Here is a 72,089-nt window from a genome sequence, read left to right as displayed (position 1 = left end):
CGTGGGAAATGGTTCCAAAGTCGATGTGATCGCCGTCGGCACGCTACCTCTAAATCTACCGTCGGGATTAGTTTTAGACCTGAATAATTGTTATTTGATGCCAGCATTGAGCATGAACATTATATCTGGATCTTGTTTGATGCGAGATGGTTATTCATTTAAATCAGAGAATAATGGTTGTTCTATTTATATGAGTAATATCTTTTATGGTCATGCACCCTTGATGAGTGGTCTATTTCTGTTGAATCTTGGTTGTAGTGATACACATATTCATAATATTGAAGCCAAAAGATGCAAAGTTAATAATGATAGTGCAACTTATTTATGGCACTGGCGTTTAGGTCATATTGGTGTAAAGCGCATGAAGAAACTCCATGCCAATGGGCTTTTGGAATCACTTGATTATGAATCACTTGATGCTTGCGAACCATGCCTCGTGGGCAAGATGACTAAGACTCCATTCTCCAGAACAATGGAGCGAGCAACCGACTTGTTGGAAATAATACATATTGATGTATGCGGTCCGATTAGTGTTGAGGCTCGCGGCAGGTATCGTTATTTTCTGACCTTCACAGATGATTTGAGCAGATATGGGTATATCTACTTGATGAAACATAAGTCTGAAACATTTGAAAAGTTCAAAGAATTTCAGAGTGAAGTGGAAAATCATCGTAACAAGAAAATAATGTTTCTATGATCTGATCGTGGAGGTGAATATTTGAGTTATGAGTTTGGTCTTCATTTTAAACAATGTGGAATAGTTTCGCAACTCACACCACCCGGAACACCACAGCATAATGGTGAGTCCGAACATCATAACCGCACTTTATTAGATATGGTGCAATCTATGATGTCTCTTAGTGATTTACCGCTATCATTTTGGGGTTATGCTTTACAGACGGCTGCATTCACGTTAAATAGGGCACCATCTAAATCCGTTGAGAAGACACCATATGAACTGTGGTTTGGCAAGAAACCTAAGCTGTCGTTTCTTAAAGTTTGGGGCTGCGATGCTTATGTGAAAAAGCTTCAACCTGATAAGCTCGAACCCAAAGCGGAGAAATGTGTCTTCATAGGATACCCAAAAGAGACTGTTGGGTACACCTTCTATCACAGATCCGAAGGCAAGATATTCGTTGCTAAGAATGGATCCTTTCTAGGGAAGGAGTTTCTCTCGAAAGAAGTGAGTGGGAGGAAAGTAGAACTTGATGAGGTAACTATACCTTCTCCCGAATTGGAAAGTAGCTCATCACAGAAATCAGTTCTAGTGATGCCTACACCAATTAGTGAGGAAGTTAATGATGATGATCGTGAAACTTCGGATCAAGTTACTACCGAACCTTGTAGGTCAACCAGAGTACGTTCCACACGAGAGTGGTATGGTAATCCTGTTCTGGAAGTCATGTTGCTAGACCATGACGAACCTACGAACTATGAGGAAGCAATGATGAGCCCAGATTCCGCGATATGGCTTGAGGCAATGAAATCTGAGATGGGATCCATGTATGAGAACAAAGTGTGGACTTTGGTTGACTTGCCCGATGATCGGCAAGCCATAGAGAATAAATGGATCTTGAAGAACAAGACTGATGCAAGCCTCTCGGAGTTGGAATATACGCTTTGATAGTGTGATCGAAGCATATGGTTTTATGCAAACTTTTGCAGAAGCCTGTATTTACAAAAAGGTGAGTGGGAGCTCTTTAGCATTTCCAATATTATATGTGGATGACATATTGTTGATTGGAAATAATACATAATTTCTGGATAGCATAAAAGGATAGTTGAATAAGAATTTTTCAATGAAAGACCTCGGTGAAGCTGATTATATATTGGGCATCAAGATCTATAGAGATATATCAAGACGCTTAATCAGACTTTCACAAAGCACATACCTTGATAAAGTTTTGAAGAAGTTCAAAATGGATCAGTCAAAGAAAGGGTTCTTGCCTGTGTTACAAGGTGTGAAGTTGAGTCAGACTCAATGCCCAACCACTACAGAAGATACAGAGAAAATGAAAGTCATTCCCTATGCCTCAGCCATAGGTTCTATCATGTATGCAATGCTGTGTACCAGACCTGATGTGTGCCTTGCTATAAGTATAGCAGGGAGGTACCAAAGTAATCCAGGAGTGGATCACTGGACAGCGGTCAAGAACATCCTGAAATACCTGAGAAGGACTAAGGATATGTTTCTCGTTTATGGAGGTGACAAAGAGCTCGTCGTAAATGGTTACGTCGATGCTAGCTTTGACACTGATCCGGATGACTCTATGTCGCAAACCGGATACGTATTTATATTGAATGGTGGAGCTGTTAGTTGGTGCGGTTCCAAGCAGAGCGTCGTGGCGGGATCTACGTGTGAAGAGGAGTACATAGCTGCTTCGGAAGCAGCAAATGAAGGAGTTCATATCTGATCTAGGTGAAATACCTAGTGCATTGGGTCCAATGAAAATCTTTTGTGACAATACTGGAGCAATAGCTTTGGCGAAGGAATCCAGATTTCACAAGAGAACCAAACACATCAAGAGACGCTTCAATTCCATCCGTGATCTAGTCAAGGAGGGAGACAGAGATTTGCAAAATACATACAAATCTGAATGTTGCAGCCCCGTTGACTAAGCCTCTTCCATGAGCAAAACATGATCAGCACCAAGACTCCATGGGTGTTAGAATCATTACTATGTAATCTAGATTACTGACTCTAGTGCAAGTGGGAGACTGAAGGAAATATGCCCTAGAGGCAATAATAAAGTTGTTATTTATATTTCCTTATATCATGATAAATATTTATTATTCATGCTAGAATTGTATTAACCGGAAACTTAGTACATGTGTGAATACATAGATAAACAAAGTGTCCCTAGTATGCCTCTACTTGACTAGCTCGTTAATCAAAGATGGTTAAGTTTCCTAACCATAGACATGTGTTGTCATTTGATGAACGGGATCACATCATTAGAGAATGATGTGATGGACAAGACCCATCCGTTAGCTTAGCATAATGATCATTTAGTTTTATTGCTATTGCTTTCTTCATGACTTATACATATTCCTCTGACTATGAGATTATGCAACTCCCGAATGCCGGAGGAACACTTTGTGTGCTATCAAACGTCACAATGTAACTGGGTGATTATAAAGATGGTCTACAGGTGTCTCCGAAGGTATTTGTTGGGTTGGCATAGATCAAGATTAGGATTTGTCACTCCGTGTATCGGAGAGGTATCTCTGGGCCTTCTCGGTAATGCACATCACTATAAGCCTTGCAAGCATTGTGACTAATGATTTAGTTGCGGGATGATGCATTACGGAACGAGTAAAGAGACTTGCCGGTAACGAGATTGAACTAGGTATGAGGATATTGATGATCGAATCTCGGGCAAGTAACATACCGATGACAAAGGGAATAATGTATGTTGTTATGAGGTTTGACCGATAAAGATCTTCGTAGAATATGTAGGAGCCAATAGGAGCATCCAGGTTCCGCTATTGGTTATTGACCGGAGATGTGTCTCGGTCATGTCTACATAGTTCTCGAACCCGTAGGGTCCACACGCTTAACGTTCGATGATGATTTGTATTATGAGTTATGTGTTTTGGTGACCGAAGTTTGTTCGGAGTCCCGAATGAGAACATGGAAACGACGAGGAGTCTCGAAATGGTCGAGAGGTAAAGATTGATATATTGGAAGGTCATATACGGACACGAGAATGGCCCCGAAGAAGATCGGGGATTTTTCAGAGTACCGGGAGGTTACCGGAACCCCCCGGGAAAGTTATTGGGCCTATTGGGCCATAGTGGAGGAGAGGAGGCAGGCCACGGGAGGTGGCGCGCGCCCCCCTTGCCCCAATCCGAATTGGACAAGGGGAGGGGGCGCGGCCCCCCTCTTTCCTTGTCCCTCTCTCTCCCTTCCCGTTTCCCTCTCTGTTGGAAGGAAGGAGGGGGGGCCGAATCCTACTTGGACTAGGAGTCCAAGTAGGACTCCCCCCTTGGCGCACCCTCCTTGGCTGCCGGCCTCCTCCTCCCCCACCTTTATATACGCGGCCAGGGGGCACCCCAAAGGAACAACAGTTGTTTCTTAGCCGTGTGCGGTGCCCCCCTCCATAGTTTACCACCTCGGTCATATTGTCGTAGTGCTTAGGCGAAGCCCTGTACGGATCACATCACCAACACCGTCGCCACGCCGTTGTGCTGACAGAACTCTCCCTCGACCCTCTACTGGATCAAGAGCTCGAGGGACGTCATCATGTTGAACGTGTGCTGAACACGGAGGTGTCGTACGTTCGGTACTTGGATTGATTGGATCGTGAAGACATTCGACTACATCAACCGCGTTAACATAACGCTTCCACTTTCAGTCTATGAGGGTATGTGGACACACTCTCCCCTCTCGTTGCTATGCATCTCCTAGATAGATCTTGGGTGATCATAGGAATTTTTTTGAATTACTACATTCCCCAACATATCCAACAAAAGAGGGTCATGCTACAGCAGCAGGATACATGGCTCAGTCTAGACATCAGTACGAATCAAGTGGTGCATATTTGCTGTTGGCATGAACCACATCGCCGCATGTCTGGTTTGCAAAAGCCATCCATCGCATGGAAGCTTGATGCCTTTCACACACTGAAGATTATCTGGCAACACGCTGTGTCGACGAATCTCTGGATATGGTGATTCATGAAACCCATTGTATGATGTGTAAACATAGTTTCCCCTGGCGAATGGAAGTTGCATAGCACGGTAATTATCGCCGGTGATATGATCGATGATTGGTTGGATGATCGGATAATTGAGCCCGAGGAACATGGAGTGGTTGCCTAGGCTGTAAATCCGCCTCCAGTTGAATATGCCTGGCCCAACGGAGCTGGGATCTTTCTCGAACATGAAGCACCATAGCCATCAATGTCACGAACGCCCCAGGCATTGTACTGCATGTGGTTTGATGTAATGGTTTGGTCAATTTGGTACATGCGAATGAGCATCAAGTGACTGCCGTCAGCTGAACGAGCGATAAACCACCACCCATCAACTGGTATGATTCCAGGTCCAGGAATCATGAAGGCCAGCGCATTTGCGTCTGCTGCAACAAATCAAATTGGAGACCAAAAGGACAAAAATATACAATCATGTTCAGAGTATGTGTGGAATTAAGATTATTATAACAGTGACACATATCATAGACAGAGAATTGCAATGTCGTGGTCATAATCATACCCCAAGTTAAAAAAATAGGCCAATGGCTTTCATATTCTTGCAATATGTCATGGTTCAAACATCATGTAACAATGAGAGGAAAACAACTATGACAGGGCCTACTCATATTCTACCATAGCACTTACTACTGTTCTCATATCAACTCTAAGCAATAACATGTGTTGTTATAAAAATCTTGGAAATGAGAGTAACATATAGCAATCATGAGGTTATACTCATAATATCTATTCTAACAATCATTAGATGCCAATTGTTCTCATATCAACTCTAACAATAACATGTGTGGTCATAAAAATCTAGGAAATGAGAGGAACATATAGCAATGATGTGGTTATAGACATACTATCTATTCTAAATTTGTAACAATCAACAGGCAGTCGTATTCATAAGGTAAAGATGTGATGAGATAGAACAATTACACGACGATAGATTCCGCCAGTATAGGCAACCAATTTGTGTGTCGACCGCGTAAACGATGCCATCGTGCACTATAGCATCAGACAGAAATGTTGCCTCAACAGGATTGACAATGAGCCATAACCATGTATGGCGACCGGATTCCAGATAGACTAATCCCATGTTGAACAAGGCAATGAGCTTGTAATCCATGTAGTCTTCTGATGGTGTGGGCACTTCGCAGAATACAACCTTCAGCAAACAGAGGTCGAGCCAAAAGCACGACGCGTCTCGTGCGTAGTAGGCAGGAGTGTCTGGCGGGCCGCGAGGCTCGATGGCGGCGGTATCCAACGATGGAAGGGTGATCTCTCGCTGGGTGTAGATATCCGCGAGACGCCACGGACTACTGGATTGGTGGATGAGGACGATCCAGTTGGCCTTCATGCCCGCCCAGTAGTGGTCGCGCATGAAGGACAGGTGGACGGGTAGTGGTAGCATGTCGAGGGGCACCACGGCAACCTTCGTAGGATTGTCAAGTCGGTGTCTGGGCCACCTGCGAGGATCGGGCATCAACAAGCAGGGTGTCTTGAAAAGAGTCGGCCGGTTGCAGACAAGTAGACGGTACAAAGACATCGAGCATGCGGCCAGACGGACGGTGCTGAGCAGGTCCATACGATTACAGATCTGCTCCAAGAGAACATCGGGGAGGGGATTCCAATCGCGGCTCTGCGTGTCAGTCGGTTCTGCCATAGGGTTTTTTAGGGCACTGAGTGATTGGGGTTTTAGGTGCCTGCGAGCCAGCGGGGAAGGGGATTCGGGCGGGCGAGCGAAGAAGATGGCGTGTGTAGCCGAGCAGTGAGCGGGGGGATATGGTACGCGTGAGCTACCAAGGAAGATGGCGCCGGCAGGCGAGCAGTGAGCGGGGGGAAATGGTGTGCGGCTGACGATGGGGAAGAGAGGAGGAAGAAGAGTGAAAGACGGGGAAGAAAGTGCATTAAATCTCAATTCTACTAGTACTACTACCAGGATATACCGTCCTTCAGAGCGTAAATAGTTATGCCGATGACATGTGGGTCTACCTCAAGAGGGCCCATATGTCAGTTAATGGAGGAGACATGTGCGTAGGAGTATTTGCGGAAGCGTGCTCCACTGGCAAACATGATGGCAGTACTAGGTAAGGCTGATTTAGTAACACCAACACGCTGGTTCAGCTTATTAATTAAGTGTCCCATCTGCTGCAGCATGTATTGTCACTTCACTGTGAAGACTAGTTGAATAGTTCTCTCTGACCGAGATGGGGAATAATGGATCGCGAAGACTTCCTATCTACAGTATCCCTATGCTTGTATGCCCATCGTGTCCAACAAGATGAAACATTGGCCAAGGCACCCGGCGCCAATAATGTAGGAGTACTAGTACTACCTCCTTTCCAGTTTATTGAGCTCAATTCAAAAATCTCATCAACCAAGGTAGATGATGAGTGGTGGAATAATTTTTGTAGTTTGCAAAAACACTCAATTAATGCACTCGTTTTCCTCAAAAAATTATGTTTACCAATGCAATAATTTTGTGTCAAACTTTGACCATCTACTCCCTCCATCCAGGTGAATAAGTCATCTTTGGTTGTGCACCGTGACCAAGGAGGGAAAAACAAGAGAACTTAATGTTTATTTGCTAGTTAATAGCATTGCATGCAATGAACTAACCACGGCATGTCCTGTTTGGTAGTCTCGAGTCATTGAAAACATGCACGCCCACATCTCTTATTGGTTGATATGTCAAGAAATGAGGTGGGAGTTAATGCACCGCGCCTAAGTGTTTTGGGATTATTTGGTTTTCGTAAAGTGACTTATACACCTAGATGGAGGGAGTATTTAACTAATAAAATGATAATGCATTTCACCAAAAATCATATCACTGGATTTGTATTTGAACATAGTTTTTAATGGTATAGTTTTTTATGACATGCATTGACACTTTGTTAGTTAAATTTACGGCCAAAATTTTACACTAAGTACGAAGGGGACCATTAAACCAGGACAGAGGTTTATATACAGGTCAATAAAAAAAATCATCAACCAATGTAGTAGTAAATGATGAGTGCCCGAAGATTTTTTCCGAAAGTACTCAATAATGGGCTCGTTTTCCTCAAGAAAATTGTGTTTACGAATGTATTAATTGGAATGCATGCGTGAGGAACAAATGACCAGAACTTTTACACGCATTGGTGAGTTATCTCTTAATTCTTGCATGCAATGTTTTAATGAAGCTTGAAATATGAACATGTCAATGGGAGGGAGTAAAAGCCTCATGCATGCATGCAACATGCAACACTCACACGTACACATGGACGCACGCAACACTCACGCACCCATCCGGCACACAGCACACGACGCAACACACACGCTCACGCTCAAGTGCTCAATCTACTCCCTACGTCCGTGAAAGGCTGTACATTTAGATATTTACATTGACCAGGCATAATTAACGCCCAAAAGTAGCAGACTTATGTGTGCATGCGACCATTGAGAGAAGAAGATTAAATGAAGGTTGTTGTATGCTGTAATTAAGGATAGACATGTAGCCTATAGCTAGAGCACAAGTTGGTGCATTAGTCAATCAATATTGATTTAGATTAAAGGCTAAATGCATTGGGAGCATAGATATACACTCTTTGTTTTTTAGCCGATGTACACTCTTTGCTGGAAGACCGAGGGAGTACACGTGCGTGCACTCACATACACATCCAGGGTGGTTCGGGCGCAAGGGTTGGACTCCTGTCGCGCCTGCGTAAAGTTTTGTTTAACTGATTTCTTTGCTCTGCCAACTGATAGGTGGGACCCAGAAACCAGGTGACAATTTAACCAGTCAACAAAGTGCCACGTCGACTATGTGGCCGGTCATTAGGGTGCAATACGGTGCTCTACGATGAGCTAGTGATCGTATAATCACCGCAAATTATATAGTGACCGTAAAGAGCGTATTGTTACATACGTTGATCGCCAGTGTATTTTTCTCGTTTCAAATTAAGCCATATTAACCGGAAAGGACGCAATATGGACTAGTACTAGTACTGCTTTGATGTGTCCCGTCAACTCGCCGAACGAGGAGAAGCTTGCTTACTATGCCTCTCCCTCGCCCACGCGTGCGGTGGCTCGCAGGACGAGGAGAGGGTTTTGACTGCAGCGCCCTCTCCCTCTCCCTCGCCCTCGCGGTGGACGTGTAGCACTTCAATCGGTGTCAGATTGCCAGAAGCATATTGTACTGTAGTATCATCATTGTTGGACCTTCCGAAGAGGCGAAGAGCCAAGTGCAAGGTTCACACGAGTATGAACTGTTGAACCTCCCGAAGAGGCAAAGAGCCAAGCGCAAGGTTTTATTGTCGTCCTAGTAGGAGTATACTACAACTATAGTGAACGATGCTACTATATGATGCCGCCACGTCACCTATATCCAAAGCCGTGCCACCTTTTTTTTCTCAAAGAGCCTGTTGGAGCCCGTGCAACAACCACACAAATTGCACGTACACATAACACATTTACTAGTAATAAATTCTAAAGGACAAATGCCAGTATGCCACACAAGTTCATCTCCACTTCATGTGATAAATTTGTGCACGACTAGTCTACATATATTCACAGCGCTACCGTTCACAATTTACCATACTCAACTTACACGTTATAGATGGGCTACATGTCCTCCTCCAGGTTCCAGTCTCAGGTGTTCTTCATGGACGGCACGATCCATAGGGGTGGGCAACGCGAATCATTGTCCCAGCTTTGTAGTCCGGTTCCACATGATGGAGACTCATCCAAGCTGAAGCGGCATAAATCAGGGATAGCATGTCCCAGCATGTCGTTCATCCGGCGGTGCACACTGAAGACACAACCATGCTTGATGAACGGCGGGCCTTCGGTGTCGTGTACGAAAGGTGGCATCCGCTTCACAATGGGGTAGCTGTCCCCAATGAAAAGCGAGTACTCTCCAAGAGTGTTCCTCGGCACCCACGTAGCATCACGGGGGTCGATCTCGGCCCATTCATCTGGTACACGCGACATCTCAGATCTGGACACATGGTGATGTACATAGTCAAGGTTCATGCATAATAATGTTGTGCTCAAATATGGCGGTCAGTAGTACTGTGTAGCAAATAGTACTACTCCGGTATAGAGGAAGTATAATAACCGGCTTATTATATATAGCCACTCTTGGATACATGGATGAGATAGTAAGACATGGAAAAACAAAAATGGTGGGAGCTAGTGGGTTCAAGTCTTCAAGGGCCTAGCTAGCTATACGCGTTCTCCAAGGTAAAAAGTACTCCTACTAGTACTACAGTAAGTAGTACAACAATGAAAGAGAAGGCGAGAGGGTTAAAAATATAATACTAAATTGTACTACTACTACTACTACTACTACTACTACTACTACTACAACAGTAAACATGTCCCAGTCAAGAAAAGAAAATAACTAACAAGTACTACTACTCTAACACATAGCAATGAAAAAAATGGAATACTTAGGTACATGGTGACGGTCCGATCGTGGTACATTGTGTGACCATGTTGCACATCAGTGGTACCATGGGTAACGACTACTAAGATAGTTGATCCCAATATGCCAAAGTCAGCTACAAGGTTCCAGGTTAGACCGAATCGCGGATGCAAATGCACATCCAGGATCGGCGATCTTATTTTGATCGGGGGATGGCTGGTCCCTGCAAAATAATGGAGTACCGTTAGGGATGCAAATGATGGTTTGTGCATTCCGTTTGTAATCTCTCGTACCGTAGGATGGCAACCAGATGAAACAAGTCCCATGGCTTGTCACTGCGAAGATGCGGCCTAGATGGCGCACGGCGTCTTCGAATGTGTAGGGGTACAAATCTGCCGCGGCCAACATGCGCCAGCCTCTGCCGTTACTGCCTCTTGCATTGATGGCAATCCTTATGTCGAACATCGCGATGAGATAGTAATCATGGTAGCCGCGTCGCTTTGTTGGTAGGTCCGCAATTGCTATCTTCTAAAATCTCATGTAGGCATCATCATACGTATTCAAGCCCAGCCAGTCTGGAAGGCTGATCCCAATGGTGGAGAAGGGGTCTACGGGAACGGCCGCACTGCTGTGGATGTTGTGCAAAATGATGGTGGTATCCGGCCGGAGGTATGCAAGCCAATCTTCGTTGGCACCGACCCAGACCTATATATAAGACGTGGGGCAGCGGAGAAATTACGGGATGGAAATGGAATAACTAAGTACTACATGATCAAACTCCATGACTGACCTGCTCATCGGACAAAATCCGACTACCTCTCGACGTCGGCAACTCTAGCGGAGTCAACGTGCAACCATGGCCAGGGAGCGGTGGACTGTTCAAAGGATTGTCCCATAGAAGAACCTTCTCCTCGAGGACGCATGGAAGACCAACAAGCATGGCCTTTTCCCAAGCCTGTTTAAGCACCGTCTTGAAAAAGTTGGTGCAGGAAGCACCGAGTCTTGCGGCGGTGAGGATGTCGGAGCGGCATGCGATTTCTCCCAGAGGATCATCGTCCAAGGTCTCCCATCCCCGATGAGGAGGAGAACCGCCTCGCGAATCCATGGGAGTAGCGATGAACTGCCTTCTCTTTGGGGGAAGGGGAACTGGCGAGGAGGAGATAAGAGCGTAGTAACCGCAGGGCCTCGTCCCTTCCAACTGTAGCTCCTCGATCGTTCCTTAGTGAAAGGGTGATGCTATTATTTACTACGTACTCTTACTGTAGCAGTACTAGTACTACTTTCTCAACTAGTAGTGCAATGTACTGTACTTCTAGTATAGTGCACTAGTTTTGAACTCTTGAATCTCAGGGCCAAGGAGCTACAGTTGGAAGTGGAGGGTACTACTGTTCTCTAGAACCATCGTTGTACTATCAATGCAGGGAAAGTACACCTGCGTAGTGGGTACTCTCGGTGCTCTATTCAAGCGCATAGCTGGCCTACTCAGCCGCTCCTCTCACGCATACATTAGCAGCCTGTTTATCAACAACGGTTACTGCGGGGGCAGAACATTTGAGTTATTTGATATAGCGAGACTAGGCTTTTCGCTTCCATTTGTGGAGGTATAATGGATCTCGTCAAGCTTTGTTAGTAGTTCCTTCTTTATGAATGAGATGAGGCAAAGCTTTTGCCTCCATTTCAAAACAAAAAAATCATGTCAAGAGGAATTTCTTTTATAGAGCCGATAATGGAGTGAAGTCCATGCGTGCAATGCCACAAGCTACAGAGTAGTAGAGTACTAGCACTTTACGTACAGAGCCATATTGCATAGTTCCCAATGCCGCGCCAGGATTTTCCGGCTCCCCGGGCTTAATTGGGAGGTGCTAGTTTAAATATGCTACTAGCTGATGAGGAAGCTGCAAGCGAGGTGCGGCTAGGGCGAGCACGCGAGCCACGAGATGATGGGAAGGAAAACCCATTCACGTGGCTGGGCTATCCAGTGCACCCAGAGCGAAGTTACTATTTTAAAAAAGGCTGCCCTGCGTTCGGCCGGGATCGAACCCACAAAACGAGCTATACACTCCCGTGACCACTAGTAGTACTCGTTGGAGTACAACACAACCTAGAATCGCCTTTTGTCTCTAGTACATTGTTCCTTACAAGAAACCACTAATAATGCCAAGAAACCACTAATAATGCCAAGAAACTACTACCCTTGCATACATGGCAAACTTAAGATAAGACTACCTTATCAACCATTGTACATGCCCTTACCAACCAGCCCTACCAAGAAACAACTAGTCTACAAAGTGCCGTTATAGGCATGTTTCAACCCATGTCACCCCTTAAGTCAACGCCTTCTATTCGACTGGCAAGTTAGGCGTTATGACTTGTGGGACCTACATGTCAGTCTACACAAAAATCCCCGAGTGACCTCCTACCTCCGGCCCGTCCACCTAGTCATCCTTGGCCATGGGACGTAGCTACCGCCGCCGGCAGAAGGTGAGGTCAAAACCGCCGGCGGTGCGGAGCCCATCTTGCGGTAGCCCGGATTCCAGCTCCGTCCGGCGCTCGCGGCCGCTAGCTAGCCAAGATAGCACACACCCTGCTGGATGCATCCAGCTGCTTGTCTGCAAGGTTTGCTAGCTAGATTGGCACGGCGTGCGGCGGATTGCTTGCGCGCGCCGCGCTAAGACCAGCCATCTGGCTCGAGCGAAGGCCAGCGAAGTGGCTTGATCGCGCGTGAATCACGCTCGGGCCAACCTGCCAACCCGTGCGAAGGCCAGCGCGGCGTCCAGCCCGTCCGACAGAGCGGCGGCCAACTCGCTCATCACCGGCGCCACCAACGAACATGCATCAGTACTGTTTGAAGTACGTTCAGGAAAAATAATGATTTGAGGGGGAATAACAGGATAGAAGGTCAGATGTGGGTCCCTCGTGTCAACGGTCAAACAAAATGTGTTGGTTTAAGTTGCCTCGTCAGCACGGACGTGTGGGCCAACCCTGTCATAAACAGGTTTAAACGAGCCTAATAGACACTAGGTAGTAGTTTTTGGTGCGGATTAAGAAATTTTGGGTATGTTTTTGCTATTTTTTGTACAATAGTTTCTTCCTAGGGCTAGTTGAAAGTGGTAGTTTTTTGTTAAGTACTCTACATACTGTAAGTAGGAGTGAAAGTGAAGCTTTGGAAGCCAATAAGCAAGGTTAGTTACATAGTGCCGATGTGTATGTGATTGAAACTAAATATCAACCATGAGTGACTAGTATCTTGATGGAAAACTCGAAACTATGGAAATACTAGCATTTTTTTGCATGGTTGGAAATACTAGCAATGTTCACGTGCGTTGCAACAGATCATAATTAGAATAATACTTATTCACAAACTTGATAGAAAACACTCTAATTTTGATATACATATATCACTAGAGATATATTATGTTTCAATCAGAATATATTCCTTGGGCTGTTTTGGTGAGGTGAGGGAGGGAAGTGGTTGGTTTTAAGATACTAATTATGGGTTTTTCTGCAAATTAGTAGAGAAGTGGGATGTTGGTGAGAAAAGGCAACAACTTACCTCACAGTCGTTAGATGTAGATCTAATGGTCAGAAATGACGGATGGCAGACACACCATCATCACCAACTAAGTCTTCTGTAGGAGTACTAGCAAGATGTCCGTGCATTGCACGAAACATCAAGATGCATTTTTTATAAAACACTTGTTGTGATTGACCCATGCGGGAGTAATCCCATGTGTAAAAACTAATGATATCTCGAGAAAGAGGAGATAAGGTGAAGAGGAGTGGGGCGTGGTGGTGATTGGTGGTCGGACTGAGCGGAGGCATGGGGATGGACGACGCCGACAGCGACCACCATGCCAGTTTGTTCTAGAGGCTTCCTTTTTTAATTGCTCAACAATGAGGTTGTTGGAGATAAGGATGAACGAGGGAAGGCCTTGTCTGCAAATGTGGAGAGAGGTGCGGGTATCTTTTAGTTTAATTTCTATCCGTCAGATATAGATTGGACGATCTATATTGCAAGATGGCACGCATACCATCATCACCAACTCAGTTTTTTTATAAGAGAAGAAATATAAGTATGGAGATACAAACGTATTATCGATACTTGTTTCCGTAAACTAGGATCTACATTCTATTCAACGGCTCAGCATGTGGGGCCTTAGCACAATGACTTGTCGACTGTGTAAAACAAAGGTTTTCTCATCGCCGATAAGGAGGGGGTGACGGCGGCGCGCTTTCGGCTTGCTCTAGTCCTAGTAGTCATACTAGGTGGTCTATGCACGTGTAGATTTATTCTTTTTTCACGTCTCGTGTTCGCCGTACTGCCACGACTGTTGATGAATAGACGGTAAGTTATTCACGGGGAAACCCTTGTTGAGCGTGTTTGCGAGAGAGAGAGAGACAATGTGTGTGTGTGATATTTGTAGAGACTGAGGCAATGATAAGAGATTCTTTGTGTCTATGTGTGTGGAGGATAGAGAGAGACATGTACATGGGGCTTTGTGTTGTGTAACGTGGAGACACATAGACATAATCGGAGAGTGAGTGTGTGAGATACACATGCGGACATGGGGAGAGATGTGTGAGTTAGAGAGATGGAGAATTTGGGTGTGCATCTGAGCTAGAGAGGGGGGGGTATATACATACCTAGAGTTGGAGAGAATATGCAAGGGTGTGTACCTTAAAAGAAGGATCCAGATAGATGGGTGTTTGTGCGTGTCTGTGTGTGTTTGTGCGCGCGTTTGTGTGTGAGAGGGAGTGTGTGTATGTGGAGTAGAGAGACCACTAATGATGTAAACCTATTATAGGGAAGGGGGAATGGTGTGATATGTGTGTCAAAGAGAGACAAAGGCATGTGTAGTAGCGGGATAGCATGGGTGCGGGCGGGGAGCAGACTATTTGGAAGAGACATCGAGTGTGTGTGGGAGAGGGGTGTGAAAGCGAGAGAGAGAGAGAGCTAGCGACGGATAGAGAGAGGGGGAGAGGGGGAGAGAGAGGGGTCGTTTGTGTGCAGAAGTGGCGTATAGATAGGGAGACAATGTTGATGTTGTTCGAAAGTGGCCTATGTACGAAGACGCAAGGGAAGCGAGTCATCGTGTGTGTGATAGGGACTTCATGAGAGATCTAGAATAGATGGTGTAGAGAACAACGTGCGAGATTGAGAACGATGATACATTTGGGAGCTATGGAAAGAGTCACGACATATATGTATACAGGGAAGGAGCTGGGGCGGGTCCGCATGTGGGAGAGATAGAAAGAGGAGAGTGGTGCACAAGGAGACAAAGTGTTCTTGTTTGCAGTGGGGGTGGTGTGTGAGTTGAGTGTGCGAGAACCACATAACTAGGGAGATAGATGTGGCACCCCGGCTCAGAGCGACCGGTTTACCATGCATTGCTAGCCCAGAGATCATGTCTTCTGGCAACACACAACATATTGGTACAGAAAACAACCGCTTTATTGATGCTAGCGGAACAAAGTTCATATTACAACAGTGGTCGGGGCCAAGCGGCACACTCGGTGCGGCAGAACAGTATGTACATTATTTAGTGAACATAAAGGGGCCTCGACTCGAACAACTACGTAGCAGTGGAATAACGTCGTAGCAGAAACTCCATATCACAGGGACACTGATGTGGACACGATCTAGACTCGAACAGCGCTCCTTTCCAACGAGACTTTCCTGAAATCTGGCATGGCACGCTAGGTCAGTACATTGAATGTACTTGCAAGCTCACAACAAGCATAATCATAATGACAAACAATATCATGATATTTAACCAATTATTAATAATGCAACATTATATGTCAACATGTTGTGATCAAGCCTAAACGTCCCTCAGGACAGCTTACCAACTGTGATCATCTCTGGACCACAAACACACCACCATAGTGGTCTTTCTCAAGAACAACTCGTGATCCTTACGGCGATCACAACCACGACCATCATTTGGTCCCAAATACCTCGATGGCCTTTCTGCCATCCATTGACAATGCAAAGTTCATAGCTTAGTGTGCAATTTTTATTAAACGTTGACTCATGGTGGGACCTAGTACGAGGTGTCCGTGACCGTGGACTCGGCTATCGATAGATTATACACTCTGCAGAGGTAGCACACTGTACCCTCACCACGGAACCCATGGCCTCGCATTCCCATTCGGGTGGACCAACGGCATTCCGACAAAACCCCTCCATTGCCACAGCACTCTCCCGGCCACTCCGACCCAAATCCCCAACGGGCTGGTCCTGGGTGGCCCCGTGTCTACTAAAGACACCCCGACCACCGTCGTGGTCAAAACACTCCCACTCGGGGACTCGGTACCATAATCTCATCAACGAGCACACAAGATTATGTGTGCTTACCGGGCCAGGGCAAACACGACATAATCTTCCCTAGATGGAGGCACCGACCAGAGGCCATGTCAATGGACCAAATCAAGGCCTTCCCACAAGGCAAATGTGGTTGCACTGGAAAGAAACTCGATTCAGCGGCACCATGACCCAGTCAATGGTATATTCAAGTTGAGTTATATTCAGGATTAACTTTAAACTAAAAATGACCGGTGTCATAGCATGCCATGAAATGCAAAACAACACAAGCATCACATATTGATAAAAATGACCGACGTCATCCATATGCACACCAAGCATAAACGTCAACAACTCATATTACTCTACTTGCTCAAAATGACTCACAACTTAACCAAAATATTTTGCAACAAGTTTTATTAATTTCCTACGCAAGAAAGTAACTCCGATAAATTTTTCATATGCTTGACCAAAAGATATCATTATCAACAACTCTTAATTTCTTTATCACTAAGTTGGGTTCAAACATTCTGTAAGACAAGTAATATGATTAAACAAGTATTTAACAGAATATTTTCTAATAAATTTTTATCAATTTAAGAATGCAAACACAAAGCTTTAAATAATTACTAACATGCATAACAAAATTATTTCTAACATCACCTCAAATAAATTTTAACTTGCTTTACCCACTTGAACTAGTTTCAACTATTCTGTAAATCAAGCATAACAACTGACCAATACTTAACAGAATACAAATAATTCAATAATTATTTAAATGCACGGGTTAATCATTTCATTTAAGTGAGAAAATCACAAATATTGAAATGGCATTATAAAAATGTTGTTGTGGCTTGCCTTAGTGCAGATGAGGTTCACAAGCCTCCTGGTGATCCTCAAGACAAGCCTCACCTTGTGAAAATAATTTTAAACACAAAAAGAGAATATCAAGAACACTTCTGAAATTCACCAGAAATTCTAAACAGCTCAGAAAAATCTCATCTTTGGTGAGCTGTTAGATTTCCTTTCAAAGAACACAATGCAAAAAGAATCATCTCATTTGGACTTATGGTTAAAAAGTTAAAATTGTTTGAAGCTCTCTGGAATATAAATGAATTTGAATAAAAAGAAACAGCTGGGGGGTGACGTCGAAGGTGTAAAGCCCAGGGGCGCCACCACTCGTACCGCTTCGCGCGTGTACTGAGTGGCTGACTAGCAGGCCCCGCTAGTCAGGTGGGGGAAGAGGGAGAGAGAAACAGAGAGGGCCGCGGCTTTGCCGGAGCTCTCGCCGGCGACGAGGGCTCCTTGGCCCAAACGAGAGGGAGGGATTGAGAGAGGGGACGATGGCGGACCTGCCCGTACCCGTAGCGTGGCTAGGGGTGGTCGGACGGCGTCGGAAACTAGCTCGCAAGCGGAGGCAGAACATGGAGGTCGCCGGAGTTGAGGAAGACGGCGAGCAGAGGTCACTCCAGAGGCTCCAAGTGGGCGAGATGGCCTCACCGGAGAGAGGCGGAGGCCTTCGAGGGGTCGCTCAGGCCTGGGAGGGGCTGGAGCTACTGCGGCGACCAGAGAGGATCGCCGGCGAGCTCGAGCTCGGGGACGGCGGCCCGAGGCCTGCCCGGCCGGGCTACGGCTTCCTACTCGATCGTGGGGTGTGTGCGAGTGCTGGATGGTGCTCGAGGAGGCTGGGGGTGGCTCTATTTATAGGCGAGCGGCGAGGGTGCCTCGGGCTCCGCCGGTGGACACCTGTCCACGGCGCCCGGCGACGAGCGGCGTCAGTGAGAGGGGGAGAAGGCGACGGAGTTCACGCAGCCACTGTGGGCGAGCGGAGACGAGCACAGGATCAAGGGGATGGCGACGAGCACAGTGCGCTCCGCACTGTTGGGCTGGCCGGACCTTGCCCGTGCTCGCTGTGGCGAGCTCCGGCGTCGGCGAGTGCCAGGGAGGAGTTAAGGACGTTGAGACGATGATGGTGGCGGGGTTTGGCATGGTTGGGCAGGCGGGGGAAGCGAGCACGCTCGAACAGAGCGCTCGGCGTCACCCAGAGCGCGTCGACACGCATGCCTGGCATCGTGGACACGCGTGGTCACCGCGCGTACTCTCTCCTCAGGCCAGCCTTCGTCCAAAAATCATGTCTGGCATGTTTTTCGTGGTAGTTTTGAAGTTTACCACGGTTTGGTTTGGATCCAGGTGCAGTAGAGAAGATTTTACAAGCCAGGTAAGTTTCTGGTCAGTAACTTTGTGATGTTACTGTGGTCAAATGGCTGGGAGTTTGGGGCTGTGCTTTGGAGGCTAGTTATAAGTTACTAAGGTAAAGATGCACAAGAAAGTTCAGGTCAAATGGAGCAAGTAAAATGGTAGTTGCTGTAGAAACCACCATTTCTGTCCAGAACAGAAAAGATTTTCTGTAGAAAAAATATTCCAAAAAGTGATGAAATATTTTTGCTCAGGGAGGTGCCCTAGGGTCCCTAGAATATTTGTGAATTATCTTAGAATTTTCTGAACCATAAAAATTAGGGTTGCCTTGAAGCAAACAGATCTGGCTTAGGGTTTTTGAGAGAAAATGAATATTTTTCATTTAAGAAAAATATTCCAAAGGTTATTTTGTGGTGGATCAGAAGTGAAGTGATGGTTTGGGAGAGAAGTGAACACTTGGGTGAAAGCCAAGGATGCCCAAGTGTTTAAGTCCAAATGAAAAGATTCAGAAACTCCAAGTTTCAAAAACTTTCAAATGAAATTTCAAGCAAATAAGAAAGGGCAAAAACCAGGCTGTCACAATAGACGTTTGGGGGCGACATTTTGTGTGTATGGGAAAGATACACTCTACATAGTGCATGTGCTTGGGAAAGAGAGATGCCGGGAGACCTAGAGAGTGGGGGAAGAGATGTGTGCATGCCCGAGAGACAAAGTGATAGAGGCCGATATGGGGGTCCGGACTTTAGAAGATAGGGGGGTGTTAATGTGCTCGTGTGTTCGTGTCTGGGGAAGAGAACGACTTGTGTGAGTGGGGGGGCGACAGGGTGGGGTGGGGTTGGCTTTAGATAAAGAGTGAGGTGTCTATATTTGAGGGACTTTAGCGTAATTGAGATATATATAAGGTCAATATTGTGTGCACTCATGGTTGATCAATTTGTTTCACAGTTTGGACTATGAGATAACGATACTTTTGAACATGCGTGATATACCTTGATGTACCAGAATTACAAACCTAAGATTGGAATTTTGGAATTCGACTCCATCATTAGCTTTTTTAATTCATTTAAACAGAGGTACAGTTTTAAGCCGGGATTTCGTGATTTCAAATTCATATGTCAAACCTAGAGATATACACATACGGGCATGTTCAAACTTTATAATCATCCACTTTATTCATACACATACACATTTTTGCTTTTGTCATCATATTTAGGATAAACACATTTTGAATTTCAATTGAATTGGACCGTATGATGGTATTTGCTTGTACTAGCTCAATGATCCATATTTGAATTGAATGGACAATCTAAGTTTCGAGTTGGAGACATTGATTTTCAAAACTTGCACTTTTTTTTGCGTGCAAAAGAAATAAATTTTCAGCGATGATATCATAGTCGGCCGTACAAGAGCAGAACACTTATAATTTCAGGCGCCAAAAGCTTTCAAACTTCCCGCTCACATAGAAATATCTCACGCCCGAAAGTTTAGCTCTGCGATATTCCTGTTTTACCCCTGCCACATGAACGAAAAAGGGTTGCTTTGGTAACTCCATTGTTTTCCCCTCTTTGCCCCCAACATTCTTCCCCAGAGCCCCTCCCCTTCCCCTCCCCGACGCCCCCAACCACGGCAAGCCGCCGAATCTAGTCCTCCGCCGCAGCGGTGGACCTCACACCCCGCCGAATCTACCTTCCGCACCTTGGAACCCCCAACTGCCAACTCACCACTTCACCAGAGCCGCATCAGCGACTGGCTTGTCCACCGCTCCAGATCTTCTTAACCAGCGCCCTCGTCCACCACAGTGTAGGCCCTTCACTGACTCCCTCGTCCACCCCATCGCTGGCCCTTCATACAAACCCTCGTCCGCCGCAATAGATCCACCTCACCGAAAGCACTATACACTGCGCCCGCCGAAGCCTTCGTCCACTTCACCGGACCCGCTCCACGAACTCCATATTCAACTCCACCGGCCCTGCTTTACTGACGCCGCAGCCTCACCAGGTTATTTCGATTTTTACTCCTTCGATTTTTCTCTTCTTTATTGTCATAGCCTGATTTTTGGCCCTTTCTTTTTCTTTTGACTTTCTGAGATTTTTGCTTGAGGTTTCTTTTTCTGTGTCTATGTGGTCTGGAAACTGAAGGAGATGACCTCTTATTTCTTTCCAGAGTGGCTTGTCATCCTCAAAACCCTTCCTAGACCTTGCCATTTCCATCTTGGACCAACCCCGATATCCTTTTCCTTGGGAATATTCCTTTTTCTATTAAAGGAATAATCCTTTTTGCCCTAGGTTGTGAAGCAACCTATATTTCCATCACTCCTAAAATTCCCAAATAATTCTCATAAATTGTTTGGGTCATATATTCCTCAAATATGGCAAACTTTTCATTGCCATGTTAAAAAATAATCCTCAAATAATTCCTTTCATATTCTGTCCTGAATGGCAGTTTGTGAAGCAAGTGCCATTTATCTTTGCCCAATTGACCCCAAACTTTTTGGACACCTTTTCATGTCCAAATATTTGCCTCACGCCAAAATTCAACTCAATTTGCCTTATGAATATTCCTGAGCAATTTTTCAAAGTTCTTGTCTGAGGGAATGCATTGTGAAGGAAGTACTAGATAGGGTGATCCAAATGAGTTGAAATTTTGCATGACCCTTCATATCATCAAATCAAAGGTCTCCTCAAGATTTGAGGTCATGATAAGCTTCCATGTGAGCTTAGCATCAATTCTTTGTTTCTGTCCAAATTTTCAGTTAGTGAAGCAAGTATATTTTATCTTACTCCATTATGGCTAAACATTTTCCTGAGCCTTCTCCTATCCACCTAACCTATCTACACCAAGTTTTGGCTCAATCCATCTACCCATCTGCCCTGGGCATTTTTCCTAAGTTTTTGACCAGAATGGAGCTTTGTGAAGCAAGTACCATTTTGGTGTATCCAAATGGTATGAAACATGTACAGAGTCTTCATATGATCAAATAACTCATCTATTCCAAATTTCAGCTCAATCAAAGCTAGTATGTGAGTCTTACTTCAAATTTTGCTATTCTGGTCACTATGGCACTTTGCATTACAAGTACTAGCTAATCCCCTCTGTATGAGCTGAAACCTTGCCATCCTAATCACCTTAGTGAATGATCAACCCCAGTCAAAACTCAACCTCGATCTCCAAGCATGTGACCACACTAGGCAACAAACACCTTGCTGGTCACTTGTTTTCTTGCTACCTGTGATCACCTCCCTGGCCACTATGCGTGCTTTCTTCCTCCTTGGCATTCTCCTCTGCGTCCCTTGTCCACCCGACATTAATAAGTCGACCACCGTGCACTGTGTGCACCAGTGCACGCGGTGACCACCGCCCTGGTGTGCATTAAACATGCTCTAGCCGCCCGCGTGCCCTGTAGCCGCCCCCTTCCTCCTCGTCTCGACGTCTGGCCATGTCCTTCAGCTCGCCCGTGTCGGCCTCTTCCCTCTGGAGCAATCTCCCCCTCCGGCAGCTTCTCCATCGACGCTCGTCGTCGCGCGCCCACGGGTGCGCCGTAGCTGACATGCTTTAATGGCGTTTGGTTGCCTCTCCCCTCGGCCTTTTCTGCTCCGTGACCACTGCCGCTCGTCCGATCCCCTTCATCGCGTTCCTCGCCTCCATGTGATGCATCCGGCCATCGCCGGAGCTGGCCAGCGCGTCCTTGGCGGCACCTGAGCCCGTGCTCGCTCGCCCCGCCTATATAAGGAAGCCCCATGCCCCTCCGAGTTCCTCACCAGCCTTGCCTCACTCCACTACCCCTCCCCAACCTCTCCATCGAGCCTCTGGAGCTCTCCTCGTCTCCCATTGCCGCCATGGCTGCCGCTCGGCTTCTTCTAAATTCGGTCGACCCGAGCCTCCTCCCCTCCCCGTTCCACCCTAGTAGAGCCCTAGGACTCCAGTGGATCTCTTTAGCCCCTCGCCTCGACCGCTCGAGCCCTGCATCCGTACTTCCCATCATTGGCTGAAGCCATCCTCCGCCACAGCCGGGCCTCTCCCTGTTCCCGAGCTCGTCGGCAAGCGCGGGCCCTCCAGGCGGGTGCGCCTCACCACCCTGCGTCCTCCGGTGGCTAGAGCGTCGCCAGGGACGGCCGGTGGTGCTCGGATGAGCGCCGGTGCCGGCGACCCACTCTGTTCTGTCACGGGCATCGGTAGGTTGAAGAAGAGAAGGAAGGAGGAGAGAGAGATCGGGTGGGACCCGCCTGTCAAAGACCCAAGCGCCCAGGCCCCACTGCCACGCGGGGTAAGTGGAAGCGTATTCTGCGCTTTATGCTTTTCCCCGTGGGAAAGCGCATTTTGCTGGAGTGCGCGACTCGCCGAGCTGCCAGGGGACTGTGTGTGAATACTTTATTTACAGAATAGTCCCTGGTCTTCAATCCTTGTATCTTTTTGCTCGTAACTCCAAATGTGGTGAATCCAAAGCCCATGTTTTCATCTCGTCGAGCCCGTGCTATTGGTATCATCTTCATGATGTTGTCATATTCTGAAAATGACCATTTTTCCCTTGCCCTTATATAGCCCCCTCCGAGAGAGAGAATCTTTTCCAGCGAATTGTTCCTCGAGTTCATCGCACTTCTCCCCGGTGTATTCTTCATCCCAGGCAAGCCACAACACCCACTTGCATGATGGCCATGCAGTAGCCATGGTTTTCAACTTGAATATTTAATAAATGTCTGCTTGTTTTGATACGGTTATCATTGTTTTGGTGATGCTTATGGATTTGTGTTCACTTTCATGCTATGTTTTTATGCACCTGGTTATCATATACTAGTTGCTAGTATTGCTGTCGTATGCCATGCTTGGTAGTAGTACGTGTTGGTGTTGGTCATGTTCTTCGGGGCATGACTATCGTCTGCTATCGAGTGCTGTGAATATGCATGTTCCTTTACATCTAGCTGGTTATATGCTTACTTGGTAGTATTCTTGATATGTTCTTGCTTAGTATTTTTTTATTGATGCTAGTGGTCATGTTACGCTTGTGATGTTCATGCTAGTCAGTATGCCATGCTCATTCAGATATATGCTTTATTGTTGTTGATATGCTTGATGATTATGTTGTACCCCCATGCTTATGTTGATATCATGCATGGTAGTTGCATCATGTTATTTTTATGGCTCTTATTGCATTCAAGTTTTACCGGATAATAATGAACTTGAACAACTGTTGGCTGAGTCATGGTGCCACCATATCGAGCTGACCAGTGCAACCACATTTGCCTTTTATGCGAAGGTCCTAACTGGGTCTATTGTCATGCCTCTCGCTGGTGCCTCCAATGAGGGAAGGTTATGCGCGGGCGCTACCTTGGCCGGGTAGGATGGCATAAGCCTTGTGTGCCCGTTGTTGTTGTAAGGATCCTTGCCCCCGTTTGGGACCGTTTTTGTTTTGCCACGACGGTGGCCATTGATGCTTTGGTAGGCACGGGGCCACCCATGACTTAGCCCAAAGGGGAGATGGTCGGAGTGGCCGGGAGAGTGTCATGGGTAGTAGATCGGTTTCATCGGAATGTCGTTGGTCCACCTGAATGGGAGTGCGAGGCCATGGATTCCGTGGTGTGGGTATAGTGTGCTAACCTCTGCAGAGTGTGTATTAAATCTATCGATAGTCGCGCCCGCGGATAAGGGCCCAGTTCGTTGTTGGTCACACTATGGGTCAACAGTAATAATGATAACTTGATTAATAACAACCCCGGTTCGATGATGAAAGAAGTTGGTTATGTGATCGTGAGAGGATCACGGTGGTATCGAGGATACCGAGTTGTTGGATATTTGTGGTGTTATGCGAGAATCATGGGAAAAGATCAAGCTCCTTGTGGTCATGTAATGATTACTACGCTATGGTTAATACCAAGCTTGATTGGATCCTAAGATGATCGTGTGATGTACGCGGTGGTAAGTGATGCATGAGATGGTTACGAGGTAATCCGAGCAGAGTAAGTTGGTGCATGATAGTGTCATCATGTTGCATGCTAGTATCATCATGTTCATTCGTTCATGTCATGCTCATATTGTTCTAGTTGCATCGTGTTGTACATGCCATGTTGTTCTGATAGTATCATGCTCATCTTGTTCATGCTATTATTGATATGATGGTATTATGTTAATCCTCGTTTAACCGGTAATTGCCATGTTGTTGTCTGTCTTGATTGCTCTTGGTTGCTGTGAGCTTGCAAGTACATTCAATGTACTGACCTGGCATGTCATGCCAGTTTGCAGGTCATGCCGGATTTGATTGCTTGTTTGCCGTGGATCCCTTGTTTGCGAGCTAGGATAAGCGTTCCAGCTAGAGTCCCTGCGGAGTGGAGTTCACCACCGTCGTCATTGTTCCGCCGCTTCATGTTGTTCTGCTGCTTGCATGGAACAACCGTGGTAGGCGTAGTGTCGCCATGCCGATGTAATCCCCCTGTATCCATATAGCTTGTAATAAAGAGCTGGTTTGTTCTATGCTAAGCAGTGCCATATTCCAGAAGACTTCTCCTCGATCTCTGGGCTGGAATACGGAGCATTCCGGTTTCTCTGAGCCGGGGTGCCACATTTATCGTGCAATTGTTCACTTACCACAGATGAGCTTTCTTGTATGTCGACAGGCGCCGCAACCGAAGCACCGGTGTCGCTTCAGCAACGGCGACAGCCGGCCCAAACTCAACCGCAACACGAGCACCGTCGATGATCCTTAGCTATCAAGTATGAAAATGATACCCATACGCCGCCGAGAATCAGGTACTATTATCCAACGGCCGGCGCCTACGTTCACTTTCTTAGCATAAGCACCGCACCTTTGAATTTCTTCAGGGCATCATTCAATTTTTCATGAGACACATTATTCTGCTTGCACCTGTAGGGCCATACTTTTGGCAGTGAACATGTTACATGTGCTAAATTACAAACCAGTGCACATATAGTTACAATGCTTTAGTTTTGTCCTAAGTATTACTGTACTTCCTAGATATCACTGCCTACTATTTTACTTCTTGCATGCTAAATTTATGATAATGGTGTTGTTCTGATGCCACCTATTGGTTCCATCAGACTGCTTCATGTTCTCTATGCTTAATTACACATCAGCAAACTAGCATGTGGTTCTGCTGCTTTTTGTTTGTTTTACCCTACATTTTCTGATGCTAGCTATTACATCACTGCTCCGAGCCTCCGTTCATTACTTTTTTGTGTGTGTTCTTGATCTTCCCAAGTTGCATGACTAATTTGATGCTTCTATTAATTATGGAGCTGCCAACCCCATCAAGCAAAATATTTGTTCTTTTGGGGCTGGCACCTCGAACAAGCATAAAAATAGAGTGAAGCACATATATTGTCATGTAAGCACACACCCTTCTTTCATTAGTTTAGATGAACCATTGATGATCAATTCGAACAAGTGCATGCGATTAAAATTAGTTTTACCTAAATAGAGGGTGCAGAATAAACTACAACAACTAGATTTGCAACCACGGGATGCTGACGATATCTTCAAAGAACATTGCAATAGTAGCGAGGCTTCACAGCAACATATGGTAAGCCAGTGTGTTTTAGTACATGTGAAATGTAATGCGTGTGGGATACTTTCTTGGCTTGTGCCCTCAACCTGTAATCCTACAAAATTACAAATAGTTCAGTTGTATGCTTTGTTGTATTGCTTGATTCGAAATCTTGTTTCTTACTTGTTAGGCTATACCCGAGTTGGCCAATATGTCAGCAGTGCCTGCTGTCCTATTGTAAAGAAATGCATGCCTAGTTCATTTGAGTCCTTAACTTTTCCTATGAGCTTCATCACAAGACTGTCATCGTAGTTTATATGAGGACACACTGTTAAGTGCTTTCTCAGATTATTTCAACTGCTTAGATGCCTTGGCAACTTAAATATAGCGGTGGTACACTCCCTTTCAACTAGGGATGTCAACTGGGTCCCGTTTAATCCCGATTAAAGTCCACTGGTCGTATGATAGTTCAAAAGAGTTGTTGTTTTTTGAGGAAAATGAACTAGGGAGCGAGCAAAACCTAACTAGATGGGACTGGCGGATGTCGTTTATTTGCCACTTACATCCCTAGTTTCATCTTACCATTTTAATTTATTTTTGGCTGATGCTGCTTCGAACCATTTAAATATAGCTTGCCATGCTCAGCAATAATTCATATGTCATTTACCATGTAAGCTTACTGCCTAGATCATGCGATAACTATCTCTTACTTATGTCTAGCGGAAACTTTTCAGGATGTCGTTCACACTAGGACACAATGTACAACCCCAGAATCTATTTGTGAAAGTTGTGTGCCATCCATGTTACAAGATGGTAGCAGTTCAGAGGCAACACCGCTGGAGAGCAGTCTGAGCACAGATATTATATTTCTTGAGGCTCTACTAGAGGCACAAAGAGATGGTGTGGCTACCATGAATGAGGTAATCTTGATCTTGAGGCTGGAAATTATGCAATTAGCTGCACGCACTATGCAAGCAACCCAAGAATTGGAGGAAGTAAGAATGTTGCATTTGAAGACGGAGGAGGTCCTGCTGTTTCTGCTATCTGAAGCCCAGGGTAATCACAGTTCTTCTTTAGATACCAGTTGAAATTGTCATTAGATTATTGTATTTGCATGTTGTGTCATGTCTTTGAATGGATTATGTTGTAAGACCCCCGATGTTGTCCATGTGTTGTAATGATCCGAATTTTTTAGGCGAGGTAATTCTCAGTACTTGTATGATTGACCTAAGGTGAACTGTTTTTTGTGTGAGCATATTGTATAGGATGAAATAACTGTTTGACTCAAAGTGTATCCAACCTACTGAATTCGAAGATCATGGCATTTCTAAATCATAATCATATATAAAAGTCGAATAAATCTTTGTCGTTGTTTTGAAGAAATAAATAACAAAACGTAGAATTATCTGTGGATATTCGTAATCGAATACAAATTGGATTTGAATTTAGTTGCCAGGGCCCAGCGCAAACGTGAATGTTAATTCTCCCAAGTTTTGAACGAAGCGGCTAAACACCCACTATCATTTGTGGGCTGCCCGAAGCAAGTGTTTGCGAGATGGAAATTACTGTCTACCCCTGACACTTGACATCTTTATCGACCGGATTTACACTACTGTCAATAGGGGTAGACTAGTAACTTCAATCAGACGTGACACGACCGCCTCTGAGCCCATTCAGACACGGTGGGCGCCAAACATGGGTGGCAAAACACATTTGATTCAAGCTCGTCCGAAAGACATGTGTCTCCACTACAAAAAAAATACACTTCCGTGATGATACGTGTTTGTCACAGTAGGTCGCATTTTTTGTCATGCATGTACATCCATGACAAATTTATGACAGAATCAAGATAGTCATACCCGTGTTGTCGTAGAAGTGTTCCATGACATTACCAAAATTATCATCACGGAAGTGTCCACTTCCATGACGATAAATCGCGCGTCACAGAAGTGCTTTCGTCAAGGGTGACCGACACGTGGCATCCACCGTAAGGGAACGCCGTTAAGCTATCGGGTCGGGTTTTGGATCCGATAACCCATTAACAACCCCGACCAATGGGGATTTTCCACGAGTAAAATCATCATTGGCTGGAGGAGACACGTGTCAGGTCCGCGTTGGCACAGGTGTCACTCATCCAATGGGCGAGATGCGCCTATGATATGTTGACACGTGGACCGGCCCATCAAGTTTAAATGGGCCGGCCCAACTGAAGGCCCACAAGATTTTGCGGACCATAATGGGCCGGCCCAGCTAAAGGCCCACGAGATTTTGCGGACCATAATGGGCTGGCCCAGCTAAAGGCCCCCAAGATTTTGCGGGCCATAATGGGCCGGCCCAGGTAAAGGCCCACAAGATTTTTGTGTGCCATAATGGGCCGGCCCAGGTAAAAGCCCACAAGATTCTTGCGGATCATAATGGGCCGGCCCAGCTAAAGGCCCATGAGATTTCGCCGACATTAATGGGCTGGCCCAGCTGTAGGCCCACAAGATTTTGAGGACCCTAGTAGGCCGGCACATTAACTGGCTGCCATGTTTTGGGCCAAATGTCGGCCCATATTTAATCCGGTCCATTAAGGGCCTGCCACGCTCCGGGCCTAATAGTGGCCCATATGAGATCCGGCCCGTTAAATGCCTACCACGTTCTGGGCCAAATTACGGCCCAAATCAGGTCCGGCCCTTTAAGAAGCTTTGGGCTCAATTATGGCCCATATCAGATTCGGCCCGTCAACTAGACACTATGCTTTTGGGCCCACTTGCTAAAGGCCCACTTAGTAATTTGGCCTGATATTAGTTTTGGCCTGTTAAGGGCCCGTTTAAAATTTTGGCCCTATATTAATTTCGGCCTGTTAAAAGCCCGTCATATAGTTGGGCCTAACTACGGCCCGGTTTGCATCCGGCCTACTCGCAGCCGATATCTGATTGGGCCAAACAAGGACCGAGACAATTTTGGCATGTTAAAAGCCCGTGATTTGATTCGCACAATCATGGGCCGGGGTTCATTTCGGGCTGCTGCCGGCCCGTGAGCTGTTCGGCACGTTTCAGGCCCAACCTACATCGTGATTGCATGACGACCCGATTATGTACCGTAATTTTATGGTTTGGCCGGTTTACTGCGAAGACAGGATATATATACAGTAAAATAACTGCAGCATCGTGAATAAGAAAAAACCTAGACTATACAATAAAGAAATTACGGCATATTACATCCACTGGGCATCAAAGTTCGCCACTATGATAATAAAGCACAAGCAGACAGCAGATTACATACACTGGGCATCAAAGATCGCCACTAGTGCAAATAAACACGCCGACAAAATAATACAAAACCGACAGCACTTCAATAGAGTTCAAGAAAGGTTAGCCCTGCTGGGGAGCTGAAGCGCAAGCAGCTGAGCAAGATGATGAGACTGCGCTTATTCAACACTTATGTCTTCCTCACTCTGAAAGATAAACAAGCAGACATATGACAGGTTTTGCACATAAAAGTATCAGTGTTGACAATTCATCACATTTCTTACTGACGAATAAAGTGACATAGTTTAAAATTGCATTAACACAATATGGTATTGTTCAGGTCAAGACATGGCAGGAAATGACATTGTGAAGGAGTTGGCAGCTTCACGACACCACTGGATTACAGATCAAGAACTCATAAGTATCAATGGTTAGTGTGCTATCAATTTATACCATTTCAGATTGGCAAATAAAGAGACGGTTTAAATAATAGTAGAATGATATGACATTGTTCATAGTTAAGACATTGCAGAATATGACATTGTGCTGTAGTGGGTAGGTTCACCACACCACTGGATTACGGATGAAGAACAGAAGCATACATGCAGTGCAAAAGAAGATCACTTGCTCTGTATAGTTTAATTTACATGGTATGAAGAAGGAACTTGGTTGTACAACTGAAAACTTAAATTGAGAAAGGACAAACTTTTGTTTATGAACTACATAATAAACTTTAAACAAGCAATTTGATGCAAACACCAAAAATAAACAACTGTTGTAGTCATGCCTAACCAAATATATACAACAAGTTTGAAGGCTTGAGATGGAAAAACTTACATTTTTGGTGAAGACAGGCTCTATAAAGGCCTTGTCCATGCTGATGGGGGGCAATTCAAGAAGTTTACCACAGAATCTTCTTCAAAAGCATTGCCTTTATTCTACATTTTGTTAAGAGTAAATATAGATGTGATAATAGACGAAAAATGGAGAATATTTAAGATAAGATGAAGAGTGATGCTACATAACCAAGTAGCTATAAATGTAAGTGCAGCGATACAGGCAAAAGGTACAACCAAGAGCAATGCACAGCTAAACTTCTTCAGTACCAACCTTATGGTAAGAGTAAATATAGATCTGATGTGTAGAAAATGGAGGGCAAAGGAAAATAAGTTGCAGAGTGATGGTACATGAACAACTACCTGTCATTATAAGTACACTGATAAAGGACAGCATGTACTTACAAGAACAATGCAGAGCTAAAAAAACATTGGCATTGGATATATTCTACACTAATGTAACCATTCATACAGATCAGATAATTTGGAGCGAACAATCGATAAGCAAGCTATCATGCATACTGCTGTCACATAATGAACCAGGTATGTATGCAAGTACAGTGATATAGGACAACAGGTACTAACAAGAGCAAAGCAGCGGGCAGCATATTTGCGATATCCTGTCGTTCTTGTCAAACCAGAATTCTTCTTCGAGCAGATTTCCTGCAAAAAAGATCCGTAAGGCACATGCGGAAAAGTAGAAGTTCAAATTGTCATGTGATTTCATAGACAGTACCTCATCCTAGGAACGAGATCAGTGCATAACAAGGTTTTTCCATTCAATGTCTTCTAAATTTAGCACAGGAGACTTCACCGGAAATTCGTTTATAGACTTGCCATCAAAGTGTGATTTCCTCAGGTAACACCGATACTGCTGCAATGCTTCCTCGAAAAGCACAAGCAAGCTTTGCTCATCATGACTATCCAGATTGACCCTCGCCTAGTTACAACAATATAATGTAAATCATTGATGTGTTCAATCAGCAGAAAACAGGAAAATAATAACCATGAATAATAGCACTTACACGTAAGTTGGACAGGAAGATGTGAAAATGGTGTTTGTCTTCACAATAATCTTCCCATGATGGGAATATATGCACGTAGTCCCTAACAACATTGAAAGCATTGTCTTTTAAACTGGGAATAAATGGAATGGGGTTCCAATCTGCAGGAATTGGCCGTCTCTGCAGTTGGGATAGGTCTTCGGCCGGTGGACTTGACGTACTTTTTGCTGGAGTGGGATTTTTCTGTGGTACAGCTAGTGCTATGGCAAATGAAATCGGTATACCTTTTGCTGGAGTGCAGGTCCTGTGTGGTGGGGCTAGTGGTGTGGCCAGTGAAGTATGGGTACAGTCTGCTGGAGTCGGTCCTACGTTTTGTGTCACTGGTTGTACAGCCAATATAAGTGGGGTGCTGTCTGATTTCTCCGGCCACCACGTTTCTCAAGGACTTTGCTGGTGCTCCTTCAGGTTCGGCAATCACCCTCTTCCTTTTTGATGTCTGATGCACAAGAACAGCATTTGAGTGGAAAAACATGGTATGATGACATATGGAATATGTATTGATAATGGATGGGCATGGCATCTCGACATATATGATGAGTAAACTAAGTAGATGGCGGTGCAACAAAGTAGAAGAAATGCAAGACAACATATGCAAGATACCCGCAATCAATAAAACATTGCCAAATTAGAACAGGCACCTTGATGGGTGAACAGGAGAGGCCATCTGCCTTTGACTCCTCGAGGTTAGAATAGTCATTAGGATCATATTCTGAACAAGAATCAACAGGTGGGGAGCGTATGAGTTTCATTGCATCCAGAATGGCACTCAATGCCTTGGTGCCAATTTTGTAAGTCACTGCAGTGTTTAGCTTCAAGAGTGGACTGCTGCTAGTGCGACACAAAGCAGCTACACAGATCATAGTGTAGATATAACGGGAAAACCTTAAGCATCAGAGTAAAATCAGCAAAGTGGAACTTGCTAGAATATATGTGCTAGTATTGCCGGTACGGCTAGAAAGGCTTCGGATACCAGCTCTCTTCAAGTGAAGGTGCGGTACTGTTAATATCAGTGTAACTCTCAAAGGCGACACAACTCCCCGCATTTCCTTGCTATTCTTATAGGATTCAAGTGGGAAAGCCACTACAAATCCTATTCCTATGTTTACAAGATCCTACGAATCAAAGAGGCTCAAAGTGTCCATCACAACCGACCGTATAGACCTCTACACTGCAAATGTCCCTGCTCATCTTCAGTACAAGGAACATACTGTACTACTATCATACTCCCTCCGTTCCAAAATATAAGTCTTGGTAGAGATTTCCACTATGGATCACATACAGATGTATCCAGATACATTTTAGAGTGTAGATTCACTCATTTTGCTCCATATGTAGTCCATGGTGGAATCTATACAAAGACTTGTATTTAGGAACGGAGAGAGTACATATTAAAGAAGAACGGAAGAGGAACATGGTAAAGAAGAGCAAGCAGATTTTGGATAATAAAATGTTGGTTGCGCAGTGCCCACACATGATGAATCAGAGCGCATTAAGAATGCAACTCCCAGCTGTCTCTCGACCATTTCAGGCGGTTGGATGAAGATCCTACGTCTCCTAACCCTTCTTCTTCCTCGTCTCTGATTCTTCCCATACAGAACACCGCACGGGCCGTCGGCCGGACCACCGGCCCCCACCGTCTGTGTTCCTCCGCCACCCCCACCCCCCACCCCCACCCCAACCCCCACCCGCGTTGAGTTTTCTTCGTTCGGCGAGGCCCCACAACCACCCGAGCCCCTTCGACCGCACCTGCGAACTCCGGCGAGCTCTGAAAAATCGACTGACCCAATTTTGAAATTTAGTCTACTGTGATTTAACTAGTGTGGAATATAAAAGGGGAAAACCATAAGCATTGGGAGTATAGTGTTGAGCGTGCCATGGCAGATCTGAAGGTGCAAACCGGACAAAGGCAACTTCGCAACCAAGACAAGAAATCAGAGTAAAGCAGTGGCGATCTATTTTCTTGCTGCGATAAATAAGTTGAGCAGATACGAAAGAGTACCGCCTCTCGTGCAGCGCCGTGTACGCATCTACTGAGAATTTGACGGTGCTGCGGTAGCGATGGCTGTCGGCGGTGTGGAAGCAGATCTAGGAGGGTAGACGGTGGCGGCGGGGCGCGGTGGACGAGACGGTCGTAGGAGCGGCGCCGGCAAGGTGGACGACGGTGGGGATGAAGCGAGAGGACGGGATGCAAGGATCCCGGTCAGAAGCCGTGGATGAGAGAGGTCGATCTCTTGTAATGGACGGCGGCGTCGGGGTATCAGCTCCGACATGGTGGAGGAGGACGGCGGTGGATGGGGTGGCGGACGACGGCGGACGGAGGAGGGTGGGGTGGAGAGGGTGTTTTGGCGCCCACGGAGTACGAATGGGGAAAAGGGAGGTAGAGAGGAAGGGGGAACCATGTATTCAGGGCGCGCTTGTCTCAAATGGGAGGAAATTTACAAACTTAGCCCCCGTTTCAAATTTCTACTACATCACAGCAACATTAGTCGGTTGGGGATAGGACAGTAATCTCGCATACACCGAATATTTGCCGGCGAGAGTTTGTTTTTGGCGCCCACCGTGTATGAATATGAATCGGGGAGGGAGTCGATTTCGGCCGAGGACACATTGTGTTTTGGTGCCCACCGTGTATGAATCCGGGTGAGAGGCGGTTACGTCACGTTTGGGTGAAATTACAAACCTACCCCTATCGAAACCTATAGAAATCCAGCAGATAGGCTTTGCGTGGCAGGGCTAGGCAATAGTGATTTCCATCTCGCAGATTTTGGTTTCGGGCGGTTACTGCGACTTTCCCCGCTTCGTTCAAATTTTGCAGAGTGCACGTTTACCGTGCCAACTCAATTCGAATCCGGTTTGTATTCTATTTTTTTCGGGCGGGATCCATTTTCAATTGGAATTACATTCTATATACATCTTTTTATATATATACTTTCAAAAGCACAACAAAGAATTCTGCTCCTTTATATGTATAATATGATTTACAAATGCAACGATCTCGAAATCTTAAGGTTGAATTCGAAAATTTTTAACCAAATTATGTTCTACTAAAATGTATGGATCAGTAATATCTACATATTAAATAACATAGATGTGCGTGAATTCATATGAGTATGCATGTTTGATAGATCAATTTTGGTTCGGGTATGGATTACATGTATCATCATCTCGAATTCAAATATTTGAATCCCTTTTTTGTTCACTCCTTTCACGCCCATCTCTCTCGCATGCATGCTCCTTCAGGTAGCTATCACTCTCTTTTCTCCAGCTCACCCGCACGCTCACTTCATGTTTCACCTATCCTCGCAAACATGGTCTCTCGACGTCTCCCTTGAGAAGTGTCACACTCTCCCTATCATTATACATTACACGGTTTTCATTATCTCTCACGTCTCTACTGTTCTCTGGTATCACTCGGTACCTAAGCTTTCTTTTTCACCGCCACACACACAGTCTCCACTCGTCTTTCACTTCGTCTTTCTCTCTATGGGATTCTCTCACACACCCTATATGTCTCTACATATGACTCATACCACTAAAATTACTCTCTCTCTCTCTCTCCCTCTCTCCCTCTCTCTCCCGTAGACACAACATTTGTTGCGGTCTCCTTTTCGTCTCCAGCCCAGACTGACATTATTCATTTGTTTACCGATCAGACAACCCCGACTACCGTCTCCTCTCTCTCTCTCACAGACACACACAGACAACTCCTGCTTCCACTCCCCTTCCCGACTACCGTCTCTCTCTCACACACACAAAACTCTCGCTTTCGCACCCTGTTGAGGATATAGACCTTAGAGTCACCCGCCAGGAGGGGCCGGGTTACTCGTACGGTCGTTGCCAGAAGCCCGGAGCCAAGCTTGAAGATGATGGGCCAGAGATGGGCTAAGACCCGGATATGGCTTAAAGCCCGTAGTTACAATCAGTATTATGGTAGAACTTGTAGTGTAAGGCAAGTATAGTTGAGAGCCCGAGCCGGACACTCTTATGAGCCGGCCGGGACTCTAAGGGCTGCTAGGCGTCGGCCTCCCTATATAAAGGGATGACCCGGCAGCGGTTTGAGGGCGAGAACAATCTCATCGAGAGCCGGGCATAGCTGTTTAGCTCCCTGGTGATCGTAACCCTAATCAATACCACCTCAAACTGGACGTAGGTTTTTACCTTCACCGTAAGGGGCCGAACCAGTATAAACCCTCGTGTTCCTTGTCCCGCATAACCCCTTCAAGCTTCCTAGCTGCGATGGCTCCACGACTAAGTCCTAGCTCGAGGGCATCTGCCGTGACAATTCCACGACAGTTGGCGCCCACCGTGGGGCCAGCGCACGGTGGATTTGAGTTCTTGAAGGGCAGCTTCGAAGGGCTCAAGGGATACGCTGTGGGCCGGCTGACCAAGAGTCGTCGCGGCAAGCTCTAAATCGACGATGCAGACTGGGGCCCCAACGCCGGCTCAATTGAGTACGGGTACCGGGTCCCCTTCGGCGGAATTCATGTCTTCATTGGCAAGATTGGTGAGCCGGGCCCTGAGCCGGATCTCTGCGCCGATCTCATCGAAACGGCTCAGCGCGCACGACCCGCCCGAGCCCGGCCTGCCTTAAGGTGCGCTTTTGTGGGATGCATCCATGGAGGGGCCTCTGATCCATCTGGGTCCGGTGATGAGGCCGCCGCCGGCTCTGACGGCGAGTCGGCCACCGATGAGTCAAACTCGTTGTACCAACTTCAAGATGGCAGGCTCATGGGTTGTTCTGATGGCGACAGTATTCTGGACCTTTTTGAGCCGCCAAGTCAGGTTGGAGTTTTTATGGCTGGTGCACAGCCTGTTCAGAACCCCGCTGCTGGGTCGGGAAACCCGGTGCCTTCTCCGGCTCAGGTGCTGATGGATCTCATGGACAAGATGACGGCCCTGTTAACCGCCACGGTTGACCCGGCGGATTAAGCCCAGCATGATGCGGAGGTGGCACAGTTGAAATTGGATCTGATAAAAGCTAAAGAGGATCTTGCAGCGGAAGGAATCAGGCTGGCTGCGGAGCGGGCGGCTCTCGATGCCCAGACTCAGCTGATTCAGGTGCAGTCCTTCCAACTCACGATGGATCAGAACGCGGCCAATGAGGTCATGAGAAGGAGGCATCAAAAGGCCCAGTCCCGACTCCCACCGGTTTACGATCCACGCAACCTCTTCAACACGCCAGGTGCAGGGTCTAGTAACCCGCCAGGGGTCATAGCGCCCGGGTCTGGACCCCTTATTCAGCCACCAGTGATGGGGCCTCCCCAGGTGCCCCCTGCCCCGCCTCAGTATGTGCCAATACCCCCGGGTCATTATAATAACCCGCTGGAGAACATGGTCGTTGCGGCAGCATGGCTAGCGGCCCTACCAGTTGACGGCGACTCTCCGACGGCTATCGAGACCCGCCGGGTCAAGGAACTCCTTCAAACAGCACTGGCGCAGCAAGAGGCATACTCCTACAGCCGGGACAGGATCCACTCGACTCCTCGTCCAGGCCAGAGCCCGAGTTACAGCCGGCACATGGTCTCAGCAACCGGCTCAAGTAACGTCTGACGCCATGACCCGCCCCCTGGCCATGGCCCGGCTCATAATGGAGCCTTTTATGCAGCGGACCAAGCGCGGCAAGAGGCGGAGCAAGTGCCACAATTGACGGCTTACCAGACCCCCCCGGCTTATCCGACGACTTCCGTTGATGTGGGTATCCCTACCAGGACCGGGGGTGTCCCTTGTTTGGTGCCAGCTATCCGTAATGAACGTCTACCTAAGGACTTCAAAGGCCCTAGGAAAGTGCCTAACTGCACAGCTGACTTACAACCTGCAGCCTGGATTGAGAGTTATGAGATGGCTATGGAATTGCTGGAGGTCAGTGAGGCGGCCATGGCCAAGTATTTCACCATGATGTTAGATGGAACTGCCCGCACATGGTTGAAAGGGCCACCACCGAATTCCATTGGGTCTTGGGCTGAGCTGAAAGCCCGGTTCATCCAAAACTTCAAAGATACCTGTAGGCAGTCTATGTCAATTGTGGATCTGACTAACTGTAAGCAGCAGGAGGGTGAATCCACGACCCACTGGGTTCGCCGGGTCAAGGAGATCATACATTCATCAGATAAGATGGATGCCGGCTCTGCAGTCTTAATGTTGGAACAGAACTGTCGCTTTGTGCCCCTAAAGATGAAACTCGGGCGGCTTAAACGCGACTGCACCGATATGGGTACACTAATGGCGGCTCTTGTCAAATACGCCGATTCCGATGGTACCAAGGATCCCCCTTCAGATGATGAAAGGACAGGGAAGGGAAAGAAGAACGGTAATGGCAAGGGTCCTCAGTTTAACCCGGGGAACCAAGGAGGAGGCAAGCGCAAGGCCGATGGCAGCCTAGAGTTCGTAGCCAACGCCAACTCCCAAGGTAATAACCAGCGACGCAAGGGGAGGCCTCCTCCCCGAGGCGGCGGGTCAGGATCTTCTCTGGAGCAGCTGTTGAATGAGCCTTGTCCGAGGCACGGCTCTAGAGAGAAGCCAGCGACTCATCTGTGGAAGGATTGTGCAATCATGAAGGCCTTTAAAAACTACAATGGCCCGGGCGGCGGCTCAGGTGCCAGCGGCTCAGGCGCCGGCGGCTTTCATGGCCCGGGGGGCGGCTCAAATTCTGGCCCTCAGGGCGGTCAAGGGGGCTTTAATCAACAGTCTGGCCAGGGTCATCAGCAGCAGCAGGGGGGTTATCAGACCAATCCAAAGCAGCTTAGCGGTGGACAGTATCATGTGTTTACCACTAGTTTGTGCAAACGAGATCAGAAGCTTCACAAGAGGGCTGTGAATGCTGTTGAGCCGGCAGTTCCACGCTACTTGCGGTGGTCTGAGCAGCCTATAGTGTGGAGTAGGGAGGATCACCCTCCCCGGGTGGATAACCCGGGCCACTTGGCCTTAGTGGTGGCTCCTCAGGTGGGAGGTTATAAGTTCACAAAGGTACTCATGGATGGAGGCAGCAGCATCAACATCCTCTATTATGAGACCTTTCGCCGTATGGGGTTGGTTGATAAGAACCTTAGCCAGTCAAACACTATCTTCCATGGTGTGGTACCTGGTAAGTCGGCTTATCCAGTCGGCAAGATCGAATTGGAAGTGGCTTTTGGTGATGAGAACAACTACAGGGTGGAGAAGTTGACCTTTGAGGTGGTCAAGATAAGAAGTCCATACCATGCTATATTTGGACGGCCGGCTTACGCCAAGTTCATGGCACGGCCGTGTTATGTGTACTTATAGCTCAAAATGCCGGGTCACAACGGGACCATTACGGTTCACGGCAGCCGGAAAGTGGCTCTAGAGTGCGAGGAAGGCGACACGGCTTATGCAGAGTCTGTTTGTGCTACAAAGGAGTTGAAGTTTTACAAAGACAATGTTGACCCAACAGATATGACCTCTCTGAAAAAGCCAACCACGGAGAATGAACCGGCAATGAAATTTAAATCAGCTGACGAGACTAAACTTGTTGATTTTGTTCCAGGTGACTCATCTCAGCAGTTTAGCATCAGTGCAAATCTGGATCCGAAATAGGAAAGCGCGCTCATCGAGTTCATCCGTGAGAATAGGGACATCTTCGCGTGGAAACCTTCTGACATGCCAGGTGTACCTAGAGAACTCGCTGAGCACACTCTCAATGTTGATCCGAAATTTAAGCCGGTCAGACAGTTCCTTCGGCGGTTTAATGAAGAGAGGCGGAAAGCTATTGGTGAAGAAGTGGCCCGGCTCTTGGCGGCCGGGTTTATCGTTGAAGTCTTTCACCCAGAGTGGTTGGCTAACCCGGTGCTCGTGCTCAAGAAGAACGGCACCTGGCGGATGTGTGTGGACTACACGGACTTGAACAAGGCATGTCCGGCTGATCCTTTTGCCCTCCCCCGTATTGATCAAATCATTGATGCTACGGCAGGTTGTGCACGCTTAAGTTTCTTGGATGCTTATTCCGGATATCATCAGATTAAGATGGCAGTTAAGGACCAGGAGAAGACGGCGTTCATCACTCCCTTTGGAGCCTTCTGCTATGTGTCTATGCCCTTTGGACTCAAGTGTGCACAGGCGACTTACCAGCGTTGTGTACAGAACTGTCTTCACAAACAGATCGGGCGCAATGTTCACGCTTACGTGGATGATATTGTGGTTAAATCCATCAAAGAGGAAACTCTGATAGATGATTTAAGGGAAACCTTTGATAATCTCCGGGTCTATAAGATGATGCTTAACCCAGCCAAGTGTGTTTTTGGTGTTCCTACAGGCAAATTATTGGGCTTCTTGGTTTCTGACAGAGGCATTGAGGCTAACCCGGAGAAGATCAAGGCCATCACCTCCCTAGCTAAGCCGGCGTGTATAAATGACGTTTAGCGCTTGGCGGGTCGCATCGCTGCTTTAAGCCGGTTTATAAGCCGTTTGGGTGAGAAGGCCATGCCCTTATATCAGTTGATGAAGAAGACTGATAACTTTGTCTGGAATGATGCAGCTAATACCGCTTTTGAGGATTTGAAGAAGCAGCTGGCAGAGCCCCCAGTCCTTGCTGCTCCGATTGATAAGGAGCCCTTGCTACTATATGTGGCGGCAAACGCACGAGCCGTCAGCGTGGCTATTGTGGTGGAGCGCAAGGAGGCGGGTAAGGAGCATCCGGTTCAGCGGTCGGTTTATTATGTCAGCGAAGTGCTCATTGAGTCCAAGCAGCGGTACCCGCATTGGCAGAAGCTTGTGTATGGTGTGTTCATGGCGAGCCGGAAACTTAAGCATTATTTTCAGGGTCATCCCATCACTGTGGTCAGCTCTGCCCCTCTTGGTGATATCATTCAAAACAGAGAGGCCACAGGGAGAATTGTTAAGTGGGCTATAGAACTTGGACCTCATGGCCTCAAATATGTGCCACACACTGCTGTTAAATCTCAGGCCTTGGTGGATTTCATCAATGATTGGACAGAGTCACAAGTGCCTGAGCAAAAGCCGGATAACACTTATTGGACTATTCACTTTGATGGGTCCAGGCAGTTGGAGGGCTCGGGGGCTGGTGTTGTATTGGCTTCCCCTAAGGGTGACAAGTTCCATTATGTGCTACAGTTGATGTTTCCTTGCATTAACAATGCGGCTGAATACGAGGCTTTGCTCCACGGTCTTCGGATGGCTAAGGAGATGAGCTTAAGCCGGGTAAGGTGCTTTGGTGACTCAGACTTGGTGGCTCAACAAGTATCAGGCACGTGGGATTCTAAGGATCCTCTCATGGCGGCCTATCGCCGCGAGGTTAATGCCATTGCTGGGCACTTTCAGGGCTACCAAGTGGAGCACATTGATCGCAGGAAGAACGAGGCGGCTGATGCTCTAAGCCGGCTAGGCTCTCAACGAAAGCCGGTGCCGCCTAACACTTTCCTGGATGTCCTGTATAACCCTTCGGTTAAATTGCCTACAGAGGAAGACTTGGCTATACCTGATCCGGAGGCACGACTAGTGGCGGCTCTTCATGTCATACCCGACTGGACAATGCCATATCTGGCTTATATAACCCGGGGAGAGTTGCCTGAGGATGAAACTTTGGCCAGGCAAATAACCTGGCGGGCTAAGTCAATGATCGTTATCGATGGCGAGTTGCATCATCGCAGTGTTTCAGGGGCATTTCAACGTTGTATCTCCCCTGAGGAAGGTCAAGAGATCTTGCGTGAGATCCATGAAGGAGATTGTGGCCATCATGCCGGCTCAAAATCCCTTGTGGCCAAGGCTTTCCGTCATGGTTTTTATTGGCTGACGGCTCATGCTGATGCAGAGGACTTGGTCAGCAAATGTGATGGTTGCCAAAGGTTCTCACGACGGGCTCATGTGCCGGCTCAGGAGTTGCGGATGATCCCAATCACTTGGCCCTTTGCGGTCTGGGGGCTTGATATGGTTGGGCCTTTTAAACGGTCCAAGGATAAGAAGACCCACCTCTTGGTGGCAGTTGACAAATTCACAAAGTGGGTGGAAGCTGAGCCAGTTAGCAAGTGCGATGCAGCCACGGCGGTTCAATTTATGAAAAAGGTGATTTTCCGTTTTGGCTTTCCGCACAGCATTATAACTGACAATGGCACCAATCTTTCCAAAGGCGCCATGGAAGAGTTTTGTCAACGAGAGCATATCCGACTTGATGTTTCTTCAGTGGCTCATCCTCAATCCAATGGTCAAGCTGAGAGAGCTAATCAGGAGATTCTGAAGGGCATCAAGCCCCGGCTTTTGGTCCCTTTGCAACAGACGCCGGGTTGTTGGGTGGAGGAGTTGCCCTCCGTCTTATGGAGCATCAATACTACTCCTAACAGATCTACAGGCTTCACGCCTTTCTTCATGGTTTATGGAGCGGAAGCAGTCCTCCCCAGCGACATCCGTCACGACTCACCTCGCGTGGCGGCTTATGTTGAGACGGATAATGAACAGGCGCGCCAAGATGCTCTTGACTTGTTGGATGAACAGCGTGATGTGGCAGCAGCCCGGTCAGCGATTTACCAACAAGACTTGCGCCGTTATCATAGCCGCCGGGTCAAATCCCGGGTCTTCCAGGAAGGCGACCTTGTGCTCCGGCTCATCCAGGATCAAACAGATGCACACAAGTTATCCCCACCTTGGGAAGGGCCCTTTGTGGTCAGCAAGAACTTGCACAACGGGTCATATTACCTCATTGACATTCGGGAGCACAAAGATTCACGTAAGTCTGAGGAAGAGACCCGTCGGCCGTGGAACATAGCTCAGCTTCGGCCTTACTACACTTGAGCTACCGGCTCTCGTGGTGTACATATTTGTCTCAGCCATGTATATATTATGATAAGCAATAAAGCAGGACCTCTGTCCTTTTTTCTCTTCCAAATATGCGCGTGTTGTTTTTATTACAAGATTACATGATGACTTAAAGGAGGATCCGGCTTATGATCGTATTCGAATCTAGCCGTAAGCAGTAAAGTCACTTGGGGGCTTCCTGTTCAAACATGGGTCGTATTCGAACCAAAGAGAACATAGCTGTCGATACCCATTTGATTGGCAAAGTGCCGAGCTCATTGGGAGGTTACCTTTGATCATATTTGAATCATAGTTTAACCCCTCTGAGAACCGACGTAGATCGTATTCGAATCAGCGTCGTTAAACAATTTTATGAATCACTTGGGGGCTTCCTGTTCAAACATGGGTCGTATTCGAACCAAAGAGAACATAGCTGTCGGTACCCTCTTGATTGGCATCGCCACACCCACTGGGGGCTATATGATCGTATCCGAATCTTGGCGTAACCCCTTTGGGCCGGGTTTCTGGTCGTATTCGAACCGGAAGCCCCTAAGTTCTTCTGCTTTATCGCAAGTTTACTCTGATTATGACAAGGTGTGCATGGCCGGGTCTCACTTGCCGGCTTAATTTTGGTTTACAGTGTTGGTTGAACATCATGGGTGTCACCAAGGCAAGTAAATTGGAGTTAAGGTACCAACCGTGCTACCCGGGTTATTTAAACCGGAAGTATACTTACAGGCCGTTAAGTGTGTTATTACAGCTATGTTCAGAGTATAATTAAGGATCAGTCTTTTTTGATTCATATTCCGGGTTATCTACCTCAAACACCTGATTCTCAGGGCGGTAAGCCGCCTCGAGACTTGTGATTTGCCTTTCTATGCAGGATATTTAAAGGTACCTCTTTGAGGTTGATAAAAACAAAGGGATGATTATGACCCGGAGAAACATCAAAGAGACAATTCAAAGGACTTTCGCATTCAAAACATGCACGATGGCACGGCAGAGATGAACTGTTGCACCTACTCTATTACAAGAACTCTTCGAGTCTAAAAGGAGGAACATTGTTTGATAAACCGCCAGCCAAATTATGATGCTCGCTGAGTTGAAGTCCCGGGCTCATCCCTATCTTCTCCTCCGGCTGATCCCAAGACCTCGAAGGTTGATGACTTCCAGTCGATGCCGCTGAGAGCTTCGAATTGGGCTTCTTCGTCAATTAACCCGGCTGGGTCAATCTCCGGGGCGAAGGTGTGCTGACGAGCCGGCGGGATCAGGTTGAGGGCTTCATAGCGAGGGGTTGGAATCCTCTGATTCTCCGCGTCATAACCCGGCTGGTACTTGGTCAGATCGGTGTCGTTCCCGATGAGGGTGGCCACCGGGCGTACAGCCTTCACACACGCCGCGAAGTCCTTCTGATCGAAGGATGAGCCGTCTTCCTTCAGGCTTGGGTAACCCAGGGTGATGTCTGCCGGGTCTAGCTCCGGCAGGAATGCCTTGGCCCGGCTCAGCGCGGCGATTGCTCCGGCTCTCGCGGAGGCCCGTCGCAGCTCTTGGATCCGCTACGGCAGAACGGCGAGCCGGCGTAGGACTTCGGCCAAATGAGTTGGCACCTCGTTGGATAGGGCCACCACAGCTAAGGCACGCTGTGACCCGGTGTAGAGTTGTTCCACCAGGGTGTACACGGCCTTTAACTTGGTGACCACGCTCTGGTTGAGGTTGGCACTCCTGGGACCTGTTTAACAGAATCAGATAAGCCGGTGACAAGGATGAATCATGACATATACAAACTTGATGAAAGCCGGGGAGGTGACTTACCGAAGATAGCGGCCACCATTTGGGAAACCTGGCGCTTTAGGCCGGAGAGCTCGGCGGTCTTCTCAGCAAGAGCCTTCTCCGCCTGTTCCGCCCGGGTCACCAGTGCGGCCTTCTCTTCGACCCAGGCTTTTCTCTCAGCATCAAATTCGGTCTTCAATTTTTCTTGAGTGGCGATGCTGGATACAAACTTGGCGTTTGCCTTCCGGGTCTCCATCTCCTGCATCTTCAGCCGGCTCTTGAGATCCGCAAGGTCCGCCTCTAGTTTCTTGCCAACAGCTTGCATATATTTCCGGGTTATTAACAGTCATTATATAAGTCCCAAGCGTTTTCCAAGCAAAGACACTTGGCACTTGGGGGCTAATGCACATTGAACGTATCTATCTACATACTGCCGGCTCAGTTGAATAAGCCGAAACCTAAGTCTACAACATATTCAAGCATAAGTCGTCGACTTGGGGGCTAGCATGGCAAAGGTAACTATGCAGTAAGTAAGAAGACAGCAGAAGGATACCTCAGATTTTTGTTGGATCTTGTTGACCATGGCGACCTCCGCGTCCCGGCTCTTGTGCACCTGGCTGATGTAGCCAGAGACGAGCTCTCCAATGCTCAAGTTGGTGTAGTCGGAGAGGTCCAAGTTCACCCGGTGGGGCTGCAGCAACTCCCCCTTCGCGGAGCATTTGGCCAGCACGGTCAGTCTCCCCGGCTCAACGAACTCCGTCCGGGTGATTACCACGTCCGGGTCGTCTGCTGGCGGAGCCGAGCCGGAGGCCTCCGGGGTAACCGAAGCTTCGGTCGTTGCCTTGGTGGTTGGGGCAGTGGCTTCAGGCGTCGTGTCCATTGGAGTGGTGACTTCGGGGGCGGAGGCAGCTGGCGGTTCTTGGGCTGTCACCGCCGGCTCAGGCAAATCCGGCACTCCGGCCGACCTGGTTTTCTTTGCTCTTTTGGTGAGCTTTGCCTAGGCACTGAAAGGACAGAAACATTCAGCACAAAAAGAGTAAGTACAGACAAGTATAATGAGAGATGGTTGTCATTACCCGGGCGCGGTCTTGAAAGTCGGAAGACTCGACTGCATAGAGTCGCCCGAAGAAGGGGAGGTCTCCTGATAGTTGGAGTCAGAAGAATTAAGTGGCTGACGGATAACACCCGCCAACGGATGAAAAGGGTACAAGTGAGAAAAAACCTCAGTTCGACGCTTCCTTGTTGCGTCGGGTAACCCGGCGGAGAGATCGGTGTCCTTGTTGGTCCGGGTGTGACGCCGGCTTTCATGAACCTGTCGCTTCAAAATAAATTGAGGGTCTTGGTAAGCTAAAGGATGTGAAAAGCTTACTTTCCGGGTTACCCTTTGGACTTTCAGCTGTGGCAAGGGCTCCGAGTCGGAGCAAAGTGACATTACCTCTTCAACCACCGGGTTACTGGCGCCGGTGTCATCCTGTCAATAAGCAAGTTTTGATAAGGCAGACAGCAACAAACAAAAAATACAGCAAGAATTTAAAGGTTTAAGGGTTACCTCTGACTCGGAGCTGTCGCTTAATTGCATCAGCTCCGAGGCAGTAGGTCTGCTTCCCTTTTTGCGAGGGGCGGCTTTCTTGGCGGCTTTCTTCGCCTTCCTGGCCTTCTTGGCCGCCTCATGGTCATATTTGACCCGCCAGAACTTATCATCAGCCTGAAAGATACAATGATGGATTCTTAAAATGGTTCAGATAAAGGTTATATACAGACAAAGATAAAAGTTAAAGTCAGCGGCTTACCGTTGGGGCTGGATTGGTCTTGCAGAAGGGGGCTAACCCGGTCCTTCCGCAATCTGCTAGGCTCTCGTTTAGAAGAGCCTTGGTCTCTTCCTCTGCAACGTCTTCTGGAAGATCATGGCGACTGTGCCTCTGCGGGTCATCCTTTCGCCCGGTGTACTCACACATTAAGCCGGGGCGGCGGCTCAATGGGATCACCCGCCATGAGATCCAGACCCGGACCAGGTCGATTCCGTTCAGACCGTTGCCCAGCAGGGCCTTGATTTTGTTGATAGTAGGAAGCAGAGGCTGGCGCTCTGCTGAAGTCAGTTTGTCCGACAGCGGGTGAGTCGGCTCTAGACGTGTTGGGCGAAAGCCGGGCAGCGGGTTTTCGTCAGCCGGGGACGTGTCTTGGCAGTAGAACCAAGTCATGTTCCAGTCCTTGGGGTGGCTCGGCGGCTCTACATAAGGGAACAGACAATCCCTGCGCCGCTGGATGGAGATGCCACCAAATTCCAGACTTGGCCCATTGGCACACTCGTTCTGGCGGTTTAAGTAAAATAGCTCTCTGAAGAGCAGCAGACTTGGCTCTTCTCCAAGGTAAACCTCGCAGAAGACTTGAAAATTGCAGATGTTGGATACGGAGTTGGGTCCTATATCTTGAGGCCGCAAGTCGAAGAAGTTGAGCACATCTCTAAAAAACTTTGAGCCAGGCGATGCGAAGCCCCGGCTCATATGATCTGCGAAGATCACTACCTCCCCGTCCCTTGGCTGTGGTCTCTCTTCTGACGGGTCAGGGGCACGGTAGGACATGATTTCCTTTTTGGGCAGATATCCGGACTTAACAAAATTGGCTAGGGTCTCGTTGGTGACGTTGGACCTCATCCAGTTGCAAGTGATGGGAGCCTTAGGAGGCATGGTGACAGTTGACAGTCTACGACAAAAGGGCAAAATGTCTGGGTTAATTATAAGCCGGAGATCTATAGTTCAAACTAAGATGGCGGCTTATGAAGGGGACTAATGATATATACTCAGATACAGTGGGTTATTTAAAGCCGCAGGGGCATTCAGAATAAGTTGGTCATCTACGGCTTTACCACAGTTAAGCCGGAGGATTCTATAGAGTATGGTTCTCTTTAAACCGGAAAGTTCTACGGCGCATGTTTTCTTTAAGCCGGAAATGTAAGTCGCCAAGATTCAATAGTTGCAGTTTTTACTAAGTGTGGTAAAACAGGTTTCATATATTGCAGTAACTTTTTTGGATCAAAATGGTCGGGTGAAATGAAAATTTTCTAGACCTAGAAACAGACGAGCGGATGTTCTTGAGCTCGAACGAAGCATCTATACAGTGGAAAGAGATCTACTAGCACTTGAAATGAGGCCTAAACAACTACCGCACTAGTTCTATACAAGGCTAAAGATCAAACAAGTGCAGTGACTACGAGAACTAATGAGGCTTGTGCCAATGGCGATGAACGCGAAGAACACAGATGAACCCTACGGTAGATCTATCTGACAAGGCAAGCAAGACTTACCGGAGTTGGAGAGCTGCGGAGGTTGTTGCGTTTCTCTGGTCCGTTCAGGGTGATGCAGCGGCCTGAGCTTGGTGACGACGAGGAGACCCGCGGCGGCGGCGGAGGAGCTTGGGCAGAAGAGCGATGGCGCGAGGAGGAAGAAGAGAGCGTGAGAAGAGCCCGTCGGGGCGGCCTATTTATAAGGCGAGGTCATAAGTGGGCGCGAGATTCAAGGAGACCACGGCGTGGTTACCTCCCCCCACGACGCCTCGATTTTCGGAATGGCAGTAAAAGCAAAGATCCGTTGCGGATCTGGCGGAGTAAAAAACGGACTTAATGGAGGATGACGTCACGGCGGATTATCCAGAGTCCAGAGGATGACGTCACTCCGGGTTATGGCCTTCACATGAATGGTAAGCCGGAGATTTTTTCTGTCGGAAGAATTGAAGATTGACATGAGCCGGCTCAAATCAATCTGGGGCCTAATGTTGGTAGACCTTAGAGTCACCCGCCAGGAGGGGCCGGGTTACTCGTACGGTCGTTGCCAGAAGCCCGGAGCCAAGCTTGAAGATGATGGGCCAGAGATGGACTAAGACCCGGATATGGCTTAAAGCCCTTAGTTACAATCAGTATTATGGTAGAACTTGTAGTGTAAGGCAAGTATAGTTGAGAGCCCGAGCCGGACACTCTTATGAGCCGGCCGGGACTCTAAGGGCTGCTAGGCGTCGGCCTCCCTATATAAAGGGATAACCCGGCAGCGGTTTGAGGGCGAGAACAATCTCATCGGGAGCCGGGCATAGCTGTTTAGCTCCCTGGTGATCGTAACTCTAATCAATACCACCTCAAACTGGACGTAGGTTTTTACCTTCACCGTAAGGGGCCGAACCAGTATAAACCCTCGTGTTCCTTGTCCCGCATAACCCCTTCAAGCTTCCTAGCTGCGATGGCTCCACGACTAAGTCCTAGCTCGAGGACATCTGCCGTGACAATTCCACGACACACCCCGACTCGTATTTCTCTCACAAACATTTATCGACTAGCAAGCCTCTAGATAGGTTTATACACCCGCACACTCGTGCTTCCACCATCGCATACATGTCTCTCTCCCGCTCCTTGTATCTATGTAGATTTTTCTTCCCTTCTTGAGACACGCCCTCTCGATCATGCACACACACACTATCGCCTCATTTTAAGCTGATACCTATCGCACACACACTCCTTGTGTCTTTGTCACACATGCACTCCGTCCTCCTCCACTCTCCCTCTCTCCCACACACACATGGGCTTTTTGCAACAACTAGCAAGATGTCCATGCGTTGCACAGAACATCAAGATGCATTTGTATGAGTAGTTTATCTTGTGGGGGAAAAGGATGAACGAGGGAAGGCCTTATTTGCAAATGTGGAGAGGGGTGTGGGTATCTTTTTGCAAAATTGCCATAGTTTCCTTCCTATCCGTCAGATATAGATCGGACGGCCTATATTGCAGGATGGCAGGCACACGATCATCACCGACAATGCTTTTATAAGAGTAGGGATAAAAAATAGAGTTGGTGATGATGGTGGGCCTGCCATCCTGCAATGTAGGTCGTCCGATTTATATCTGACGGATAGGAAGGAAAATATGGCAATTTACCCGCACTCTTCACCACATTTGCATATAAGGCCTTCCCTCGTTCATCCTTTTCTCCCACAAGATCTTGATGTTCCATGCAACGCACGGGCATCTTGCTAGTAAGAGTAGAAATTAGACATATACCACTTCTCGAATCTTGAAACCAACAACATTCCTCCCTTATCTCATCAAAACCGCCAAAGGAATATATTTTGAGTGAAACATAACATATTTTTAGTGATATACGTATTTCAAAACTAGACTTTTTTTCTATCAAATCGGTGAATATGTATTAATCTACTTTGATCGTGTGGCAACGCATTGGCACATTATTAATAGTTATTATAATTTTTTGGACACCAGACAAACGGTGGAGTACATATACGAAGAGAAGAGGCGCACGCACGCAGTCGGCCTCTCGCTGTCTCGCACACATGAGTGTTACGTAAAGGCGACGTTAACAAATAAACCCTAAAACCCTAGGTGCACGATTGCTGCATTCGCGGGTACCGGGTACGTGGTGGAGCACCTTTGTAGGAATAGTCAGCTCGCGTGATAATTTGATCCGTAGGAGTTGATGGTCGGGACCACAGGTGAACGACTTGGAGCACGGTGGCTCGCCAGTTGCCACAGATCGAGTAGCCACGTTTTAAATATTGTTTTTTTAGTGGGGTTAAGAGTTCCGATTTTCAATGGCGCGTTATAAGTAGTAAGTAGTTTTTAGAACGATTGGTATGGAGCGAAAATGGAATTCATAGTACTACGTAGCTCCTTGGCGTATGGTTGTATGGTTTTTTTTGCGATGGAGGTTGTATGGTTTATGTTGCGAGATATTGAACCTGGTAGTTATAGGGCAAATACTATGGTTTAGATTTAGATGCTGGTTTTCAGTAATGAAAATCGGAAGGGGAAACCCTTCTTTGATTAAAAAAAACTACTACCTCCATTCTGGTTTACTAGCCCCCATCGTACTTTGGGTCAAAGTTTGTGCACGAATTTTACTTGTAAAATGTGAATGGAAAACGAGATTTTGTTATACCCAAACAAAAAAGGACTGGAGGGAGTGATTGCTCTGACACGGACGCGACCTCTCATAGCGCAGGCATTGAACCGGCGCGCTGGCCAAGAGGGCCGCACTCGCTGCAGGCCCGGCTGAGCATGCCTCCTCGCCGCGTGCAACCAGCTTAAGACTGCCCCGCCTGCCTTCATTGAATCTGCGCGTGTGCCGGCAACACATCCTTCCGCGAGCCGACAGGCATTTTAGAACACAAAAAATGACTAAAATATAATTAATTTACGCATGGTCTTGACTTGTTGTGCTCGCACTGGTAGCAGGAACTAGTAGAGGATTTTCTTTATTTATAACTCTCCTCACATTTTTTTGGCTTTGAAGTGAATCATGGTTGTGGACATTATGTATGAATGTGTAGATATCTGTGAACATGAGTTTGATGTGGAAGTTGAACTTGGAATGTCGGGCTTGCGCGTGAACTATACCATGTCCAATGCTTCGTCTGTTATTGTTTGGAAAGTAATTGTTGTTATTACATGACCCGAAAAAAAACATTTTGTGCCACATCAGTAGATGCACGGACATCACAACAGGCATGCTGACTGGATAAACATTTGAACCTAGCTATTATGAAGGAAATTTTGTATTGACAACAGTTTTAGATAGCAGGAGACGCCTAGCCTGCTCTACCTCTGCTAGCTTATTTCTGGCTTCTTCCATCTCTTCTTTGGCTTGGGTAAAGAGAGCATCTGATTGCTCTTTTCGCTTCTTCAGGAACTCAGCTACATTCTCAAGGGCTGCTGCACGCTTTCTTTCAGCCTTTACTAATGCCACGAGGACACGAACAGCTGATGACTCCACCTGGCTTGTGTGTAATCCAGCATCATCTGGGAATTTGCACCTTGTGTCTAATCCAGCATCATTAGGGAACTGGCACCTTGTGTGTAATCCAGCCTCATTTTGGAAACATGATCTCGAGGTTGACCATACTTCCCTCCTCGCAGGAACTACATCCTGACATGAAGTTACTTCTTTTTTAGATCAATACTCAGAGCAACCTAGATCCATTTAGTAGAAGCCAGATAAACAGAACTCAGAGAAGTGAATTCAAAAGGAAAAAAATAAAAACAGACTACAAGGTGAGAACACCCACTTCCTACATCAAGCTAAAAACGAAAGCATTAGGACGATTAAGACTCTTCTTATTACACATCGAAGAACACCACGCTTAAGAGAAACATAAACTACAACATATACACATCGAAGAACACGAGGCTACATGAAAGTAATTGAAAGGGTGTTACTTACCAAAGCTCGTTTTACAGGTTCGGTGCAGCTCCTCTTTAACTTGCCACGCTCCTTGAAGATGTCCCGAATATCCCGTGTTTGGTCTTCATTGCTCCTCTGCATGTTCGCACTCATGGTTTTAAAATCTCAACATGGCAAGAAAAATATACTACTAGTAATACTCGTGCATCTTGTGGGCAACATTAAAGCACTCTTCTGCCATGTTAGAGCATCTCCAACAGAATCGCAACGCGCGGCGCTTTAAAAAGCGTTTATAGTGCTGAGATCGAGAAGTAGATACTAGAGAGTAGAGGATAGTTCTCAGCATAGATAGATAAAAAAAGATAATTCAACTACTCCTCGTCGTCCGACTCCTCCTCGGTGATGTCCTCCTGCGACGTCTGACTGTAGGCGTGAAGATACCGATCGTCGTTGGATTCCCAGGGCGACGCTGCTCCTAGCCTCATGTTGAATTGAGCGTCCGCTTTTCGCCTACGCTTGTCCTCGCGATAGGCGGCTCGCTCTGCCCTCCTCTTATCCCTCTCCGCCCTCCTTTGCGCATAGAACTCGCGCTCGTTGATGATGTCCTGCGGGAAGTGTTGGCGCCACAGCGCCCTAAGCCATGGCAGAGGCGCGAGCTCCTGCGCCCGCTCCCGCGTCGGTACGTTGGGGAAGTTCAATGTTCTATGAGGCCACCGGAGGCGCCACACCGCCGCGTCATACGCGCGGGCGGCCTCGTTGGCGGTGTCGAAATTGCCGAGGCCGAGGCGCATCCAGCGGAACCGGATCTCGGCGGAGAAGCCGCCGGAGGGGCACGCGCGGACGCCGCGGTATCCCCAAGTTTCCCGGCGACACGGCGGCATGGTGGCGCGGTGGCGGCAAGGCGAAAAAGAGCGGGGAGAGAGCGGTGGGGAGGCACAGAGTGGGGAGAGAGCGGTGGCAAGGCACAGAGCGGTGGGAGGGCATTGGATTTTATAAAGCGCGCCGGACGCCGCGCGCCAAAACTAGCGCACGCCCGGTCGCTTTTTCCCGCGCGCGCGTGATCCTTTCCCGACGTCTCTGCTATCTCTACTCTCTTCTCTACTAGCGCGATGCAGGAGCGACGCACAATTACAAGCTGATATTCTGTTGGACAATGGAGGCTATAACCAATTACTTTTACGGGAACAATAGCACCCAGGAAATTTGAAGGGTAGGTATGAGAAAAATTGGAACTGCACATGTACTGCTAAGTGATTCAATACACACATTACCAATCGAGGAGGAGAACGATGGTCACGGCGGCCTCAGTGAGTCATGGTCGGCAACGGGAGTCAGTTCATTGTCCACGACGGTGGTACTTCTGCGCTTGGCGTCGACTTCCGGGAAGTAGATCCGAGACCGTGGAAGACGATGCCGGGGAAGAGGCTCCGTGTACGACGACGACGGTGGACCGGCTCCAGTGCGGCGTACGAGGTCGTCGATGAGGCAGATGTGCTGCGGTGGACGAGTGCGCCGATGTAAAGGGGGGAGCACGAAGGCTCCGGTGCCGTGGAGAAGTCTATTTTGCGGTGGGGATAGAAAATGGGGAGTATTTAGGTGTACTACTCTGGGTGCCGGGGTGGGGTTGGCTGGGTAGGGTGAACCTGAAGTTACGAAAACAGCCCCTACCAAGCGTCATCTGTAGGCCTGTTCCGAAGGCTATGATGGTAACTTCCCACTGCTCGAATCAGGGTCGCGAGAGATTTTCCCGCCGACCTCAAAATTTTGTGACACTGGAGTCCCCGTGTGGCGTGTTGAGTGATTCGGCTAAGCAACTAGCGAGTAGTAGTAGTAAACTCTGCATATTAGGTTTGACCGAAGTCAAACTTCCTAAAGTTTGACCAAGTTTATAGAAAAATATAAACATTTACCATAACAAAGATGTATGATGTGAAAGTACATTCAATAATGAATCTAATGGTATTTATTTGTTATTGTATATGTTAATATTTTTTGTTATAAGCTTTGTGAGAGTTTACAAAACTTGACTTTGACCAATGCTAATATGCGGACTTAAATAAAAACGGAGGGAGTACACATTTGTTTTCTTAGTTTGTAGTGAACTAATCATTTGTTGAAATTGTGAAATAAATATATTAGGCTATTGACTTCGAATGTAATGGTCTATACAATTCAATAGTTACAATCATTGTCAAATCCCAAGATGTATACAAGGTCTATAGTACTTCACAACATGCTCAAACTCACATAATCCCAGTCAAATGAGAATCTAAATGCATTTCATAGTTATTACTTTGTAGGATGCAACAAAAACAACCATAACTCTACATCAGACATTATAGAAGCAACATTTTGACATATCCCAATGTGTGAATGAAACGTGCAGAGAGAGCTTTTGAAGATGGAGCAGATAGGGCGGAAAGATTGTATGTATGTGGACGAGAGAGTAGGAGACAAACCTAACGAGACAGAGAGAGATAGATAGAGAGAGAAAGAGAGAGGAAGAAGTTAGGTCTGTGAGAAAGATGGATACATGTAATATACATGAGATGCGTGTGCATATGGATTCTGTATACGTGGAAGGTGAAGAGATAACATGTTTGATGAGAGAGCTGGAAAAACATGGACGAGAGGGGAAGGATCTCGTGGGTTGAGGGATTGACAATTTTGTGCGGGGGAGAGAGGGATTGGTAATTTTGTGCAAGAGAGAGAGAGAGAGAGGGTGGGGGAGGAGTCAGTCAGCCGTCATCACATCACCCTGCTTCCAATTGACCCCGCATTCTCTAGCGCGGTGTGGTCGCCGTCTTCGATCTGCTCGATGCCCTCTTTGAAGATTGAGGTGTTGTGCATGTTGGGGTGCAAAGAAGCACAAGCGAGAGTGGTCGCCGTATAACCTTGGACGGGGATGAATTGTGTGCTCGGGGGAGTGTGTGTGTGTGTGTGTGTTGTGCTGCGTGTGTCTCTATGTGTGTGTGTGTGTGTTAGATATTGAGAGAAAACAAACCTAAGGAGAGAAATGGGTATTCACGAAGAGATTGTGCGGGCCTTGAGGTGGGCAGGGGCCGCGTGAGGGTGTCAAAATGTGCGCGTTGATGCATGTGTTGCATGCGACCGTGCGAGGGACGGACGAATCGAGAGAGATGGTTGTTGTGTTACGGATGCTCCTCTCTCTCTCTCTCTCACACACACACACACACAAGTAAACTAGAAGACCATTCTCTCATGTATACACAACGTATCGGCATCTGTCTATGTCTCACTCATGCATGATCATTTGCACATTCACACCTCTCTATGTCTGTATCACACGCACACCGTCTCCACATTGCCCTTCCGGCACAACACACATATGGACACATACACACGTTCTCTCTCAGTCACACACACAAAATCAGTATTAGAAAAACTAGGGCACACCTAAAACGTCCAAATCCAAATAAACACGAACTGGAGCTAAATTCAAATATATGGAAATATTGCAGCGTCAAGAACTTTCACAGGAAAAAAAAGTTGAGTAATATTCGAGAATTGTTTTCACACACACAAAAAGGTTCGGTGGATGTCCTTCGAGCGCGACACGGTGACGCACCATTCGATCGACCGCGCGGCCGCGGTTCACGCGCTTGCACAGGATTCCGTATCGTGGCTGTGGTACTAACTAATAAAAGCGCTGCCTAAGTCTAATGTTTACGTGTACTAGTACGGTTTTCTTTTAAGTTTGACCAACCTTATATATAAAACTAAAGTAAGCTCCCACACGCGCACTCATCAATATGCCGCCGCCTCCGTTGCGCATGCCGGCGCCCGCCTGCTCCGGCCAACAATTTCTCGCCCATCACCGCCGTGTCGCCGCCATCCCTGTGCGATGAAGCCGAAGGCTCGCCCGCTCACGTCGTCTGCAGTCCCTCCTCGCGATGCCGCCGCGCTGCCAAGCACGCGAGCAGCTGGTGGAGCCGCGTCTATGCATGCAGCATACAAAGAGGAGGACGAGCGTGTGCTCCAGCACGCCGGCGAGGAGGAACTGGCGTGTCATTGTCGTCTCCGCCCGTGCGGAGGAGACGCGCATGGTGGCTGTCGTGGCGGAAGTCGGTCGCGCGCGCGTCGAGCCCGCAAACCGGGTGCGGACGCGGAACCTACCTTCGAGACCTTGAATGCCACGTGGATCCTGCAATCTGAAGGAGCAATTTGGGTCAGTCGACTCATGTGAGCCATTTGATGCAACATGGATGGCTAGAAGGGCTTCTTCCACCTCTTTTGTCGTCTTCTTCCTTCGCTCCATCGAACTTCTTTCACAAATCGACTGACCCAAATTATACTACTAGTACGAACGTATTAAGTACAGTAGGAACACGAAGATACAAGCAGTAGTACCAACTGCAAGAGGAACAGTAGTAAGACATAGTACTAGTACTACTGTACGTACTAAAGAGTTCAAATAACGAGAAAGAACATAAACATAGTTTTGCTGGGGCCTCAGCACAACACACCCTTGAAAATAAACTAAGCAACTAGTCCGCTTGACACTGCAGTAGAACTAGCATGAGCGACGGCACTGCCACCTACTTGGAGTCCGAGTCCACATCCTCGACTTCGTCCTCGTCCCTCTTCCTCTTCCTCTTCGCCGACGCTTCTTTGCTTGAACCGGACACTGGGCTCTGCTTCTTCATCCAACCCTTGTAGATATTTAAACAAAGGTAGGCATCCATTGCTGCGTACAGGATGTGATCTTCATCTAATGTCTTCGACTCGCATGCATGATGAAACTCGTGATGAGGTTTCTTCAGTTTAGTGTACGAAGGATCAATCATGGCTGCTGCCAGGGTCAGCATTGAAGGTTGAGAGGAGGACACCAGGCTTGCCTTCTGGAGATCGAAGGGCTGGCCTACAACGAGACCTATCCGGCGCAGGACATCCCTGTCGTTCTTAAAGCCTACAGTAACGAATTTCACTCTTTTGTGCTTGAGGAAGTTCTTAAAATCCTGGCACTCAAAGTCGGCATGGCATATGTGGTAGACCAAGAAAACGTTATGTACGCAAACCTGGATCTCGGCGGGCTTCTTCCTCTCTTTGTCCTTTAGATCCTTCTCTCGTCCCAAGACTGTGGTGTACTCAACATCTAGCCCAGCGACCCACTCATCCGTTGAACTGTTGAACATGCGTAGGAAGCGAGCAAGCCATGCTTTCACTGTCTCGGATCCACGTGTGTAGATGACGATGAACTGATCGCCGGTGATGGCTCTAACCTGGTACTCAGTGGTGAACATGGAGATTTGGGAGGCCATGGATTTTGGAGGAGGGTTAGGAGAAGTTGAACTATTGTACCCCGCAAAAAAAACTGGGAGCAAACTAATGTGAAAGGACGGGACGACTGGGAGCGAACTGTTGTAAGGTAGAAGACGGGGACGAGTAGGGCGTGTGAACGGCGTGGGGTTGCTGGCTTTCCCGGTGGATAAACGACTGCAAGCCCCCAAAGAGTTCTCGAGAACTATGCGGGACCCACTAGATGTCATGTCTACTAGACCCATATCATAGGCCTGACGATATAGCTTCTGCCTGTTCGCACGCCATGCCGGCGCATGGATGTAACTTCACTTAATTCCGTCAAACGTCGCGCCTCCCACGACCTTCGCCTCCCTCGCGCAGTCGCGCCCTTTGAGACTTCGGCCGGCTATAGATGAGCAATTTTTTTGCCTTTTTTTAGACAAGCAATTTTTTTGCCTACTCCGCATGCATGATACTCCCTCTGGTCCTTTTTACTCCCGTCAACCGTTTGCAAAGTGTTTGACCAAATTTATACTTTTTTTGAACACCACCTTATATTAATTAACCAGCCACACCAGTACACTCATTCGATACAATATTCACCACACAGGGCGGTACGTTATTTACAAGAATACCATCTAATCTATTGTCAAAGCTATACTTAGCGATTAAGTGTGCCACCTTATTGGCCGAATGGCTAATCTTTTACAATTGAAGATTGTTGATCAACTTCGAGATGCTTAACGCTTTCATCTTTAGGTCATGCATAGCAGACCTGCATAGTCCCCCGATGCAAGAGACGCTACCACAAAAGCGCAACCAGTCTCTAAAATTACAGGATTATGAAGAGAAATACCTATGTAGAGACCGGCAATGCAAGCCCTAAGCTCCGCTTCCTCCACGCTTTGACAGGCATCAATGAAATCCCACGACCAAATTTATACTAAAAATATCAATATCTACAATACTGATTATAATGAGTATAAGAACTACGTTTTATAATGAGTGTAAAAATATTGATTTGACATTGTGAGTGTTGACACATTTTTCTATAAGTCTGGTGAAAGTAGAGGTACATTGACTTCAGACAAAACTTAAATGCACAATGCAGACTAGTTCCTCCGTCCAGGTGCGTGCCATGTCCTATCTTGTCATCACAACAAGGTTAGCTATTAGGCTGGCCATAGTGGGGGTAACATAAGTAGTATCATGCACTTGGGACTCGCAAACATGCTAATGTGGTAGGCAATTAAAGAACAGAGAGATGGTTATAGTAACATAGGTAGATATCGTAACATAATAAATGTGATGCTACTATGTGTCATGCATGGCAATAAATGAGACCACCTATGATACTAATCTATGATACTATGCCTATAGAGGTAGTAACATAGACTAGTAACATATGCATGTTACTAGTCTAAGTTACTCCCCACTATGACCAGCCTTAGAGTACCACTACCTCCCTTCTAGTTTAAAGGGCTCGATTCAAAAATTTCACCTACTCTTAGCAAGACAGTAGAGGCGGTGGAATAGTTTTTGAAGTCTGCAAAAGTACTCAACTAGTGCTGTCGTTCTTCACAAAAAAATGTGTTTACCAATGCATGCATGAACACTAGTTACTCTAACCCCCCTCTCTTCTTTAATTCTTTGCCACATCAGCATGTTTGCTATTCCCGTGTGCATGATACCAGCTAAGATACCACCATTATGGCCAGCCTTAATCATCGCATGCAATACTTTAGTGCACCTTGAAATATGAACATGTGTGGGGCGTGTATGTTTTTAATGACTTGAGACTATACCTAGCCCGGCATGCAAGATGACTTATTATGCACCGTTCCCCATACCTGCAGGAAGCCCGTTCGTCTCCAAATCTTTTCCTCTCCATGTGTGGAAACAATATGCCTGCCAAACTCTCCTTCTCCCTCCGGCGGTCCCACCACTCCACCTCGTGTGAAAAAATCTGCATGCATGACTCTCCTCCCCCCACGCTCGTCCAATCCGTTGTGACCAGCAATATTTCCACCCCTTCGCTCCCCCGTAATTTACTCCAACAAATATGCCCACGTAGCTGTTACTTAACTGCAGGTGCATTGGGTCACTGACATATGGGCCCAACAGGGGTCTGGCCCACATGTCAGTGACGCAACTGGACCTGCAGTTAAGTCAGTGCAGCTCAGTCCATATCTTACGTAGGTGTGCCATTGCTCGCTATAAATACTGCGCCTCCCACGACATCGCTATCTCCTCCCCCTCATGTTCACGTTCATCGCTATCTCCTCCCCCTCCCTCTCATGTCGACCACCATGGCATCGCCCCTCCCAAGCCCTAGGAGCCCCTCGCTGCACCGCGCGAACAGTCACACGTCGTCGTTCCGTTCCTCGCCGCCACTAGTCAAGGAGGACGCGTCGGTGTTCCGCTTCTCGCCGCTACACGACGCGTCGCCGTTCCGTTACTCGCCGCCACTAGTCGAGGAGGACGCATCGGCGTTCCGCTCCTCGTCGCGACGCGACGCGTTGCCGTTCCGTTCCTCGCCGCCACTAGTCGAGGAGGACGCGTCGGCGTTCCGCTCCTCGCCGCGACGCGTCGAGGTGGACGCGTCGGCGTTCCCAATCTCGCCAGCACGCGCGCTGCAGGACGCGTCGGCTGCCCGCTACGGGGAGAACGCCGCGCCGCCCGCCGAGCCCCCCAGCCTTGAGGAGCTTTGGAAGAAGAAGGCCGAGGAAGAGAAGCGCACCGCGGAACAAGCTGCCTGGGAGGCCTATGTCGCGTCCGAGAGAGTCAGGCAATTGGCTCTTTGGCAGAAGGCTCATGCGAGGGCCGTGACGGTGGCGGAGGATGCCCGTGCCGACGCCCTGAGTGCAGTCGGGCCCAAGCACCTCATCTACGCTTGGCGGTACATGGACCGGGTGCACGCTTCCAGCGAGGAGGAGTACCTGTTGGCGCCGGATCACCACACCAGTGAGATCGCGCTCGCCCGCCGGCAAGCCGCCAATCAGCACCTCACGAGTTGCGAGGCTGAGGAAGAGGCGTTGTGTCGGCGCGCTGGGAAACGGCCACGCACCAGGGCACTCGTGGCGCGCCGCAAGCGCTCCTGCGAGCGTCGTGGCTTTTAGGAGGAGTATAATTTTTGTTTCGTAAGGCGATCTCATTAGTTTTGGGACGCAAATGATAAATCCCGAACGTTCAGGAATTTTTAGCGTCCTTAATTAAGTATGTAAAAGGGAAAGTTTGGAAACCTTGTGTATTTGTACGCATTTTGCAAGTACGTGCATATAGCACAAACTTTACTACATACTATCGCGCTACACGTCTCTCTCGATATATGCTTGCAGACTGTGCTACTCCCTCCGTCCAGGTCAATAAGTCATCTTTGGTTGTGCACCGTGACCAAGGAGGAGGGAAGACTTATACACCTAGACGGAGGGAGTACTACTATTACTTATGTACGTGCAAATGCACATTTTAACATTACGATGCGGTTTTTGTAAAAGTAGAAAAACAGCACTAGTCAAGCTTGTGAAACGATTCAATGCAAAACAAATGCAAAAATGCTCGTTTGATTGTTTACTTTTAGCTTCCTTCTCTATGGTTATTTCTCTGTCGTACTTTGTACGGAGTATCTCACTGGTTGGAAAGGCATGCGAATTCCCAAACCGCTTCCTACACCCTGTATCGAATTTTTTGCCTAACAAGTTGTGCATGCAATTGGAATTCCAACTTGAGTACTACTACTAGTAGGAGTACCAGGGGCCAGTTCTTTTAGGCTTCTAGATTAGTAATCCCATAACTACTACCTCCGTCCTGGTTTATTGGTCCCCATTGTAATCTGTGTCAAATTTTGATCATAAATTTAACTAATGAAATGTTAGTGCATGTCACATGCACTACTCCATCCGTCTAGGTGAGTAAGTCATCTTAGGCTGTGCACCGTGACCTAGGAGGAGGAGAAAACGAGAAACGTTAATGTTTATTTGCTAATTAATAGTATTGCATGCAATGAACTAACCACTGCATGTCGTGTTTGATATCTCAAGTTATTAAAAGCATGCACACTCTTTATCTCTTATTGGTTGATATGTCAAGAAACAAGGTACGGAGTAGAAGTTAATGCATCGCGCCTAAGTGTTTTGGGATTATTTGGTTTTCGTAAGATGACTTACACACCTAGACGGAGGGATTACAATGGTGAGGAATAAACCAGTTAAATCTTTGGTCAAAATTTAGCACAAATTACAATGGTGAGGAATAAACCAGGACGGAGTAGTAGTTTAGAAGCCCAAATAAATGAGTGAGGCGCCTTATTGTTACTCTCCACTGTGACTAGTCTTGTGGGAAAAGCTAGGGAAGCCGCCAAAAGAACTGGCCCTAGGAGTAGTAGCTAGGGATCGAGTGTGCGAGATGAACCGGAGAAAGTAAATGCAGAGATATGAAATGCAAAAAAGACGGAGGGATGTGATGGTTGCTTGTCCGTTTATTTTACCAGGCCACTTATTACTGGGAGTGGTTGGGTTTTGTGATATGACGGCTTTACTGCCGCGCCACGAGCGGGGTGAGAGGTGAGACTCCCATGCAGCGCCGCCCTTTACACTTGTACTACATCGGTCGTGGTTTATTAGTCCCCCATTGAATTTGACTGAAGATTTAATTGACAAAATGTTAGTGCATGTCAACAAAAACTATATCGTTGGATTCGTATTTGAACATAGTTTTGAATGATATAATTTTAGGTGACATGCATCAGCATTTATCGTACTATATATAATGTTAGTTCAATTTTTGGTCGTACTAATCTATAGTAGTAAGGTGCCCGTGCGTTGCACCGAAGAGTGAAATGCATTGATCGGGGAGTTGTTTATTTTGACAAAGGATGTGGGGGTCATCTCATGTGTAACGGGTATCGATAGGTTTCTTCAGATATTATTTCATCTCTAGAGCTCACAAACATCCGGGTGAAATAGATAAAAAGGTATCTTTTGCAAACAAAAGCGTTCAACTGTTCAACCTGCATCCAAAACTTGTGAAGAAATAACACTTATTGTGCTTTTGCAAGAAATGATCTTTAAGAATTAGTTTTTGAGTATCGATTGTTATACATGTTGGCTACAGATGACATGGCACTTTCTTATAGTCAACAGTTGGCTATACTATTAAGTAATATTAACCATGCCCTTATACACCTAGACGGAGGGATTAAATCAGGATGACTTGCAAGCGGGCAGAGGAGATGTAAGAAATGGTTCATCGTAAGTCTTTCACCAGTACTATAGCAAAAATTCATACATGGAAGATTCTAGACTAAACCATAAACGGATACACTTTTATTCATGCGCGATACTCCAATAGAGCAAGATCCTGCATGGAAGTCTCCACATGCTTAGACAGCGGATTACATTGAGCGAAGACTAATGATCAACATTTAACTTGATAATGCGTATGTCCAGGTTAACCTCCTTGGAGTCCCCGTGCACTGCGTCGGCGGGTAAAGGATGCCATGGGTTTTCCAAGTCCACATTGGCGGGATAGTCCCAGCTCCCCAGAGTCCAAGTCCGTTCGATGAGGCCGGTGTCGCCGCCCACGCGACCCGGAGGGGTAGTAACACTGACCACGCACCCGTACATCGGCCTTGTGTCAGTGTCAGCGTTAGCGGCGTCGCCCCTGACGCACATTACAGAGACGGGGCGGCGGCCTGCGCGGGCCTCGCCGGTGCCCACGATCAAGAGGAAGACGCTGCCGTCATCCTCCGAGACTAGCAGGCGGCGGTGATCCTCCAGCGACCCCGGCATGGTGAACGGGTAGCACGTCTCGTACTTGATGTTCTCCGCCAAGGGCCAGCAGTGACCGCTGCACGCATCCGTGAGGTGATGCACCATGTCCGCCGGCGAGCCACAAAACGGCATCGGGCACTCATAGCAGTGGACGAAGGGCTCCTTGGAGGCATCGACCAGGCCGTCCATGAAACGGGAGTGGCTGTAGGGGACGTTGCACCAGTTGAATATATGAGCAAGTTACTATGAGATTTAATCCGAATAAGCACAAAATAAATCATGACGGCTATAACAGAGATGAAACTAATCATGTGGACTAGCATAGTATTAGGATACAGAGTAGAAACATGAATTCTACCACGATTTCGAACAGGAAGGACAGAAACACATACGGTGCAACGGGAGCAGCACCGTTGGCGTTGAGGTTGTCGCCCATGTCCAAACACCACGTAGACACGGTCTTTGAGCACGGTTCATAGTCATTCCACGCTCGGGCATTGAAGTTTGTAACTATTTTAGATTAGAATATACTACTCCTCCGGTGCTAGTAGTAGAGCAGAGTCCTACTCTACTACTCTACTCAAGCAAGTTAGGGCATAGCACTGTAGGGAGTACCAGTACTGTGATCACTCAAGCAAGTTGTCTGGCATCGACATGACCCTACGCTGCTGGTATGTGTCTCGTAAGTCAAGCGGCGTGTTGTAGTCATCATCACATGTCCACTTCCCGCAGCACATATTCGCTTCTCCATCTTTATCCGCACATAATCTCGTCCAATCTTCCATCCCCACTAAGGCGCCCCCCCCCCCTCGTCTGAAACCCAAGCACTAACAATGGCAGAACCGAGCAGCGTCCGCCGAAAGAGTGGCTGGATTTCGCTCCCCACAAAGGTAATCAAGCTCATTGTTTTGCGTGTGGACAATCTCAGTACCATGCCGCTCGCCGCGTGCTCGTCGGGGCTGTACTGTTTACTCAAAGCCCTCAGGCCGGAGCTTTTTAAGCCAGCTCCTTGCTTGCTGATGCCGCCTGATCTTCAAAAACGGCGTGTCATGCAGCATAACGATCGTAGGGTGGCGAGCATCAACCCCCTTGACTGCGATCCGATCCCCGTCAGCCTCAACTACATTAACGGTATGTACTGGGTCGGCATGAACACGTCTTGGATGGTGCTCGTCGACGGTCGCGGCAGCTGGATGCTCGTGGAGGTCTACACCCGGCGATTGATCCCCCTTCCTTCGATTAACACTGCACTGCTTTGGCACCATGGCCCAGAATACTCGGAATCTTACAGTAGCTAACATGACACCAAGTTTGATTTGCTCAAGGTTGTAATCTGCCAAGTGCCCACAAGATCTGCGAATTATAAAGACTTCAGGCTAATTGCGGTCTTCAACCGCGGTCTCGCCTATCTGACAGGTCACTGCGGTAAGTGGATAAATCTGCACGTCCATCGCAGGATCATACATCCTCCATGGTTCTCTGATGCCATTGAACACAAGGGCTTCATTTACGCCGTCGACTCCTTCTATGGCTGGACGTATTGCTGGCCTACTCCAGTCATCGCTACAAACGGCTGTTACAGCAGTATGTTACTTTCCTATGATATCATGATGGCTTGCTTATATTACTGTCAACATTTGCTGAAAAAATATTCATGCTCATAACATGCTGTTCTTAAGATTGACTAAATCAAGAGCCCTTTTTTATTTGACTCCAACTTGATATGATGTTGTAGGCCGCCTGGTGTCCCTACCCTTCCTAATCCCAGAACCTTTCAAAGAAAAGCGGCATGGCAGTTGCAGGTGGTTCCTGGCTCGATTAGACGACGGCGAAAGATTGATGATCGTTCGCACGTACCGGACGTGTTGTTTCGCGGAATACAATCACAGTCACTGCAATGTCTTTGAGCAGGATCCCAGCTTCTCTGGGCCGTCAGGAATTTTTGACTGGAGGCTGGTAAGTAGCCTTGGTACACGCTCTCTGTTTGTCGGACTGAATTATCCGATTAACCAGGAGATAACCGACGGCAAGGATCATGATGGCAGCGCGGTTTCGTTCATCAGGCAAAACTGTGTGTACACAGCGTACCATGCGTCTCTGCATGCACCATACCCTGATATGTGCCGCCATGCTCTGCAGCCCAAAGTAGGAGAGAGGGTCGCAAGTATTAGACTTCGACCTGCTGGCTGGAGTTTCCCCCGTCAGGCACCCATCTGGTTCAAGCCGTCAGCCAATCTCCACAACTTAATAAATAGTAACGTCTAACTGAGCCAGTTAGTTAGATGCGTACACTTGGTGTAGTAGGATCTTTATTTAGTTTGATGCATACACATGTTCTTTTTTGGTAGCCCTTTTGTAATGATGGCTGATGTTTGGTTTGGAAGAGAGAGCTGCGTCTTCACTCTTCTGGCCTGCTTACTGCTTCTGTTGCACCCCTAGCCCTGGTTGTTGCTGCTGTTGTTTTCAATGTACAATCAGTAGTATATCTCGTCTGTTGGTTGAATAAATGTGTTGTCAGAACGATAAACACAATGTTTTGGAAGTCGTTGCACGGTTCGATCCTTTAGTGCCCCGTACCGTACGTAGCGCATACTATTTTTCGTACGGAACACATTTTCCACTTGTTGATAACATGCAGCCCACTGATGAAGGTCCAATAGAGAAGCCCATAATTAACTGGAAGGGAGGCTCTCACATGAATCCGGCCCAGGTACATGCTCATGGTCCCCTAAACATAAATAAGTAAATAAATAAAGCTAAATGCTCATGCACCAGTTCTTTGGGAAAATAGGTAGCCCAGTATTTCTTTTTGAAGAATACCCAAGCTAGGCCTATTTGTTTTCTCCGAATTACTGGGCTGCAAATCTTTCAAGACGAGGAGGGATGCATTCCGGCCTGGCTTAAGAGTATGGTCAATGTCTGTTAAAAGTAATATCAAAAGGGGTTGAAAATTCCAAAAAAATTATAGCAAATGGGATATAAGTTTCTTTTTTTGTTTTTGTTCTTCACTGATATCTTATACGTATTTCATTGGATTTAACATGACATAGTACTAATTTATTTTTAAATTTGTTTTAGTATGGCTATTAAATTTTGGATTAAGAATATTTCGTTCCCCAGCAAAAATTTGCGAATTTTCAAAATTTCCCACATATTTAGTTAATTTTTTGACCCTGGTACTGACCAGAAAATGGCCAGCAATTCTAAAAATGGAAAGCGGGCTGCAATAAATTCCATATGAATTAGAAAATGAGTAAAAATTATAAAAATAATAGCAAATGGGCTGTACACGCCACAGATTTCGAGGCTGACTTGTTTACGCAAGGCTTTGTCAGTGAACACACGATTCTAGCAGCAGAGACTGTAGGATGTCCATCCAACGGCCGACGTGCTTCTTAAATCTCTGATCTTCCTGCTCCAGCCGCCTAAACTAGCGCCGGCGGGACTGCCTGCTCCCTCCTCTTGTGGCCCGCTGTGATGCCGCGCAGGCTTCCCCGGCCCACCCTACTCCCTCCGCTGGCCTGGCCGCACGCAATCAACTGCCTCCTTATTACGCGAAAAAATGATTCCTCCCACTAACATCTGGGGCGCACCGGTTGGGAGGCTGACCAGTGGGCCTACTAAGTTGACGCCTACGCAAGGCTTGTCAACTTAGTCAACAAACGATTCTAGCAACAGTAACCGTTGGATTTGAATCGAACGGTCCTGCTGCTTCTTCAATCGCTGCTCTTCTTGCACCAGCCGCCCAAACCAGCGCCGGGGAGACCGCCTGCTCCTGCCTTCAGTGGCCGGCTATGCTGCCGTTGAGGCCTCATCGCCCCCTACTACTCCCACCGCTAGCCAGGCCCTGCGATGACGGCAGCCTCATACCGCAGCCGAACCAGTGAACCCTCGTACTCCTCTCCGCGTGGGCATCCACTGCCGCGTCTTCCCCGGCTCCACGTCATCCCCTTCCTAGGCCTCGCCGTCGTCCACCGCCTTGGTGCTCTCGGCGCGGCGTGGTCAACGTGGTCAACGTGGTCAACGACATTCCATCGGAAGAGTACTGTACGTGGAGAGGCTGACAGCTGGGTCCACGGCCATAGCCCATTTTTTTGTGATTTGCCAAGTAAGTCGCTTTGTCAGGCCTGTTGGGCTGCAAATCTTTCAAGACGAGGAGAGCTTTCATTCGGCTGGCCGAGAAAATGGCCCATCAGTAATGAGAAATAGGCTGTACATTTTTTAAAACACATCAAACCGGCAATTAGTTTCAAATATCTTTTTTTTCATTTCGAGATTTTAAATTACATTAATTTTTATGCATGGAGAATTTGTTGGATTTTATATTGATATACATTTATTTTTAAAATAAGTTTGAATGTGAGTCGAAATTTCGGGATTAAAAACAGTTCGGACCGCACCGAAATATGCAAAATTTCGTATAATTTTTTAACCGTGGCCACAATATGGGCTGTAATGCTAACAAAAAGAATATGGGCTCCAAAAAAACCTTAATAATGAGCAAATGAGCTGTAAATTATTAGAAATAATGGCAGATGGGCTGTATGCTGTTTTCCACAGATTTGAGGCTTTCCTAAAAAAAAGGTTGACACACAAGCAGTGACTGTTGGATGGCCATCCAACGGCCGTCGTGCTTCTTCAATCTCTGCTCTTCCTGCTCCAGCCGCTCAAACAAGCGCCGGCGGGACTGCCTGCTCCCTCCTCCCCGCGACCGGCTCTGCTGCCGCGCAGGCCTCACCGCCCCACCGTACTCCCATCGCTGGCCTAGCCATCCCTCTACTCACCCACACCTGCTGTTATTCTCCGGCGACGGCAGACAAACCAGTAAACCCTCGTACAGTCATACTCCCCTCCGTGTGGGAAACAACTATCGAGTCTTCCATGCCTCCGTGTCGTTCCCTTCCTAGGCCTCGCCGTCCTCCACCGCCCTGGTGCTCTCGGCGCGGCCTGGTCAACATGGTCAACGACCGACATGCATCTGAAGTGGACTGTACGTGGAGAGGCCGACAGCTGGGTCCACGGCCGCACGCAAGGAAATGCCTCCTTATTACGCGCAAAATAATGATTCCTCCACCTGACATCAGGGACCCACCGAAAGGGCCTCTGTATTTCACGAAAAAAACGTTACTGCCGCTGACAGCTCGGACCCACCAGCTATATCTTCGCACGCAAGGAAGTGCCTCCTTATTACGCACAAAAAAATGAATACTCCCCCTGTTAGCTGGGACCCAGTATAGTGGCAGGCTGACTTGTGGGCCTACTAAGTTGACGGGGACGGAGGGCTTTGTCAACTTAGTCAATATGCACGATTCTAGCTCCAATGACCGTACGATGTCCATCCAACGGCCGTAGTGCTTCTTCAACCTCTGGTCTTCTTGCTCCAGCCGCCCAAACCAGCGCCGGTCGTGCCTCGTGCTCCTGCCTCCCGTGGCCGGCAACGATGCGGCGGAGGCCTCACCGCCCCCTACTACTCCCACCGCTGGCCAGGCCATCCCTCTACTCACCCACACCCCCTGTTATTCTGCGGCGACGGCAGCCTCACACCGCGGCGAACCAGTGAACCCTCGTACTCCTCTACGCGTGGGCATCCACTACCGCGTCTTCCCCTGCTCCGCGTCGTCCCCTTCCTAGGCCTCGCCATCGTCCACCGCCCTGGTGCTCTTGGCTTGGCGTGGTCAACGTGGTCAAGGAACGGCTTCCATCGGACGTGGACTGTACATGGAGAGGCTGACAGCTGGGTCCATGGCCGCAGCAAGGAAGTGCCTCCTTATTACGTGCAAAATAATTATTCCTCCACCTAACAGCGGGGACCCACTGGATGGTCCACCGTATTTCGTGAAAAAAATGTTTCCCCCCTGATTGCTGGGACCCACCAGCTAAATCTTCGCACGCAAGGAAGTGCCTGACAGTCGGGACCCACCTGGTCGAAGCATACGTAGCGTTGTCATTCTGGTCGTGAACGTGTACGTACATATATATTGGTGGATGTAGAGGCGCGCACGTGTCGTAGTAGAGGCGCGCACGTAGCATGTACACGTACGTGCAGCGGCCTGGGTGCAAGAAAGAAAATACGGCCACGTATGTGTACATACGGGCGGGGTCTCGAACGCCTACTCGTGCATACGTACGGCCAGGGCTCGTATACATGGCTGGGTCGGAACGGAGAAAGAGCGTCATCATCGTGTTCATGGGGAGGCAACGGAATGCGTCGTGTTCATGGGGAGGCAACGGAATGCGTCGTGTTCATGGGGAGGCAACGGAATGCGTCGTGTTCATCGGGAGGCAACGGAACGCGTGGGAGCCAACCGGCTGGCTCAGAACGGAATGCGTGGTCGTGTTCATCGGGAGGGCTTGGACGGAATAGGCAATGGAAACGAGGCCTGGCGTACCGCAAAATGAAGGAAACGGACCTCCTACGTTCGGAACGGGGTCCTGTTGATTGGGAGGGGTGTGGCGTACCACAAAATGGAGGAAACAGACCTCCTACGGTCGAAACGGGGGTCCTGTTGATCGGGAGGGGTGTGGCGTACCGCAAAACGGACGAAACGGACCTCCTACGGTCGAAACGGGGGTCCTGTTGATCGGGAGGGGTGTGGCGTACCGCAAAACGGACGAAACGGACCTCCTACGGTCGAAACGGGGGTCCTGTTCATCGGGAGGGGTGTGGCGTACCGCAAAACGGGACTCCACGGGATACTGTTCATCTCCACCGTCGACCTCCTCCAGCCTCCACGGGCTCCTGTTCATCCAGCCTCCACCGCGCGCTACTCCACCGGCTACTGTTCAACCACCCCTCCATGGGCACCCCTCCACCGTCTACTGTTCATCCAGCCCTCCACACCACGGGGTCCTGTTCAACCACCCCTCCACGGGCACCCCTCCACCGTCTACTGTTCATCCATCCCTCCACACCACGGGGTCCTGTTCATCCAGAGGCAACGCCACCGCTCACTGTTCATCCAACACCCCTCCCCCCCCCCCCCCCGCAACGCTCACTGTTCATCCAATCGATCGGATTCAGTTAGCAGCAATAGCGAAGGAATCGCTCGATCGGGTTCAGTAGTTAACAGCCATCAATCGATCGCTCGGGTTCAGTAACGCGTAGCCTGCAGTGCAATCGCTCGGGTTAAGTTAGAGCCCAACGCTTCGCTCGGGTTCAGTTAGAGCCAACGCCTCGCACACACGCGCGTACGTGTACGAGAGAAACGCGCATCGCTCGGCCCCCGACCTCCCACCGTAACCGGGAACTCCCCGAAATTTTCCTCCCCCTCACTTCTACCACGGTTTTTTTCCGTCATGGACGGCCAAAGAATGTCATGCAGTTGCGTCTCCGGCCCGCCCAGGACGAAAAACCCATTTTCTGTCATGATTTTTTGTCATAGAAGTAGGAGCCCACCACATCTATGATGATACCGGGTTTTGACACAATTATCGTCATAGAAGTGTCATATGTATGACAGAAAAAAATTCATTCGGCCCAAAATGTCACGGATGTGTCTTTTTTTTGTAGTGCTCTCCCTCCATTTCCCCATTCATACACGGTGGGCGGCAAAACAAACTCTCCTCATCCAAAATCGATGTAGGCAAATATTTTAAATAGGGGCAAATGTGTAACTTCCCTCAGACATGACACAACCGCCCTACCTGTCAGCCCCGTTCATACACCGTGGGCGCCAACCGTGGGCAGCAAAACACCCTCTCCTCGCCCGAAATCGCTACCAGCAAATATTTGGGAGATGCGATATTACCGTCCTATCCCCAGCCGACGTGATGTCCGAAATTTTAAACGGGGGATAAGTTCATAACTTTCCCACATTTCAGACAAGCACGTCCCAAAGTTTGAGATCCCCCCTCCCCTCCATTTCCCCATTCATACACCGTCAGCGCCACAATAACCTCCCCACTGCGGCCAGCCTCCTCCGTCCGCCACCCCATCCTCCACCTTGCTGGAGCCGCTACCCCTACCCCGTCGTCCACTCTAAGAGATGGACATCTCTCATCCATGGCGCCGGACCAGGATCCTTTCATCGCGTCCTCTCGCTTCATCAGCGCCGTCGTCCACCTTGTCGTTGCCGCTCCTACGACCGCCTCGTCCATGGCAACAAGATTTATCCCCCGACCCGGCCGTCTGCCGTCTAAAGTCTTCGCCGCCGACAGCCATCGCACTCGCAGCACCCTCAACGTATCAGCAGGGGCCTACACAGCGTCGCAAGAGAGGTGGTACTCTTCCATATGTGCTTAAGTTATTGATCTCACCCAGAAAATAGATCGTAAATTGTTTACTGTGCTTTTCTTGTCCGTACCAAATCATAGTGGCTAGTTGAAAGCAAACATTGGTTGCGAAGTATCTTTGTCCGGTTTGCACCTTCAGATCCGCCGTGGCACGGTCACTATACTCATAAAGCTTATGGATTCCCCCCTTTATATTCACTACCATCATCGTAGGTGCTTCGTGTGGTGCTAGCACTGCTCCTCGAGACCTCAACCCATCAAGCGAAACAACATGCCACTCATAGTTCCAAAGCTTAGGTGTTGAAATACGAATCTGATATGATGCTCATATTCTTAAAACAGAGAATGTTTAATTGATCACCTAATGTTCCTATATTTGTTTCGAAAAGCATGTGCGCCACCCACTGGTCCAGCTAGTTCCACTTTCCTGATTTTACTCTTGATGCTTAGGGTTTTCCCCTTTTATCTACTCTACTATGATCTGCGTAGGTGCTTTCTGTCGTACCAGCATTACTCCACCCTTCAAGCTAAACAACACAACACTCAAAATTCCAAAGCTTATTTCTTCAAATATGATTGTGATATGATACTGATATTAGTTAACAGACACATTTAATTGGTTAGCTAAAGGTCCCACTTGAGTTTCCAAATGCATGTCGCGACATATAGAGAGACAACAGAATTGCATTTCTTTGTCACTTGTTGACTGTACTTTCTTGTCCATACCAAATCTTAGTTGTTATTTCAAAGCAAACATCGGTTGCTAACTACCCTTTGCGCGGTTTGCAGCTTCAGATCTGCCATCCCACTGCCACGGTCAACACTATACTCATCATGCTTATGATTTCCCCATTTTATGATGACCACGATTAGCCTACGTGGTCCGTGTCGTAATAGCACTGCTCCACCCATCGAGCTAAACAAGCTTAGCTGTACAAATTCAAATCTGATATTATGCTGATATTAGTAAAACTGAGAGATGTTTAATTGGTCGGCTAAATGTTCCTACTTTAGTTTTTAAATGCATGTGAGCCACATATGGAGAGACCGGAAGGAATAGTATTTCTCTGTGCGCTCTGGTTCATCATGGGCGGGCAACCGACATTGTATAGAAAGACTTGTAATATCTTCAATCTGCTTGCTCTTCTGCTCTTCTTTAAGATGATCCTCTTCTCTTCTTTAATAAGTATGTTCCTTGTTGGGAAGAGTAACAGAGACATTTGCGGTCGACTGGTCAGGTCGAGTTGTTCTCCCTTAGTATATTTTGAATCTGTCAGGTCAGGTCGACTTGTTCTTCTTTACTATATGTTGAAGTTGTCATCTGCGAAGTATCATCACTTCTGGAGCTCTCATATTTTGAGTAGTAGGCCACATTATATTAATGCACACACCAAATTACAGCATGCATGGCATCTCTCAGAAGAATTGCAAAGATAGCACAAAGGGGTTTACAGGGAGGCAGTATTGGATTAGAATCACTTATGAATTACAAAGATAATCTCACTTGTTTTTATGTTTTCATGCATGTCAGGTATTGAACATTATCAAAATGAATATGAGAATGGGCGCACGAGAGGAATATTGCGGAAAAATCCACTGGCTAACAAACTTGGCATGGTGGAGGATGGCCTATCTTATTCACCCATCAAGGTGCTTGCTCTAACTTGGCAAGGTTGTATTGGTCGCACATATTTTGCATCTGACCTCTTGCATTACTTCTACTTTGTTAAACCATCTGCTTAGTTTAAGCATCATATATGAGTATATGACATACCTATCCATTTTCTGTACCTATTCCATGTGTCGTCATACTATGTTTTTCCAGTCAAATGTTGTTCTTTCGTAATAGATGTCCAAAAGGAAGAGGGTGAGTGCAAATCCTCAAGGA

This window comes from Aegilops tauschii, chromosome 2 (genome assembly GCF_002575655.3).
Source record: "Aegilops tauschii subsp. strangulata cultivar AL8/78 chromosome 2, Aet v6.0, whole genome shotgun sequence".
Lineage (NCBI taxonomy): Eukaryota > Viridiplantae > Streptophyta > Magnoliopsida > Poales > Poaceae > Aegilops > Aegilops tauschii.
Note: the sequence above shows the minus strand (reverse complement) of the source record.